This window comes from Pholcus phalangioides, unplaced genomic scaffold, assembly GCF_987345545.1.
Source record: "Pholcus phalangioides strain wild (caught in Gottingen) unplaced genomic scaffold, Ppha-v1.0 ptg000001l_1, whole genome shotgun sequence".
NCBI lineage: Eukaryota > Metazoa > Arthropoda > Arachnida > Araneae > Pholcidae > Pholcus > Pholcus phalangioides.
In genome coordinates this window covers 24,253,463-24,323,252 of record NW_028301594.1, presented here as the reverse complement: position 1 = coordinate 24,323,252, position 69,790 = coordinate 24,253,463, and the positions used below count along the sequence as shown (strand labels likewise).

The 69,790-nt window shown below is 35.1% G+C and overlaps 1 protein-coding gene and 1 long non-coding RNA gene across 4 annotated transcripts; one reads left to right on the top strand and one right to left on the bottom strand.

Moving 5' to 3' along the window:
• The first annotated feature begins 19,830 nt into the window (after positions 1-19,830).
• On the top strand, positions 19,831-43,181 carry LOC149090164 (uncharacterized). The gene is made up of 3 exons (XR_016192751.1): positions 19,831-19,915; positions 24,054-24,285; positions 43,101-43,181. It is a non-coding gene; the product is annotated as an uncharacterized LOC149090164 (long non-coding RNA).
• Positions 37,597-67,051, bottom strand: Dic1 (Dicarboxylate carrier 1). Of its 3 annotated transcripts, none has more exons than XM_089232424.1 (11): positions 67,037-67,051; positions 54,751-54,861; positions 52,527-52,695; positions 48,860-48,979; positions 47,675-47,835; positions 46,254-46,295; positions 45,777-45,891; positions 44,868-44,960; positions 43,513-43,593; positions 43,316-43,372; positions 37,597-43,224 (listed from the first exon to the last, which is right to left on the bottom strand). In XM_089232424.1, exons 3-11 carry the CDS (start codon positions 52,629-52,631, stop codon positions 43,120-43,122), a joined length of 879 nt encoding a protein of 292 aa, XP_089088550.1. In that variant the 5' UTR covers positions 52,632-52,695; positions 54,751-54,861; positions 67,037-67,051; the 3' UTR covers positions 37,597-43,119. The 3 variants fall into 3 exon arrangements, with proteins under 3 accessions (XP_089088550.1, XP_089088549.1, XP_089088548.1); XM_089232423.1 differs by lacking the exon at positions 67,037-67,051 and adding an exon at positions 54,981-55,058; XM_089232422.1 differs by lacking the exon at positions 67,037-67,051 and adding an exon at positions 54,971-55,057.
• Positions 67,052-69,790: the final 2,739 nt, after the last annotated feature.

The window sequence follows — 69,790 nt, the reverse complement described above, 5'->3', positions numbered from 1 at the left end:
GATATAAAATACGTTGTAGTGTATCCTAGAAATTTTAACGAAACTGATAAATGTAAGAAGATAATTTCGGTAAATGTCTCATCAACTTGGAACAAAGTGAAGGTGGCCGTCAGAGGCCCGGGGACCAGAGAGATTACGGAAATCAATATATCAAATATCACGGTAGAAAGGGATCCCGCAGAAATTCTTTGCTGTGGGGTCCCGTTCCAGGATGTGGGATTTCGCTGATCGGTTTAAGTTTCACACTAACCGCGACCTAAATTACTGAGAGATGTGTGAGCGCCCTTTCTTTCTCTCCCCCGCCCCCCATAACACACGTATTGAACACATTCGTGTTTTTTCGCTTATTGTGACATGCATCGTTTATTGTTATATATCAGTTCTGACACCTTAAATCTTGACGGGAACAGGCTGTAAAATCGCTCAGAAACAAAAGTCAGTCTTTCATCATATTAATATTAACATGAGTGTTATACTACATTACTCATTGAAAAAAACTAGGAAGCAGAGGAAACTTGCTTAAAAAACTTCAACCTATGGTTCGCAGGGGATCCTGGGATGGGGTCGTACGAACTCATTTATAATCTACTTGTACATCCATTTGTTGCACCACTGGTTTAAATAAGGAAGGGGAGCGTCTTAACGATTTCGGAAGCTTGGGCTGGGACCAAGACATTTTTTTTGGTTGGGGGGGGGGGGGGGAGCTCTTGAGCTATGATTTTACAATATTTTTGGGGAGAAGTCGGCATTCGAAATGACATGATATTAATATTGCATAATGCACGAAGATACTGAAAATTTGCTATATAAACATAGGAGCACATTAAATCGGCATTAATGAAAATTCAGACATGATGAGAATTCAAAATATAACTAGAGGACATTACTATTTCAGAATTAATGGGAAGCATTTCCATAACTAATGGGAAAACATTCCATAATTGATGAAGAATATTTCTAAAATTAATGAAGAATATTTCTAAAATTAATGAAGAATATTTCTAAAATTAATGAAGAATATTTCTAAAATTAATGAAGAATATTTCTAAAATTAATGAAGAATATTTCTAAAATTAATGAAGAATATTTCTAAAATTAATGAAGAATATTTCTAAAATTAATGAAGAATATTTCTAAAATTAATGAAGAATGGTCTAAAATGAAGAAGAGAAATTTCCAAAATTATATATAATGAAAATTCTCAATTTGTGAAAGAAATAATTTCAGAATTTGATAGTGAAAGCTTCCAATCATTTTTGTGCTCCTGTTTGTTTTTGGGGCCCCCCTGGGATCAGGAGCCACGTCATTTTATAAAAAAATTCATATTGTAGGCCACTTTTTAAAAAATGCATTTGAAAAGGATCTGACTCTGTAGCGTAGAATTCAAGAACTTTTTACGTTTGCGGCACCTTTGGAAATTAGGAAATATTTTGCGGCAGCAACAGTGCCTGATCTCGAGATACGAACAGCAACACAGTCTGTTGGACTTCCTTCGCCCACCAGTTAGCATGTTATAAAAAAAAAAAAACATTGTTCAATAATGTTAAAAAATGAAAATTAATTCAATAATAATCGTGTCCACCAGTATGGATCGACAACGATCCCTTGGATGGATTTTCTTCGTTTTTCCAATGGAAGTTTTATGACGTGATGAATAAAATTGAAATTGAATTGAAATATAGTTTCTGTAATTTATTTGGACTGATTTGTCATCAAATGTTAGAACCTGAAAATTCCAGTTACAGTTCTGAAATGTAATAAGGTTTTAGACTTTAGACTTAATTTTTTTTCCCCCTTCGAGATCTGAGAGATAGATATCAGTGTGACTCACCACCCTATTTTCCATCGGGTTCAAGATAGTTAATGGAAAAAACCAAGACCCGTAACGAAAATTCTCTCATTTTTAAAGATTCGTTTTTTTTTTTCCTACCATAGATATAACGTTATTGTGGAGTTTTTTTTTTCTCGTTCGATAACAATCTCCTCTCATTCGATGCTAGAATTTTTGGCGACATTCAAATTGCCCACTTGATTTGGACTCTCGAGCGCAAGTACTGTCGAATATAATTCATAAACAACGCGCTTGTGTTGTTCCTTCTTCGTTATACAAACAGTCCCCGATATGAGAGTGAAAACACGCTAGTAACGGATCTCTAATAAGCGGTCGGAACCATCTCAAGTGGATTCTGCATACGGCTTCTTGGTTTGAGCAAAAAAAAAAAAAAAAGCAACATGTACACAAATAGCTTTCTCTTACAAAAGACCGGCTTCCATTGTTCTTTGAGTCTTGTATATGAATTTGACTTCTCGTATTTCTTCAGAGTGCTATTTCAACCTTGCGTTGGGAGTATCGTGAGATTCGAGATGATTTACAAGCTACAGGAGAAAAAGATCTTCAAACAGATTTTTTTTTTTCGTTTTCGTTTATAGTCGCAGGGATTTGTCATATCACGTGGCTGCGTTCACACGAGTTTGGAATAATTCCAATCATTACCGATTCCACGATGGTGCTTGGAATTGAATTGCCAATTTAGGTTTCATTCTTTACGCCGTAAATATGTCTTTGTATTGTTGTATCATTACATTACGCATTCCGGAAGGATGACCTTTTGACAAATTGGTCGTTTATGATAGCGGAAGTTTACTTCATCTTAATGCCCTGTAACAATACGTAATAACTATAAGACGCATATGCAACGACGACTTGGAAAAAAACGTATTTTCAAAAAATGTAGTTTAATCAATCAGTCCCTGTACGCACAAATGGAGGAAGGGGATGAGGAGAGAAGAAAGAAAACATAGAAAAAACTTGTCTGAAGTTATTCCACTGGAGTTGGAATCCAACTCCGTGGTTATATATTTCTCCAATATTACGTCCTTGATCGTAAAGTGGTTAAAGGATTATGGTTATTTTGAGTTGGAAACATGGTGAATGTATGAACTTTGGGGCAAAGACATAAATAATATAACACTTAATCTTATGTCTGTGCTTTTTTTGGGGACTTTCATCACAGGGAAGCACTTGAAGTTGAACTTGCCATTTTTTCATTCTGGAAAAAAAAATTGTATGTGAATAATAAAATTCCCTGTATATTGCACATTTTTTTAAAAATTTGAATGAGATGAGTTATTTCCTCATATTCTTTTTTTTTGTAATTGCATTTTTAATTGGGGGTTGCTGTATTTTATTAACATATGACATTCATACTTGTTACGGTCATCTTTTTCTCAGCCACTTCGTTGGGCATTTTGCCTGTCATGGCCTTGTATTCGTATTTGTATGAAGCTCAAAACTTCGACATGCGCAATTGTGCGTGCCTGGAATCAATTTTTTTCTTTTTTTTGACAAATGTGTTTGAACAATTTTTCAAGTTAAAAACACATCATTTTAAAGCAGTTTTCGATGCTAGCTGAGGAACATTTTTTTTTTAAATTAATGAACAGTTTTTGAAAAACATTTTAAGATAGAAAACAGTTCGCTTCCCTCGTAATTCACAGATGGATAACATTCTATTCAAAAATGTTTGCTTGAACAATGAAAACTTGATGCAATACAGATATAATTTAAAAAAAACTGTTTGGAGTCCACATAGTGATCGGTTGTATTGAAAATGCCAGAATAATTTTTTTTCTGGGATATTTCATGTAATATATTAGCAAGAAAAACATTTAACTATATTGGCAAAGAAAGGTGAATTTTGGCAATTGGGGCCTATTATAGATTATCTCAAATTTACTAGTTGTTGCAGACGGATAACTAAGAGAAGAACGAGGACGAGATGTAAAAATGTAGCACATATTTATATCAGAGCAAAAGAATCAAACTGCTTTTATCAATATCACACTATATATGTCACAAGCTGATACTCAGGCCCACATATTTGCATGGGTCCGGTATTTTCGATAAAAAAAATTTTAATTGCTGAAAAATATTTATTTATTATTATTATTATTATTTTTGAACATCAATGATGGAAAAATATCTTAAAATTTCAAAAAATGAATACTTGAGTCTGAAAAGGATATGCGATCTTGTGCGAGTTCAATCCGTTCTGAAATTCGTTTTCATCAACACAAGACTGAGCCAACATCTTGGATTTGGTCCATATGGCGGAAGGACGATTAGGTGACCAATGTGTGTCGATTCAGGGCTTTCAAAAGACTCTTTTTCCACACTACTAGAGATGGGCGTTGACAAAGCCAAGAGAGCCGCGCTTAGCAAAAATGTGAGAACAGTTGGCCTAGGAAGCACATCATTAAAACAAGAGCCCAGTGCCTTCTCAATGAATGGTCCCACTCGGGCATGGCCCAGGGCTTCAAGTGCACAAAATGCATCATGATGGAGAGATGTAGTTACGATTTTCTAGAGTAAGTATATAAATTGTTTGAAAATTACTTTTAGCTGGATAAAGGGGCCTCAGAAAAGTCCCTTTTCCTCGGGACCTATTATGCTATTAAGACGGCTTTGTGTGAACCCCTAAGTAGCAACATTAACACATGCTAAAACTTGAATCCGCATGAAACCCTTGAATAGGGTCTTTAATCAGCGCTGTTGATCATCAGCTCGGGTGCCCGAAATTACACACCAGTATTGGGTACTCTTGGATGCTCTTGTGGCAGGGACGTCGGAAGCGTTTTGTGAACCTGTGGGCGCTCGTCTTGAACTTTATGTAAGAAACTTTGATGTTTAAATCCATTCTGTGGGTTATTCGGACCAGCGCCACAGTTTATCGTGGGTGCTTGAGCACCCACAGCTCACTCGGCTCCAACGTTACCACACTGTTGAGAGCCCATGTGCTCATGAGCAACAGGTTGAGAGTCTTCAATACCTTCTTAACTTTCCTCAATCCTTTCAAATATATTTACTCAAATTATGAAATTAATTTTTTCCCATGCGTTGTGTTGTCGTAAAGCATAGGAGGGGCCCGATCACGGCTCGGGGGGGGGGGAGCATGACAATGAGGTCAATTTAGGATTTTTGAGATTAAGCGTGTAATTTGTAAAGCAGGCATTTCTAGTCGGGGGGGGGGGGGGGCTAGAAAAATCCCTTCAGCCGGGGACTCATGATGCTCTTTTAACCCTTCAATGGGTGAGGCCACATATATTCGATCAAGAAAAACCTTTGAGCACTCTCATTTACCAGCTGAAAATCAGAAGAAAGCCTACTTCGTTAAAAAAAGATGTGGAATTTTACAGAGTGTTAAAGGGATAAGACGTCCCTGTATGCATATGCCGGCCATCTTCAACCTCTTGCTTTTGAGCGCCATTGTGCTCCCTAAAGCACCGAGAGCGCTCAAAACTCGTGTTCGATTCCATACTCGCGAGCACTTGACCAACGCTTCAATTGAACAACCCGTAAAAATTACATTCAAGAATAAAAATTATACAGATTTTTCAGCTATACGTATGCCGAAACTGCCGTAAGGGTGCTCTTCGTTTGATGATGAGTATAGGCAGTGCTCGCAGCTCAAGAAAGGTTGAAGTTCCCTGGCATATAATGACAATTCATAGAATTTTGCGGGAATACACAAATATTCTAGTACTAATTTTCATCATTTCTATCAAACTTACACTTTAGTAATGTTCTAAACTGATTGAATTCATACGATTTCAGGTCATGGCAGCTGACGGTAGACCTCTTCACTGATATATTTCTCTTCCTTTGCCAATAAATGCTTCAAATTAATGTCATTTTCATTGTGGCATCAGGTCATTCCCTCTTTTATTCTCTTCCACAAAAGATTATCATATACTTACAGCCGGAAACGTGAACATCAAGCCACATGTAACTGAAATAAAAGGAAATCATATTAAATCCGGTATGAATAACGTCTCGCTTCATGATTATGATCCTGTTAAACTCGGTTACTAGTATGAAAAAAAATTGGCAAAATAAAAACTTTTTTGTTAGTTGAATCCTTGTTTACAGAAAAAACATTTAAATACCGCCTCGGGAACAAAAGGATTTCCACGAAATGGAAAGTTGAGATCCCCTTCTGGAATAAGAAGACGCCATTTTTGGTCAAAATAGTCTTGTTCCGCCTCCGCAAACACGAAAATCATCGTCGTTCGTCCATGATCACAAAAGCATGACAACATGGGCTACTCTCTCAAACTACGCGTATTTTCCCTCCACTCTCTTTCTATCTTCTGATACAAGTCCCTACTTTTTACCTCTAACGTGGATTTCTATTACTTTACTCCCGTGCATTGTCTGTCTTTCTCTTTTCCTTTGTGGAAGTTTGGAATATGTCTTCAGCTGCTGTTGGACTCTTGAAGGAAGCTCTTGTTTGGCGGAGGAGAGGGAAAAACTATTTTGTCTCAAGTGGACCGTAGTTTCTTTACGGATCTATGACCATACATAAATACGGGATTTTGTGGGATGAAGATATATATATATACATGTATAGCCTATGACCTTTCTGGCAATCGTAAGAAGAAAGAACCAGAAAAAAACCAAAAAAAAAGCCAAAAAAAACCGTGAAACATTCTATTGTTTAGCGAGCCGTAGACCATGATTGGTCGCATCTACTGTCATCGGCTTATTCTGTCTCGAAAGTTATTCTTGTCTCTCTCTCTCTATATGTAAATGTACAGTGGATTCGCGGCTTGTAACGTTCCCACTTAGAACGTTTTCCCGCTTAGTACGACTTATTTTCGTGATCCCGTCTTTTCCAAGAATGATGCCACTTCAGGGCCGTAAAACTAGAATTTTCGCCGCCCCCACAATTTTGAAATCCAATAATTTTATAACGGTGTCCTCTGTTCCTACCAAAAACTGCAACCCCTCCCCCTAAATCTTGCCGTCCGGGACAGTTGCTTCTCTGTCCCCCTCTAATTAAAAAATATATAAAAAGAAGTTATAAGTGGGATCCACTGAATTAATGAAAATGGGGAATGGTGGGAGAAAGTAAATATGTGTGCGTGCGTGTGCCAAAGCCTGTTCCAGCTGCTGCTGCTGCTTAGCAATAAAAAATAAACACTTCGTCGTGATACGAGAGGGTAGAAATTCTACTGTGACTTCCAATCCAGCTCATACCGTAATTTTTATTTTGGATATTTATGCAGAACACGTGTTCCGCTACAGTGTTCTGCGACTTTTATCTGTGAAAAGAGTCGCAAGTCTAAGTCTCAGAACACGTATTGTGCAGTTTTGTATATGAATGTGCACGTACCCTAATGATTGAATATTTGCACCGTTTTAAGTGTGTTGCTCTCTGTGCATACGCTTACGCTACTGTATGAGATGGACCGGCATGTTTTATCATCATATCAGAGGCGTATGCAGAAGGCATAAGGAGTGATCTCTCAAACTCGCTGTGCCTCCTGCAAGTGTCGACCCTTCGTACGCCCTTGCATCGTACTGACAATAGGCAGTATCACGTTTATTTGGTTTTCCACCCATCAAATTTTTTGAATTTTCTCATTAGTTTCGACAGCGATGTATCAAAAGTCTGGTCGATTAACTTTTTGTTTCGAAATTAACTAAACTCCACAAGAACGGAGTTTAAAAATTACCCAAAAAAAGTTGAGCTTAAAGTTGAAGAGAAAAGTACACATCAACCATAAAAGTAGACTTTTTGCACATTTTAGCTCAAAAAACACACACACACAGAACTTTTCAGACAGTAACATAATCCAGTAACATGAAAGAAAATCTGTGAGTATAAAATTTTAAATAGTTTTATAACTTTTAAATGGTAATTCAGCCGAAAATTCCTAGCATAGTGACTCAGTGAAAAGAATGTCCCAACAACAGTAGGTGCAGTCGTAATTCCCTTCTACCCTCCTCAGAATGTTCTAAATAGGGAGCTTTGAAGATATAAGTGGAAAAGAATTCCTCCCCCCCCCCCCCCAATTTTTTATTATATGTTTTTCGGTAGTAGCTCATAAGAGAGAGAAAAGATGCGTTAAGAGAAGCAAAAGCATAACGTGTCTCCAGAAAAAAATTTCTTTGTGATCGTGGCAATGAAGATTACCGTGAAGGAGAGAGACAAGTTTAGAGGTCTCTTCCCCGTATTGCTATTTTTTGCAGTTCAACTCTCCTAGCATAATATTCCCTTGAATGACTTGAATATAGATATTTTTTGCTCTGATAACGTTAAATCGGGATATGATAGATCAGATATCCTTGTAAAACACTAATGAAATTAACAAAGCAAAGTGAAGTGGCATCGTTCTTTCATTTATTATAAGGGAATTACTGTGTGTACAGGGTGTTGCCTTGAAGAGGGGTGGTATTAGGCGTCAAGAGAAACGAAAATTGTCATAGAACATGGTATCGCCAACCCCGTTTAGTTGGTGAAAATTGTAAAAATACTTATGAAAGGTGGTGTGACGTCAAGTGGGACACAAAAGAGTCAATAATAAGTAGGAAAAAAACCCTATTTATTTGATATCATGATTACAACACAGCCTGTGGTGTACAAAATAAAGTGCAATAATAAGTACAAAAGAGTAAAATAAATAAGTACAAAAAAACCATTTACTTGATAGAATGATTACAATACAGTTTAGGCTCCCTACGTCTATTTTTGCGATTTTCACCGACTAAACGTGGTTTGTGATACCATGTTCTGTGGCAATTTTTGTTCCTCTTGATGCCTAACATCACTTCTCTGAGTTTGCGCCACTCCAAGGCAACATCCTGTACATAAAATCAATCTTCGAACGTTCAAGATTGTAAAAGAAAATTTTGTCATCATAACCTTAGAGGAGGTGTAGAAGCCTATATGCCTCCTCTGAGGTCATAACTAAGTTGTCGCTAAAATCGAGGAAGAAATTTTTAATATGCTAGTATGAAATATATGTTACTACCGTATGAATGTGGTTATTGTGCGGTTCCGGTTATTGTGCATAGGTAATCACCAACCACTTTGATAAGTTTGATAAAAATCACGAATTTATCACATTTATTGGTGTCTATATATAATCCCCAGGTCGTATTGGTAAATATGCTAAATCATCAGTGAAAGTACTCAAATTTGCGTATTGTACGTAAACTTCGGTCTAGGATGATGTTTGTCTGATGTGGGATTTGTTTGCACATGTTAACATTGCATGATTGATATAAATTTTTTTTATGTGATTCTAATTTCTTTATTTACATTCATTTAAATTCAATTCAACTTTTATGGCAGTCCACGTTTAGTTTATCCATCGCACGCATAGCATTAACCATTCACAAAAATTGAAACCCATCTTTGAATCCACTGATTGTTTCGAATTTAGTTTCTTTCCTCGAACAATAACAGATTAGAAAAACCTCCCACCAAACATTATTGATTGTACAACAGTTTCCGATTTCTTTTGTAACATCAACCGTTTCTTCTGTCAAACTTCATCTCCGTATAGGCCTCGGCCAAGCAATATTGAATAAATAAATAAATAATCGCGTGCAAAAGAAACTGTAAGTGGTAGCATTTAAGTGATATTTCCACCTGATTTTTTCGTATTTATCAAACTTACCAATTTCATTCGGTTATTATGCATAATCGCCGGTAAAAATACAATGAAATCTATGAAACTCACTGAGACGATTAGTGACTACGCATAATAACAGACAAGTATGGATGTATAATCACTGATTTATCACATTTACCGTAATACATATGAGCTACGCAAAGTGATTATTTCAACCTGATGTAGAAATAAAAGAACCTTTCACCATCCTTAGGTAAGGTTTTCACACCACTATCGAAAGAGAAGAAAGTTTTCATGACTGTGTTGAGCTCGAATTATGAGCATCTCTTGGAAAAACGCTCTAAAAGTTCTGAACGTGTCGTTATATCAGAGGTCATTGCATTCACGTTGACGTTAAGAGCGAGTTCGTTAACATCTTACTCTACGGCAATCGGCCGGGACCAGAGTTTATCTTAGTTACAGGCGAGTCATCATGATAACCGTGTCTGGCTAATTTAATCAAGTATGATTACTACGAATTATGTCATTTCCTATTATTATGATAACACTGCTACGTAGTGTTTCATTAAAATTATTATATGCTCGATTAATATAAGAGATATCGACATAATTCGATTCGAATGGGGCTTTCAAAACTGAAGATTATGATTACATAATGTGATGCGAGGGTACAAATCGCTCACCGGAGAAAACCTTCTGCCCGAAAGAAAACAAAACAAATGGACATCGGAGAGGTTGAACTCGCGGTTAATAAAATGGCTTTCCTTTTTGGTCTGTAATTCTTTTCTTGTCCATAAAAATGGCCAGAGTTGCTGTAGCAACAACCTCAAAATTTGACCATTAAAAGAGAGTTTGCAAATACAAGCAAGCGCCTTATAAGCACGCAAAACAGTATAATAATATAAAAAAAAAGTTTTGGTTCGTTCCGGTTGTACGAACATCACGCATTTCAGGCGCGAAACAATCACGCAAAGCATAATAATAATAATAACAATAATAACAATAATGATACGACAAGAAAAAAAAAATCATGGCCAATGAATATAAAAAAGGGCTTTTCTCGAAAACCGGCCGGTTATGCATGAGGGGGGAAAACAGATCAGATGCTATGCCATGATTCAGTTGTCGGTGCTTCTGCTGGAACCAAGTACAGAGACATTCAAACTTATATATATGCGTGTGTGTGTGCTTCCAATATCGTGAGTGGTTCCTGTATGTTTTGGTTACAACTGAAAAAAATAATGAACACGAAAAATAAACTGAACACGGCAATAAATCAAACATACAGTCGAACTTGTGTATAACGAGATTCCGTAAAATTTTGTTATAACCGACGTGTCGTTACAACCGAGATTAGCTTTTGTTGAAACCTTTTCAAACGATAAAAAAGAATATAATCCGATGCAATAAAAATACTGTGCATGAAGTTGTTATTTTATTTTAATCAGGGTGATCATATTTGGGGAGATTATTTTCAAAAGGCAACATTTCCATTTTTGCTAAATTTGCATTTGAAGCTTGCTTTACAAAAATAATAGACAATAGCCCAGTCATCTTCAACCCGTTGCTTGAGAGCACCGCGATGCTCCCTGAAGTACCCGGAGATCGATGCTCGTGTCCGATTTCGTGCTCGCGAGCACTTGATCAACGTTCCTATTAAACATCTTGTACAAATTGTATTCAAGGATTGAAATCATCCTGATTCCATTAATTCACATATGAAACTTGCCGTAAGGGTGATCTTTTGATGACGGGTACAGACAGTGCTCGCGAATGGAAAAAGGCTGAAGACCTCTGCAATAGCCCAACATGTAGCATGCAGAAATGGTAGAAGGATATTCAAATACTACGTTTCTTGATAAACATTCATTACCTATACTTGAATTTTGAAAATTTTCCGTTTAGAAAGAAAATTAGTGGAAATGTTACCCTTTGATTAAAATTTGAGCTGGTCAAGTCTGAAAAATCGGAAATTTCTACGCCACCTGTTGATTCCAGAAGGTTTTGACTAGTCCAGGCAGGTACCCTTACTGTCCTCTCGTCATTAACATAAGAAACACGGTCATTCTACAGCGGAACCTCCACATAACGGACACTCCTGTTAGCGGACACCTCCACTGACGGACATAATTTTGAATTACATCGACGGGATTTAAGATATCTCACTATCTATTAATGAACACATCTTGTTGGTAAACAAAGTTTTCGGTCTGGGTGTCAGTTATCGAGAGTTGAAAAATACTGAAGTGTATGAAAAACGTGGATGTGTTTCCACCTTTTGATAGAAACGACCAACTTTGCACATTGTAATTTCTACCAAAAATATTCCTGTTTGAATAATCCTGGTTGCATAATGTAGGATAAGCTCTGTCAGATTATGGCTCCGTCAAAGATTCTTAAACCGTTAAAAAGTGAATTTCGGAAAAAGTGAAAATTTTCTCTTTTGAAAATAAGCTCCTCAATTTATTGTCACTTTCCACCTAAACTTTCAATTTGAGATCCGAAGATACAACGCTCTGTTCATTTATGACAGCCATGTCGAATGAATCATTTTCGGAATGAAAGCATAAGTTCACTGACGTGTATGTTCTCCCATTGAGAAATTAAATAAAATTTACGAAAATTATTCAACCACATGGGAAGTGGGAGTGAGCCACCATGTGGAAAAATAAAACAGAATAGTGGGTGGGGGGGGGGACACATAAGCATCATCCAGTTGACTCACTCGAGCGCAGTGTTCACCCTGTGTCCAGTGAGAGTGCTACTTAACCACTGGTTAAGTAAAGTTACGTAGCACTTGGGTTGCCACCAGGATATTCTGTAGAGAAGTGGCAACGCTTCATCTTTCCCTCTCCAAGCAGCAAAGGTCAAGGTCAAACACATTCAACGATGGATTTTGTCCATTTATTTGCAAAAAAACGGGGGCTAAGCTGAAGGTCGTTGCAGTGGCGTCGGAGCCGGGGGTGCTGTGGGTGCTCGAGCACCCACCGAAGTTTGTAGAGCGGGTTCGAGCACCCACAGAATTGATTCAAAAATCGAAATTTCCTATATGAATCTCAAGACGGGCACCCACAGGTTCGAAACAGTTCCGACGCCCCTGGGTCGTTGTAATGGATTGAATGATGTTTGCCGTTTGTGATATTTGATAAAAAATAACATGGTGGAAACAGGAAAAAATTGGGACCCGAAGTAACGGTCGTTATAATAGACAGTGGTTATAACGACTGTTGTATGTACTATTTTTCACATTTTTCCTTCGAAATTGTAGGATTTCTTAATTAGTGATTGCAATTTGCACATGCGAATTATACGCCGCCGAAGATCACACTGATACCTTTTCTCAAGGAAGCTGAATTCACGATTATATGCAAGAAATAATGACAGCTATTTTCCTCCAAAACTAAATTTCACGTAAATTAATTTCCCTTCAATAATCACTTCATCCTATTTTCGAATTTTCGGGGAAAACTTTTAGTTCCAATAATTATTTTGCGTTCGCCATCAAACATAATGTAGGCATGATCCTTTTGAACTCTATAATGCAATGACCCCACCCCCCCGCATCATTCAATGGAAGGAGGGCTTTACATTGTTTCCTGGGGAACACAATGTCTATCACGAAACAAGTTGCCCTCTTGTACGGCATATATCATGGATAAAATACCCTTTTTTTCCTTCCTTTCTTTCAGGAATGGCAGATGCACGTGGGTCACAATACCATTCTTCATTGTTAATATAAGCGTCCTACCTTTAATGCAGGAATTGACATAGACGCGAACAGAAGCTCGCGTTTTGAAAAGTAGGGAAGCTCAAAATCTCTCTTTCTTTCCACTACCATCTGCTTGTTGGTGGTGCTATTCGTTGAGTTTACGCAACTTTCTGCGGCAAGTTGGACAGAAGTTATAGAATATATATATAATGGGTACATAGAGAATGAGGGGAGAATTATTCTGAGCTGTAAACTGGGTGAAGTTTACACAAAAGAGTCCCGCGACACCGCGTGTGTGTGAGTTTCCCACGTTAAAGAGCATTACGTGCTCGGGGAAGCGTAATGTTTTAATGGGAATGCTTCACAGATCCTGAGCATAAATGATTTTTTTTTCACGATCCAATTATAAGTAAAATAACGATGAGGGAAAAAAATGGTTGAATTTGATTTTGTTTTCTTTCGTTTACACCACATTCTTTAACGCATGTCCCGCGGGCCGCGTGTGGCCCTCGAAGCTTTTTTTGTAGTGACGCGCCAACGAAAAGACTTATATAGTTATAGAATTTATAAAATTGCTAGAGAAAAAAAATGGCAACGAAAAATGTACGCATTGGTAAAAGAAGTCGTTTCATGAAAACTTTTAGAAACCATTTCAAAACTAAATGAGAGAAATAATTTCAGAATAAATGAGAGAAATAATTTCAGAATAAAGGAGAGAAATAATTTCAGAATTGATGAGAAATAATTTCAGAATTGATGAGAAATAATTTCAGAATAAATGAGAGAAATAATTTCAGAATAAATGAGAGAAATAATTTCAGAATAAATGAGAGAAATAATTTCAGAATAAATGAGAGAAATAATTTCAGAATAAATGAGAGAAATCATTTCAAAATAAATGAGAGAAATAATTTCAGAATAAATGAGAGAAATAATTTCAGAATAAATGAGAGAAATAATTTCAGAATAAATGAGAGAAATAATTTCAAAATAAATGAGAGAAATAATTTCAGAATTGATGAGAAATAATTTCAGAATTGATGAGAAATAATTTCAGAATTGATGAGAAATAATTTCAGAATTGATGAGAAATAATTTCAAAATTGATGAGAAATAATTTCAGAATAAATGAGAGAAGTGATTTCATATAATTATTGATGTGAATAATTTTAGAATTGATGGAAAAAAAATTATTTAGCTATTGAAGAGAAAAATTCATAATTAATAATGAAAATATATTTAAAAATATTTTAACAATTAATGAAAATTTATATTTAATGAAAAAATCTCAGAATAAATAAATTGTCTCCAACGATATAGGACTCCCTGTTTGACCCGTATCCCATGGTCCCGTTGGGCCCACCCGTTAAAACGCCCCTGTGTGAATCTAGATACCGCAGTATGGCTCGTTGGCTTTTGGGTTTCTTTAGAAATTTTTTTTTTTTGGCCCACAATGTCTGGAAGGTTGAAAAAATCCTTGGTTTACACAATTTCAGTTTTGAAGTAAAACTCTGCTTAAAAACTTTGCTTTGTAATACAGATTACCTGCAATACCTACAAAAATTTTTACAAACATTTCCACGACATAGAAGCCTAATGACGATTTTAATTCTTCGAATGGATGGTTTCACTGAAGAATAATTTCAAAAAATATCACGTAAATCGAACTGTGTTTAAGGCTGGACAAAAATTAAAAGAAAAATACATTCAAAGTTTTGCCTAAAATTGTCATTTTTATATATAAAATATTACTTTAAGAAATGGAAACATTTTTTACAGGGTGTCTTGTAAGTGCTAGTATGGCATTTATCTCATCAACCATCTGTCGTAAAAGCATAGTTTAAATTTAAAAAATGCTTAAAAGGTGTTCAAAAATTACCCGGTAAGGTTTCTGAGAGTGAAAATACAGTCTGCTACAAAATGAAAACAAATATCTAAATTTATTTGGCCCCTGTGCTCTAACCTTCAATTAGAAAGTTGGTGCTCTGTGTCGCCTGAGACCAAAAAAAAAATTCCAAGTTTCTAAGTGCAATTCGCTGAAATATTCGAATTCAAAAATCGGAGAGGAATTGGGAAAGGATAGCATAAATGAGGGAAAGGAGTATAGTGTTCGTTAGTTTTTGCTGTTCTTTCATAACCTTTCTCAGATTTTTAGATGCAAATATCTTAGCGAATATTGCAATTAGGAATATGGATTTTTTCTGTTGGCCTCAGGAGATACAGGCCATATAAAAATGTAGATTTTTTTTTATTTAGTGATACGCTGTATTTTTTTTCACTCTGAAATCTTGTACAGGGTAGTTTTTGGACGCCTTTGAGCATTTTTTAAAAATTAAAATCATACCTCTACGACGGGCGGTTGATGAGATAAAGGCCGCATTTGCACTTACAGGACAACCCTGTATACATGCACATATAATCGGGCCCGCTTGATCGGGGAGTGGGCGCTTAAAGAAAGTCAGAAAATCTGTACAAACGCCATGGCTTCAAGCAATGGCGTCTTAAAATTGGAAAAACTTACGTGAGAAGAAAGAATTTCTTATTGTGAAACACACAGATTTGAAGCTGCATGCGCTAATAATAAAAAACTGAAATTGCCAAAGAGCATGGAATTTCTGAAGCTCGGGTATCAAAGCATTAAAATAAATGTACTTCGAAAATATAAAAATATAATAATTATAATTTCAATTTGAAATTTCATTTCTGTTCATTTTCTCTCTCGGCATTGGTCTAATTTGCTTTTTGGGAGAATTCATTTCGTCCTATATATACCTTATTAAAGTCATTTGCTTAGCGCGCTGATGTAAACGGCATAGATATGACAAAGAGGCTAAGCTGAGCTCACGCTCAGCGAGGGCCCTCGTTCCACCATTCAAGATTTCAAGTCCTATATACAGGGCCGTAACTAGGCAGGTGCAATAGGTGCACCCACACAGGGCCCACTTGGAAGGGGGCCTAAATGGGCTCACAAATGGTCCAGAAGGGGCCTAAATTCAAATTCTTGCACAGGGCACAGGAATGGCTAGCTACGACCCTGCCTATATATATACTATATACTCTAGATGCCTTTGGCGCTGATAATTAGTATGTTATTATGAATATTGAACTTAAGATATGATATTTAATTCATTATGCTCTGATATACTATTTCTACTCAAATAATATGATAGTTATATATATATACAGAGAGAGAGAGTATATTTTTTCAATTTAAAATTTTTACTACGGTATGAAACTGCAATCTAATTGTTCCCAACATAATAGGATTCCCCGCTTAATTAGATATTATGTGCCGGAATCATTGATATTCGTTTAGGTGGGGCCGACTGTATATGGAATTCAACTTTAGTTGAAACGAGAAAGTGATTAATAAGGCGCATTTAATTCAATTCAATAGATATAAATGCGTCATATATTATGCATTCTCCCTTTTCGCAGATGTTCGTGTGTGTGAATATGTTATTGCTTCTAACTGATATTCCCTGCTGTTCTTTCCAGTTTTTATTGATTGTTTGAATTGTGCACCTGTGAAGTTAGAGCCTACTGGCCTTACACAGGTTGTACATTAAATAAATAAAAATATGAATAAACCTCTAATATAAATCGAATAACATCAACACCTACTAATGTTGCGCAACGTCTTTTAACCGGCATGCCGGATTGTGCACGGGAATACGGTAAGCATGAATATTATTCAGACACTGGCGGATTTTGATTTTAGGAAGGTTATTTTACAAATACAAGGCCACAACTGGCAAAATGCCCTACGAAGTGGCTGAGAATACAACTAATGAAAATCTCCAATGCAAGCTGAAACATTTGACATTAAAGCCCACGACATAAATACTTTGAATAAAACTAAAGACATCATACGTGAAAAAAAAGAAGAGAAAAATACGGAATCTATCGAAAAAATCCAAATTATGAAAATAAATGGTAAAAAAATCAAAATTAAATTGTTTCGAAAATTTGAATGAAAGGATTTTTTCGATTTCATACAGATATTTATATTCACGGAAATAATATTTTCTTCACACCGTTAACGTTGAGTACTTTTTCCGAAAAACTCGTTCTCAAAAAACCAGTTTTAAACTATTCTATTGTGTTTTAATATCTATCAGAGACTTACAAAACCAGCTGCATTTTGTTTTTTTTTTTTTAAATATGCATTGATTTTTATGTTTTTGTAAATTGTGGAGAAAGAAAATATTGACCACGATTTTTCGTTCGAGCCTTGAATTCGATTTTCTGGCCTCGATCATGTGTGATTTCATCACCACGCTTTTTTTTTTTGGTTTTTTTTCGGAAAGAGTTGGGTAAAGTCTTGTGGTTGTGTGTGTCTGCATATATGCATCCCGAACGAATGATGAATACGTGGCAACGCCCGTAGCCGTAATTAAAGTTTATATATACACATATACGTACACGGTATATACCAACTCGTTTGTTAATGAGAGAAAAAAATATACTAAGAAATGTCTGTCGGTTCTGGGAACCCGTTTCACTACTTATTAACAATCTCACAAATCATTAACGACTCTCTCTCTCTCTTCTCTCTAGTAGCGATTATTATAATGGTGAGTTATCTTCACGATCTTCACCGGTAGCTGAACTGCATCAGCATCATCGATATGTTCATGCACGTTTTTCTGAATTCAACTTTTTTAATGTTTTAATTGAATTTCGTGTTCGAATCAGAGGTTTTTGAGCGAAACGATTTATTTTCTTATTATGAAAATAAAAAAGTATTAATCTTTTTATTTTCTAATTTATATTTATTGAATACTCTTATTGCTCGCAGTTTTGTGAAAACAAAATTACATGAATGATTTTTGAAAATCATCAAAAAGTAAAAATACCGTAGTTATTGAAATTTTTAAACATGGTTTTTACGACAATGCATGCGGCAATCACGTTTCAAATTTTACTTTTAACATAGACGCATCCTATGTATATGAACATGACTAAACCGTTGGGTTTTGCTGGTTTGATTGCTGATATAGCTATTACTTTCCCACGCACTTACTGCGGTTACATCACCATGCCGCAATTTACTACCGATCTAGTTGGGTAGGAAATTAAGGCGCTATCTATCGGTCGTCGCCCCAGGCTCGGTAGGTAAAAAACTTAGTTTCTCCACGTTCTCCTTCCGCTCTGCCAGATCAAACCCGTGGGCCCTGACGGTTACCTTCATGGTGGAAGGCGAGCATCTTAATAAAAGCGAGAATCATACCCTTAGACATACTGATATAGCTATAATTTTTTTCTTTCAAACCGAGTACAACTCCGGTCTATCGCCGTGAGCAATTTACTACCAAGTGAGCTGTGCCGGAAGTTTCACAATTTTTTTTTTCATTATTTCATAATTTTTCTTTCTGACAAATATTTGTTTCTAGAAAACGTGGAAACTGTAGTTACAGTAAGTAATGTTTTATCTTGGAAAGATGTGTGGCTACTTACGTTGAACAATTTCTTTGTCGACTGCGACACTTACTTTCAAAATATATATATATATTTTTGCATCGGCGAAATAACTATTTAGAGAACATGAATAAATACCATTATTCCATAGCATAGAAAGGGTAAAAATATACTGCAGTGAGTAGTTTGCTTATAAAAATCGAACGTTTGTTCAAAAACCAGGCGGAAACGAATAAGTGAAAAAATAACCAGTCGCTTGCACTAACACTCAATTGAATTCAATTAGAAACTCATTATCATGGGCAATAAACAATGTCCACTAGCCGAAAGATTCTGTATAATTCCCTGAAATTATGCAGAAGGAGAAACCAAACGTTTTCGCAGAAAACCAGAGTAAACACACAGAAAGCTTATCCACCACCTTCTCCTCTCACATTCATTTATCAGAAAAAAGACAGGAGTGTTTTTCAACATTTTTCGTTTCAAAAGGCGGTACCTCTCAAATCTAGGGAGTGCCAAAAGTGTGCGAAAATCTTTGAAAAAACCTCGATAAGCTAGAATATTGATCTAGAGAACAATTTCCCGCTACACTGTTCATAGCTATTTCTCATTGAACCGGGTTCCGCGGAACACTTGTTACCAAACCACACCTGTACCTCGTCTATATTCTGAGGAACTCCTAACGAATTGGTACATGCTGAAATGTGCATGTACGTGTTGTGAATATAACGAGAAGTGTTTGTTTCTGTGTAATGCTTATTATGTGTCGTGCAGCCATCTGGCATCAAATTTTCTAAATATGAGTGAAGTGCAATGACTGAATAATTGTGTCGTTGTAGAAGCCTGTTGCTCTGATGATTGTTGATTTCAAATACAAATACAAGGCCACAACAGACGAAATGCCCAACGAGGTGGCCGAGAAAAAAAATGCCCATAACAAATATGATGTCATATATTTCAAAAATACAGCAACCCAATTAAAAATTCAATTACAAAAACTAGAATTTTTGAACATTTTGATTAATAAATAAAATTTGGAACTAGAATGGAGGTGAACTAGAATGTTTCCCAATTATACAGAAAATTAATTATCCTACTTCATATCTTTAAATTTTTGTCGACGTTCTTAACTATATTCTCCGTTAATTAGAGTTAAGCACCCATAAAGCAACTACTGATTAGATACGATATAGAATTACGAAAGAACCATAATGATGCTAGAGAGAGAAAAAAAAAAAAGGTCTTAAGAAAATGACGAAAGAGAAGAATCACATTTCAAAATAGATATGAGAGAATAAGATTACAGCAGCTTTTAAGAAAAAGGAAGTTGTATTTCCCACGTTGCTGTGTTATAGGTTACTGGTAAGTCTTTCTTTTATTTTTTGTGGAAAAAATAAAAATGTATTTAACTATTATGATGAGAGAATTATTTGCGAAACTTGTTCCTTGGGAACGCGGAAACTCAAATAACATCATCATCATGGAAGATCTACTCTTTAAAGCAAATTTAAAGGATTTATCTATGGTTTTTTTCTCTCAAGAAACTCCAAAATCAATGTTAGTTGACAAGGAGATATGCTTCGTTAAACTCCATTATTTCAGTTCCATAATCCATTTGATCTTAAACTTGTATTTCACTTGTTATTATTTTTTTTTTTCGTATAAAAAATATTTTTCCTGTTTCAAGTGAAAAAAAAATGTGTGTGTGAATGATAGCTATATTTCTATGAAATTTTATTGTAGACAGTATATACGTTTCAAGTGATTTCTCATATATTCATGATACTACGAATTCACTGATAAGGGGCAGTTCAAGTATTACGTAAGCAAATTTTTAGCCATTTTCGACCACCCCCCTTGTCAGCAAAATTTCGTCATCAGCTCTGCCCCTCTGAATCCTAACTCATATTTTCATAAAGGGTGGATGATGACGTAAGCATTATCCCACCCCCCTTCCCTCCCCCCTTGTCATCAAAAGTCAGCAAATCGGAAACCCCCTTTCCCCCTTCCCCCCATCGATGATGACGTAATACTTGAACGGCCCCTAATGACTGAAAAAAAGAACCATTGAATAGAAACATACCATTGAATTTTTTTTACTGATTGCATTTCTAAACGTGATTGATACGAATTTCACAACTGAATTTAGATTATTCGTAAACCATAATGTTAATCTTCTTTTGACCACCATACATTAACAGGATTCTCTTTTGATTTAATTCATTTTAAATAAAATTCTAATAAAACATCGTTCATTTTTTTGTTCATACTAAAATCAATCAAATTAAAAGTAATTCATTTTTCGAAACTGAAATTTAAAATCATTCTTTTCATCTACGTTTAAAATAATTTTTTATTAATGTTTAAATTCATTCATTTTGTTTATGTTGAAAAATCATTACTTATTTAAGTTTAAAATCATTCTTTTTATTCATTTTCAAAATCATTCTTTTTATTCATTTTCAAAATCATTTTTTGTATTCATTTTTTAAACCATTCTTTTTGTTCATTTTTAATCATTCTTTTTATTTATCTTTAAAATCGTTGTTTGTCTAAGCCGGATAACACTCATTAAGCCGGATAGGTGAGAGTCTACTACACAATAATTTTAACTTATTTTAACTGTAAATTAATTTAAAAAGTTTTTACCCCCATAAAGAAATTTAGTAATACCTATATTAAAAATTGAATTTTCTTTCTTTCACTTGAAACGGACTTGACAACTGCCTATCGGCCATTTCAAAACAGTAAACATCTTATCACGAAGTGTATACGTGTATATGGACTTTTCAGATTGTTTTCTCGCAAGTGATAAATCTCTGTCTTTTTAAACCAACGGTAATATCTTCTACATCCTGGACGAAGTACAGTAGATATAAGATAGAGAAAAAAATATAAAATGAAAACCCCGTGTGTGTGTGAAATTGTGACACGTTCCTTTCGAAGGTCGCACGTTCGAGAGACGCTGAATTCTCTGTGATAATGTGTTTCTTTACCTTTCTTTAAATTCTGTGTCTTTCTCGGTGACAATTTTTCTTATTTTATTTTCTCCAGCTTAATATTTGTTCAGTCGCTTCCTGGTTTTGTTTGCTTTGTAACGATGAGATGTGTTTTCAGAGGGAGAGCGTTGATTGGTAGGCGGAAAATAAAATAAGACATCAACACGCGCTTCAAGTGCTTATGATATCTCGGAATGAGAAAGTTTGCAGTCAGCTGGACGTTAACCGAGAGGAAAAAACAGATAATAATTATGATTTTTATTTTTTTAATTGGTAAATATATATAACAACACGTAAACGATGAGGTAGAACTTCGTTCAAAAGTTCGTTCGAAGGTCATGTTAAAAATTTGAAATTCCAAATTTTCATATTGATTTCTAATCACGTGAATAAACTTTTAACCGAGTTCTATTTCATTTCTAGTATCTTTGGAAAACATCAGTACGTATTATAACTATTCTGAGTTTAATTTGTGTAAAATATATATGAACTTTTTTTTCGCATTTGCGGGTCATATTTCGACCTCGTCACTTTAGCTGGCTAAATAAGAGCTAAATTAATCCTTCCTGGGCTAAATTATGAAATTAAAACCCCCGAAAGAATCCATTAAAATTTTTGTAAGTGGAGCTTAGGTATTTTCTACGTAAGTACAGCATCCCATACGTCAAAACTAAAAATACATTATCAAACTTCTATTTTGTAGACATGCTATGTTCAACTGCATGACCTACGTCTCATTTCAAACAATTAAATGTTTTTTAAGTAGTGAAAATATACTAAAAGTTACATTACATTTAGGTAATGTATAACTTCGATCGCACAATTAAACCTTACTTGTATTTATTACTTATTGTTACATTTAGCAACTTATTATTTTTATGATAATTTTTTTTTTAAATTTCTAAATAAAATCTAATATTAGAAAAAAAACTCAATGTTAATTTAAGGAAAAAAATAATTGTAATTTAAAGAAAAGAAACTTCAATTTTTTGAATTAGTTTAGTTCATAATTTAAATGTTTTTTTTAGTTTTTTTTTTTATATATCTCAGTATTGAGTTTCAGAAAAAATTCATATTAGGGGACTACGGTATTTTATTTTTATACAAAAAAATATTTTCTTGAATTCAATTTCATTATTTTTATTGTTTTTCTTAAAAAATTGTATTTTTTTTTTTATTTCAGAAAATTTCCAAATAGCTCTATCACATGTATTAAACTGTAAATTTTGCAATTGACCAGATGAACTTTTCTTCCGAGTTCGGCTCGCGCAATATGCAGAAAATGTCAGTTTCCTTGATATATTGGGCTAAAAAAAAGCCGTCTATTTCACACAGCACATACTTTGATTAACCCTTTAAATGGCAATGATGAGATATCTCGCCTCCACAAAAGCCTCTTATTTTAGCAACGGCAGGGCCAGATATTTTGTAAAAATGATTTTTCAATGGAAAACTTTTCCCTATACCTCTTAGTTTGCACCTGCTGAAAATCGGAAAAAAAGCCTATTTAATTTAAAACGATGTGGCATTTTGAAAGAAGGTTTAGTGATTTCCAATTACCACTCTTAAAAAGTTTATATACTGTTAAGTTTGTTTAATAACTGTAAAGCTGAGACTATAAAAGTTTGATACAAGATCTTTTACAGAACGTGAAGAAAACAACCAATAATCCTATTAGTTACACTCTTATTGATTGAATTTTTAAAGTTCTATAAAATAACTTTTATCAAACGTTTATAGTGTAATCCCGGCCTAAAACACTTTTTCACATTCATGAAATATATTTCACACGGATACTAAGAGAAAGAAAATGACGTTTATATCTGAAAGATTTCGGCAAATGACGTGGTGATTGCACACATTACACCAGTTTCCACGGCCAAATAATAATAATAATCGGCACAAGTTCTCGTCGAGCATGGAGCACATGATCTCGTAATGTTTTCAGCTCACTTCATCTCTCGCAACAGATAAATAATTCTGTTCTCTCGATGATTCAGGTCAAGGAACGGTTCCGCCGTCGCATTCAATTCTCGCAGCGACTTCTGACTTGTGGTTTTTCACGCCATTTTTCTTTCCACTCACCACAGCAGGTTTCGGACTGCTTACGGGAATATGTATTCTTATTTCAAATAAAGGTTACATAAAGTTGATCTCATTTCTCGAGTTCTGTGTTGCTCTTCTTCCACATCCTTCTTTTTTTTGCATGCACGAGATCTTACCCTTTAATACGCTGCCGATGGCTACTGGTTACAAGAGTATATGCCTGTCCATCGAACCGGAAGGTCATCTGAATAATAATAATTATGATGGTGATGATCGTGATCGTTCAAATCGAATTACACAACAAACGTCAATAACGTGATGGATTTTCGAGTGTTGTGTATACGCGTATATTCATATACCATTATATATATACTGCGGAAGTTTAAAACATTCGCTCCAACTGTTTTATGGAGCGAAATGATATTTTTAACTGATATTTGAAATATTTTGTTTAGCTGAAGAGTGATGGTGATCTTCACAACATGTTGTTCACGCATACGTCACACTCCAAGAGTCGCAACTAAAGTGAGGCGAACATTTTGTATCATGGCTCTTTTTTTACACGACAATGGATCGAGACGACTTCCGTTGTTTTATAAGAGGTTTCGAAACTTGACACCAAAAGTGAACAAAAGACAAGATTCTGAAGGAGATGATGCATACATACACAATGAGAACAATATGAAAGTAAGGCACAATAGGTTCATGTATGAAAAAAAATCTTTGTCCAGCAATGTGTCTATAATCATTATGAGAAATCATTAATTACATTTATATCCATCCATGGACTCTAAAGGCTATTCGTTCGAAGATTCGGGTCACTCCAGGGCCGCCCATAATAGACCCGGTGCGAAAATGATAGTGCAGCCTAGGAAGTCTCCACAATTTGGGGTCCTAAAACTGTTTAAGACCCTTTTTGCCCCAAAAATGTAATATGTTAGTACATTATAGAATCACACAGATTTTTATTGAAAAATTTTATTTATTCTAGCATTGTTTTCTTCGTTAAATGTGAATTTTCATAAATTTTAGAATTATTTCTCTTATTGAAAATTAATTTTTATCGATTCCGAAATTGTTTTTCTTTCATAAATTCTGAAATTATTTTTCTCCCGTAAATTCTGAAATTTTCATCATTCCCGAAATTATTTCCTTCGCTAATTCTCTTCAAATTATTTCGACTTCAATTATTCTGAGAAATTATTTCTTTAGATACTTCTCGGAATGTTTTTTCTTCTTCATTTTTTATGATTTTTCGTCAATTCTGAAATATTATTTCTTTTGTTAATTCTGTAATTACTTCTTTCGTTAGTTCTGCAATTACTTTACTCATTAACTATGAAGTCATTTCTCTTGTTAACTGTGATTTTTTTTTTAAAGAATAATTAATGATGAAATTGTTTTTTCCATGAATTCTCTGGAATTATTATTATTTTCATCAATTTTTTTCCTAGAGAAATTCTTTCTCTCTCTTTCATTAATTCTTAAATTATTTCCGTCACAAGCGTTTTTCAGCATTTTCGTTATATTTTATGCACGTCGAGGGGTGTCACGAAAAATAGTTTCGGGAGCTACAAGTTTCCCGAGGGCAATGCGTTGAAGACCCCTCCCCCCCCCCCCCGATCTATTGACTATTGAATACAATTACAACCCGATGATTATTTAATCAATACGACAGCTTAATAATTTTAGCCCCCGGGTAAAATTATCTTCGGTTTGTTTACTTGTGTTGCCAAGGCGCATGAAAAAAAAACCCTTATATTTTCGTTCTTTAAAACCATGATTGATTACTTTACGATTTCGCTCCAACTACATGGAAAACTAGATTACACGATAGCAGCAATTTTCTATTTTCATCGTGTCATTTCACATGAAAAATATTGAACTATATCTTCTTTGTGATGCTTATCGATTTGGCTTGAAAATTTTATTATTTAACGTATGAAGTATTATAGTACACGCATACAGTTCTATCGAAAACTAATGACGTCTTTTATGTCTTGAATAGCTTTCCCCAGCCTTTTTTGCCATTGTGTACAATAATTTTCATTTGAAGGATGGGTTGTCCCAACTTTAGAAACCACTGTTCATTATATAGGCGATTCTGAGATAACATTCATATTCTAAGAAATGATTCAAAATAATATCCATATTCTAAAATCTAGGAAATCCTTCGACGAATATCAATATTTTATGAACTCTAAAATTTATATATATGTTCTATGAATTACTTATCCATGGTATAGGATTTAAGTGGAAAGCATCCACGTGGAATATTCAGTGACCTATGAATCACATCGCTAAATGTCTATGACGTACGAAACATGTGGAAAATACCCATCTTGTACGAGACTTGTGGAAACATCCATAACCATATCTACACGAAACAACATACACAACATCCTGTACAAGAAGCAACCTACGCGAACTACATGGATGTTTTCCACATGTCTTGTATAACACTTGGAAAATATTCATGTTGTTCCGTGTAGGAAATGTGGAAAATAGCCATCTTGTACAGGACGTAGAAAATATCCATCGTGTGAGGTGTACGAGACACGTGTAAAATATCCATAGATATACGAAACATGTGCAAATTACCCATGGTATGCGAAACATGAGGAAACATGGTGTTTCCGCATGCATTTTTTTTCATTTCATTTCACTTGTGGCCTGGCCACAGCGGAGGGCTCACCCGAGCCAACAAGCCAACGAGGGAAGACGTGGTCCAGGACCTGACCTGGCCACAGTGAAGGGCTCATCCGAGCCAACAAGAAAACGAGGGAAGACGCGTAGGCCAGGTGGCCCCTGGCTACGGCGGCCACCATTTTAACATGAAAGTGTATGGAACCAATTTCGATCGAAGCCAAATATCGTATAACTGTGCAAGTCGTGTAAACGAGATTCCATCATATATCGTATCTCCCCATTAGTAGACAGCCCCCGTTAACGAACAAAATTTTTGTTCCGATGGGTGTCTGTTATCGAGAGGTTCTGCTCATAGGATAGACTTGGAAGTCTGGGGGGGGGGGGTGCACGATGATGTAATGATGTTGATTCAAATATACATTAGATCAGTCGACTCCACCTTTGATGCTGGGGGGGCATTGCCCTACGCCTCCTATGTATCTCCGTCCATAGTTCTACTGTAACTAACACTATTCGATTCCGTTTCACTTCAACTTTTTTTTTTCAAATACGTCGTCATATTTTGCTGTCCTCAATTGAGAACATTTGTCGTCTAGTACAGTACTTCCTTTTGACGTATTTAAAAAAATCCTCTTGGAATATTCTTAACTGGTGAAATTTCAACAAAATATCTCAATACCGAAACGGTAGCGCATCAAGGTGCGGGCATAAACGGGCACAAAAACTGCAATATTTTTCATCTAAATACTTGTTGGAAACATTGAGAAACATCAAGAAGTGAAAAAAAAAAAAAATCTTATTTAAGTGCGTGCGATCTGACTACTTTTGAAATATATTCGTGTATATAATACATATATAACGAGAGTGTGGCTCAGCAGCAGCAGTAATAGTAGTTGTAAATAGCTTGGAAATGGAGGGATCTAGAAGGGTGTTTGGCTTGTGCAACATTTTTTTCTTTCCGGTGATGCCATTTGCAACGCCACAGTGATTCAGAAAATTGTCGGCGTGACTTTCCGAAAGAATGTGCTGTCTTTTATTTTATTTTATTTTTTCTTTGGTTTTGTCAGTGACAGAAAATTATTTTTTAAAAAGCACACTTGAGATGATATTTTTACCTTATTTTCTGTTTTTAATATTTTATTCAGAATACTTGAAATAGGAGAGGAGTCAGAGCGTTTCCTACTTCTTTCTGATGAGTTTCTTCTCTCTTTTTTTGCGACAAACCACAAAAATTATTGCAAAACCGGTCTGAGGATAAATTACTTCGTGATTTTTGATGATCCACCAGCTAAATTAACTGAAGTTTCATTCACTGATCGAATTTTTCGTTACCAAAGAATACAGAGTTTCCCGACGTTTCGAAGGTTCTGTCGGCATCAGTAGCGTGCTTTTCATAAAATGTTTCACTCGTTTTATAAAAGTAAATGCTCTTATTTGTTGAAAGTTAATTTCAATCGATTACGAATTGAAATGAGAAAAAAATATCAATTTTAAGCGGGAACTTATCGAGGCAAATGTCCGTCGTTAGTATGAGTTCATTCTTCTCTACAGTTTCCCCAACACCAACGATTAGCAGCATCAGGAGGTGTCGTGACTGGGTAATAAATTCAAAGATTTGTTTCCACCCAGAAATAAAAGCCCCTTTCAACAGCTTGTACTTATCAGCTTCGAGAGCCAATATATCCCCGTTAAAAAGTGCCGCCACAGAGAGCAACAGGCCTACAAAGGTTCAAATATTCAATCATCACACCTCAATCACAATTTGAAATATAGATCGCAGCAATGAAAATTCCCACACAACACTAGATGCACTCACACTTCCGACACAACTCACTCGGTAGTAAATTGCCCATGATTACTTTATGAACATTTGATTACTTATATCAATTGATAGGAACGAATTTTGTGCTCCGGTTAAAAAAAAGGAAGCATGCATTCATGCTTTTTCAGTCTGTCAGGAGCTCCTTACTCTGATTCGTCGTAGTGAATATGAAATTCATGTACCACGGGAGGCATCTTATGGCAATATGGTCAGCAGAAAGTATTCGTACTTTGAGAATAGGAAATCTGGTAAGCATAATTAATATTATACATATCAGGAGTGCAATATGTGAGCATATGAACCATGTTTCATCCCCACCCAGAATTCAAATTTGTAGCACAAAAATTTAATTTGATAATGAATACGGATTGAAATTTCGAAAAAAAAATATTTTTCCAAATTTGAAGATTTTAATTACAATTAAGAAGTAATTTGGGAAAATAATTACTGACTTCAAAAGACTTTTAGAACCTTTTTACCTTAAAATTAAAAAAGAAAACCATTCAAGAAAACTGAACTTTTCGTCGGTTGTCAGATCGTTTTTTCATACAATACATATTATTATGGGTAGAAAATATAATTAAAATATTCGAGATACTATGTTTTCGGTAACCGTTTGTCACTGGTAATAGACCTACAATTCGGTCGTAAAATATTTGATTCAGGTTTCCAAAGGAATTCGCGTATTGCTTATTCAAAGTAAGTACGTAGTTTACGCTGTCCCAACCAACCATGATTGACTCTAATTTGGGAAGCTGACTTTCACACACAATCCTGTTAATCCACAAACCAGTCCACCGGAGCTTTACGAAACCTCTCATCACACACTTGCAGAACCCAAAAAAAAAGAAAAAACCTCAGGCATGTTATAATTTCAAGTCATTTACGGAAGGAAATGCCTGTAAGTTTAGCACGAATCCGCTTTAAAGATAACAGGAAACCTACCGTCATTTCCAGACATAAAAAACCGCAACTGCTGGAAATAGTCTTCTCAGATAACAAGTAGGTACGATACGTATATAAGATATAGAGTCGAGGGGGCGAAACTATATTTTTTACGCGGGTGGAAACACTACATACGCGAAAAAGAAAAGATAACTTTTATAATAAAAAAATGAATAAAAACCAAAGTCATGGGTTCCATTATGACGTCAAAAACAGGTCTACAGGTTTGTTTTTTTTTCTGAGGTGCAGCGAACTCTCGTCTTCTCTTTTTCTAGGTATAAAAGAAGATCAAAACTGTTTATTGTGGGCTATAGGTGAAGATTCGACTGGTCTGGCTGTTGCTGGGGTCGGTCATGTTCTTTCTCTGTACATACACATGAATATGCGTCCTGAAAGCGAAACACCATTTAGAAGATGAACGTATGACCCGAAACCCGTTCCGTCTTCAGCCTTTCGCTTTTTTCTTGGTTTATTTATGCTGCGATGTGTCTCTTCCCCTATTTATTCCTATGTATTTTAAAAGGAACATTTGCGTGACTGTGATGTCCTCTACACCACAGTCGCGACATCTATATACATTCTCTGGTCATGTTCACAACCCGTTGTTGCTGAAGACACCAGTGTTACGCGCATGTTAGTGAGGTCACCTTTGATACCGTGAGCGATGCCGTTGAGTTATTTTACTGTAGCAGTAAAAAAAAAACCAAATAAAGGGTACCGTTAGAGTATTAACGGCGATGTGCGGATGCATTATATGCACACAAGAAAAATATTTTATGGTTCCCTTTACCTCATGCCCAAATGATTATGCGAAAAATATAATATTTATATATTCAATCCTGATCGTTTATCCGTGGAATCGGGGACTCTTTTTATGTCTAGCCGTTATCCTCTGTTGTTCATAAAAGTCAATACCCCATAATAATTTTTCTCTCGTACGTATTGTATACCATACTCACAATTTTTAAGGTAAGTATCATATGAATGGAGACGTGTTATATGTATTTCTATTTGAAACCATCGAAATTTTACAGTGATGTCAGATTCACGCGTAGTATGCGCAGATTTTCTTTCTTGACCACGCGTAACTTGTGCTGCATCACCATAAAACCATTTGCACCGCTGGGTAACGTCGGAATATTGAACAGTGTGCCTAGCGGTGTGAGTCTACTGTGTGTGTGTGTGTGTGTGTGTTGTGTTCAGTGCCATCCATGTTCCGAATTCGCAGTTAATCAATGGAATGATGAAATGCCACAGCGCTGTTGCTGGGATCAAACCCTAGCCCTAGAATTGCGAAACCATGGCGAAAATACCACAACCGCAGAAAGGCGAAGCCTATGCAGGGTGTATAAAGTCTTATCGTCATACACCCTTTTCTTTGAATCGTTGCAGATAGGAAACATACCTTTATTTAGAAAAGTATTCAAATAATGTTCCCACTTTACGTATGTCATTTCTTCTACTAGAGGTCGCACATGCACTAATAAAATTTAAATGGTCTGAATTTTAATTAAAGTTGTTGCTCTGTCACTCCTGGGTCAAACAAAATAAAATTTCATGTTTACGCGTGCAATTTGTGATATTTGAGTCCAAAATTCGCTGGAAATGATAGAAAGAACAGCATTTATTTAGGGACAAAAAAACTCGAGAAAAAATTTGAGACATTAAAGGATCGGATCTCATTTATGCATCCGCCATGATGTGAACAGATGATTAATTCTCACGAGGGTTTTTAGGACCTCGTGCTTCACATCCGCAGACTTAACCTTCGAGTTTTAACGATTCAAAAGCAATGAGATTAGCCACTGAATCGAAAGCTTGATTTGAATCATGTGAAACGTTTCCAAACTCATCTTTTTACTAATTCTGAAAATAACAGAAAATCTAATCGGGCCACACGAAATCAGGGAGAGAAGGTCAACTTCAGAAAACCATTTTACTTATGAAAAACTTAATCACCATACGAAAATCCAATCTCGTCCGGACGAATATGATCACGTGACGCAAAGCAAGCATATCACATGCCATCTCAAAACTCATTCTTGTGGACACTGCTGGACAAACACCTGAAGAGAATAGTAATGAGATTAAAAATAGAGATATTTTGGCAAAAAAGAACATAAAAATGGCACATAAATAAATATATTCTTCGTTGTGATTGGATGCGTGAGCTGATTTGTCCTACCGTGACGTCACGCAAATTCAAGGACACACGGCCATTTTTTTTTTTAATAATGAAATAATATAGAGGGCGTAGAAAAGGAAAACGGAAACATGTCTCTTTGTGAAAGAAGTGACACGAAAAGGTTCTCTTTTGCTTAATGCTCAAACAACGCCCCTCACTATGGCATTTTCACTGGGTTAATGGAAGGCGAAATTAGAATCGACCGAAAAAAGGGACAGTGGTTGGTTCTCGTTGAGCAAATATGAACATTCCAAGGCTTTCACTTTCACGTGCGCGTTCATTTGAAGTTTACCCATTGCGAGTTACGAGAACAATAACTCGCGGAAGTTCTCAAACGGATAAAGGTTATTACAGAGCGGAAACATAGTACTAGTAGCCTACTATAAACACCACTATAGTACAACATACGAACAGAACTATTATCACGTAGACAGCTATAGATTCTGAATGAAATTTCCACGATGCGAACAACCGTGAAAAATAGTCCATACGCGATACGCGAGTGAGGGTTTCAAAATTTATACCGATGTTTTTTTTACGTCGATGATTAGTTGAAGGCTTGAAGCTCTAGAATGCACTCCACTCTCGTGAATGTTTGAAGATTCAATTAGATTTTGAGGGATGGTAATAGTGTCATGTTAACGCATGGGGCACACCAGGGTACGGTCCGGGGGCCTCAGATCTGGTTGCTATTTTCGAGAGCAAGTATGAAAATTGGAAGGAGATATTTTTAGCTATATAAGGTAGGGGGCCTGATAAAATAGCTTTATCTGGGGGGGGGGGGCTATGATACTGCTAAGACGGCCCTGGATGGTGACCTTTCAGGCTATCTTAACGCATACACACGTCTGCTTAAGGTGTATACAGTAGTAAGGTCCCATAATGATGATATCTAGTGTAGCCTACATTATTATAGTAGTACATGGTAAATTCGAAGTCAAACGTCACTGGAAAAAAAATTATTAAGAATTATCCAAAATTCGAATTACCCAATTAATCTATCCTGGATGTGTAAAACGACTGAAAATTGCAACTTAATCATCAACATTTACATCTCATAGGACGATAATTATCTATGATTAAAATTTTATCATCAGTTACAAAAACGTTTCCCAAAAGTTTTAATAATTTAAAATTACAATACAGTAAAACCCCCTTCTGCGGACACTCGTGGGACAAAAAACTTCGACCGTAAAAAAGGGGTTCCTGTTGAAACTGTAAAACACAGTATTAACAATAACTGAAATGGCTCTTAGTTTGCAAATGAAAGAAATTCTGATAATATAAGATACGTAAATAATTATTTAGCGTAGGTGCACAATTAAAATTACACAAGAAATATTGTACAAAGTTTACATACTGATTTATATCTTTTGGAAAACTGATTAATCGATGTTTGGAAAGTTTTACTGAGTATTCCAACTCTTTCTCAAACACTGACCGCATGTGGCCCATGGGCCAGCTATTAGCCACCCCGGAATATGTCATTGGCTGAATATCCCTCGATAATTTTTTAAAAATTTTCACCCCATTCTTCGCACACTTCATCACTGATATCCAGTGGCACAGGAGCCGGGTGCTTGTAGGTAGTACCCACGGAAATTTGTAGAACTGGTCTGAGCACCCCCCCCCCCCCAGAATTGATTCAGAAATCAAAATTTCCCACATGGAAACTCAAGTCGAGCACCTACAGGCAGGGCCGTCTTAAGAGTATCATGGGCCCCCGGGCCAAGTGGTTTTTCGGAGGCCCTATCTGGTAAATCCTAGAAAATTTGAACTGGATTTCATTTTTGTGAGGCCCCTCTTCTCTTGAGGCCCCCGGGCCGTGCCCGGGTGGGCCCATGCGTTAAGACGGCACTGCCTACAGGTGCAAAACACTTCCGACGCCTTTGTTGATATCAGCAGATTCACCGCGTAATTTCTTAAATACAATTTCGTGACACACGAAAACGGTCGAATTAATCATTTGAAGCTTTGAAATTGATGAGTCGCAGTTCTTCTGCAGCTTCTCGAGCTTTTTCTTGTGGAATCGGGTCGGAAAGGGATCATTCAAGTATTACATCATCATCGATGGGGGAAGGGGGTTTCCGATTTGCTGACTTTTGATGACAAGGGGGGGTTCGGATAATGCTTACGTCATCAACCGCCCTTTATGAAAATATGAGTTAGGATTCAGAGGGGCAGAGCTGATGATGAAATTTTGCTGACGAGAGGGTGGAGGGGGTCAGCGTTTTGCTGACTTTTGCTGACAAGGGGGGTATTACAATTTATACTTTCGAATATTTTCCATACTCTTAATGACGATTAAAAAAAAATAAATTATGGGGTAAATTCTTGGGTAATTTTGAATGGTCATCTTGATTTGTAGTTGGATAACATAATCGGTATAAAGAGCTACACATTCTCGACGTACTCCAGCTAAACAAAGTTAAAATGATCATTAGTTTATCACAGAAAGACTGGAGAGAGAAAAACAGAACTTTTTTTTAAAACTTTTTACGTCTTTAAAAATTTGTTTTTTGACAACTTCATCGAGAAAAGGAAAGTCTGTGTGACTTTTCTTTTACAGTTTTTCAAACTAAATCTGCTCATACAAAAATCATGATTTTCTTCCTTAAACTTCGAATTATCCAAAACAATCGAAACAAATTCGAATCAAATAAGAAATTTTAACATTAAATTACATAGAACACTTAAGGGGAGTTCGTAAGAGTTCTAATTATATCCGAAATTTGAATTAACCACGTTCGAAGTTCTACTGTATTAGTCTGTATTATGACTTTCCAATCGTATGTACTTTTTAGACTGGCACTTATAGCGAGGTAAGGCTATAAAGAGAACACTTTTTGCATTGGTGAGGGTTCCCGTGATGCTATTGAAATGGTCTTGATTTTGGTGACTGGTATCGACTTTAATTGTTAAAGATTTTGTTGAAATGAATGATATTTTGATTACAATAACAATCTCTAACGAGTTATGGTCACAGGTATGGACCTAAACCTAAAGTTATTGAGGATATTGGGGTGGGGGAGGGCTTTAAACCCAGTAGTTCTATAGGTATTGCGGAGATGGTGGCAAATATTTGGAAGGGTGCGGGCTCAGGGGCCTAATACAAGTTCACGACTGTGGGGTGATGGGGATTTTCGTTTTCTGCAATTTGTTCTGTAGTGTTGCTTGGTGGTACAAGAGTTCATGGATGTACGCAAGAGAATGAGATGAAACTTTAGTGGTTTTCTTTTTCCTTTGCAGCAACTTATACAGGCTGGAAATCACTGGACTGCACTAGAGTTCCTTGAAATCCTAGGCCGATTCATTCATCATTTTTGAGCTAACTGTGGCGTCATTACTATAGCGAATCGCTGTTACCTATCCTGCTTTTTTCAAAGATGAGACATCACTTAGAGCGGCAAAACCATTTTTTTCTTCAGATATTGGGAGCGATTCTTCGGCTCTCCTTAAAAGACATCTTAGGCTAGACACAAACTGATTCATACAATCTTCCAATCTATTCAACTTATCTACTCGATTTTGGCTTTTTCAACGAAAAAAGTGAAGAAACTTTTTTCGAATCAATGCAATTGACACACATAAGGAATTTATTTTTCGGAATGCGATCTTTAGATAAGTTTAACCTCGTTGATGATTCTACGTTTGAAATAAGTCCAAAAAACAGAAAGGTTATGAAATTTCGGCGTTTCTCGATGCATCCGTCAACACGATAATATCTTGATTACGAATTGTCCTACTTTATGACGTCATGCCATATACTTATGATGATTTCCATGAAAAATGGTTTATCGAGTCAAACTAGATATGCATCAATATAAATGTAGCCTTATGATTGATGACTCACTGTGACACGAATGGCGGCCCTAGGATTATCGAGGATCCAGACAACAAGTATTTGACAAGAATAGTTCAAACGAATGCGCAACACGGAAAAACAAGTCAAATGTTTTTTTGCTGTGAGTTGCGTTTACGGAGGAAAGAAATTTTCATTACAACTGAGGTCAAAGGAAGAGCCATGCTTGTTATCCATATAAGTGCTACTCGAAATACAGTTCCCTCAAAGTACACGCCCTTTATGGGAGCTAAAGCGCCTATAAAAGAAAGTGGACACATCATCCATATTTGGGCATCATCCATATTTCAGCGTTGCCGCTCCAACTGATGTCTCGGAAATCGTTTAAAAAAACAGGATAGGGAACAGCTATTGGCTATAATGGTAATACTGGCATCACACTTTTGTTCACAGATGGTGTACCGGTCAATCTATAATATTTCAAGGAGATCTGTTTAGAGCCACACTCTTAGCCGTTAGTGGCTCTGACATATTAAGGACTGCATTGAAGAAGATTGACAGAAAGTGAAACACACAAATGCACGAAGCTTATATCTACTGCACGAATCATGTTAATTTTGACATTAATATACCAGATCAGAGCGGGGGGTAAAGTCGATTGCCCCCGGGAGAAAAATTACAACGCAAAAAAAACCATATCCGATATAAAATCATAGACTCTCTTACAGCGAAAGGGACGACAGATTTACCCCCCCCCCCTCGAAAAAGTCCCAGCAAGGACCCCCCCCCCCCCACCATGTAGATTGAGCTTCGTTCAAATTTTAACAATTTCAATCCAGTTTTTAAGAAGCACAATGAAACAAACTCCCTCCTCCTCAGAACATAATTTTGCCGAGGGAGCCAACCGTGCTGTTAAGACGGGCTTGCACGTAATTCTTGGACGTAATGTACCGTTATCTGATTTGAATTCACAATGGTTCGTATTTAAATCGTTCAACATCACCAATCCATAAAGCGGATTCTCCATGAAAATTGTAATATTGATAACGTAGAGCAACTCAAGCGCAGAAATCTCTTTTCTGTAAATGCACTTTCGTTTTCCAGAAAAAGGTAATTTTATTTTTTTATTCATATGTATATTTTGTTATCATAAGAACACGATTTCACTGATGATTTAGCAAATCATCATTCGATGCGCTGAACCGATGAATAATAGAAGAAAAGGCAAGAGACTATTTTGCTTGCTCTAAAACAAAATATTGTAACACTGTTTTTATCATGGTTATTCTCTTGTCATTTTGGTTATGGCGTTTAGTTTTTGTGCATTAGTACGCTCGACTAAACTCTGTTCGCCCAACGGGAGTTTAAATAAATAAAACACCGCTCGTCGATAAAACACAAACGTTTCCCAAATACGTACCGAAATAACAGCTTTTTCATCGTCTAGTACACAGACGTATAAATACGCTATAAAAACATATAGAGAAGAAAAGTAAAATCGTATTTGTTTGCTTTCGCTCCACTAATGCATTGAAAAATTTTCGAAAATACCGTGAGAAATAAATAAACGCGTACATTTTTTCAGATGATGGTGGAAATACACTGAAAGTTCGATATAACGCTTACCGTTTAAAACGGGAATCTCGCTATAGCGACTAACTGTCAAAGAGCTAATGTTAAAGACTAACCTTTTTTGTCCCCCATCTTCAGAATTATCTTTCTCCCATCGCAATGTAACCCATAGGATCCTGTTATACCCCGTAGCTTCTACCACCCCCTGAAACTTTCCATCGCCCACGTTGGGAATCACTGGTCTAGATCTCGATTTACAACAAAGCTGCATTAAGAGTTTTTGTGGCTTTGATTTATAAATATAGAAAGACTACAAGTTAATTTACCACACACAAACAGCAACTGTTAAAGTTTTGAAGCAAACGCGACAATTTAATAAATATTATTGCTCATAAAGTACTTATCGCGCGCGCGCGACTTTGAAGATACTAAAATTCCATTATGACGAGAAGTACGTTATAACGACAATTTTTCCCTCGAGATTTCGTTATTTTAATGGACTTTCACTGTATTCAGTTTTCTCATAAAATGCTGAATAAATTTTACATATTTTGTTTTTGAGCTTACTAATTTCTTTTTTGAAAAAATATATCTTTTACATTATTTACATGAACTTAGCCCTATCAGATAGCATTACTTACTACTTACCTCTCTGCGGAATTTCTAACGAACTTGTGCATGTCGGAATGCGTGTTCCGAGTTGTCGCCCCCCTACCCCGACCTACTATACTCATAACTAAGAGTGATTGAGAATCATCCCATATAAATTTCAAAATACATGCATCCCACTTGAATCATAGGCGGAGATAGACTTGGAAGTCTGGGGGGGGGGCACGGTCATTATTGCTGGGGGGCAAGATGTCAATTTATATATACATTAGATCAGTCGACTCCACCGTCGCCCCCCCCCCCCGTATCTCCGCCCATGACTTGAATGCATAGAAATGAGCATGTAATAACACGGCTTTATCTATTCAATTTCGCATACATGAACCAACTGCTTCAAATAATAAAAACATTAAAAACATTATTTAGAATAATTTTTTATTAACATTTCTATTTCGCAGTCAAAAAATCTTTGATTATAAGCAACAAAACTTCAATATATATACCTATGTGATATTACATGGATATTATCAAACAAAAAAGATCAATACAATCAGAAACAAGTTACACCAATTGAAAACAATAAGTAAACAGGAAGAAAAAAAAAAATTTAATTTTATTGCCCATCTATCACTTTGTGTACTTACGTCCACTGATAGAAAATATTTATGAGCACACAAGTATATTGCTTTCTCAAATATACGATTTTCCCTATCCTCATTATATTTAAGAATAACTAACTGATATATTTTCACATCTAATTCTTTAGAATTGCGCACATCAATGAAATGATTTCCAGATCAACAAGTAATATTGGGCTTTTGATCCTAATTGTGGAACAAAAATTGTCATATTTTTTGTGCGATTGATTACAATGTAGTTTCGAGGAGCGCTAGAAATATAAAGCATAGCATTATTCCAACATAAAAATCCAAGACTTTGATTATTCAGATTTTCTACTTATGTGTAAACATGACTTTTACAAATTTAAAACACGGTGGGACACTCATTTCACATAAAAGCTGCACAAAAACCACATCAGTTCCGAGTGGCATTAAATTACTCTGTAAAACCAACAAATATTTAACTCCAGTAATTTTCACAGAATCAGTTTTTCCCCCCCACATTTGATGCAAGTAGAGGTTTCAATATAATGTCTTTCAATAAAAGAAAAACAGAACAAGTTAACAATTTTAAGAACAATTCCATATAATTTCATTTGCTGGTAATTCCATCTACTAGTATTAAGCTACTACTTTTCCCGTCCCAGCTTTCTTTATCACATTATAAATAACTATTCTGTGTCTATTCAAATATAATTTTTCCCTTTTTTTTAAATTTTCTTTTAACATTTATAATTTATTTGTTAACTTCATAACTTGTATAATTTCATTTTCATTACTGGACACAAATAAATTATGTTTTGCTCTAAACTTTACATGGAAGCTGACATTAGTCCTAAATTATGACTAACCTATGATTATGACTCGTAATCATACAGCTGGCCTGCAGCTTCTTGAAAATTTGGTCTAAATAGCATGTGATATAACTACACAGAGTAAAATTTCACAAGCGGCGCAAAAATGAATGAAATAAAAATTGAAGATACTAGACCATAATTTGACATTTGAACTCTATTTTTGTTTCAATACTGCAGTTCTTTAAGATGGTGTCCAACCTTTGGGAATGCTCTGATGTTTCTCTTGGAAAGGGAGTGGTGTACATATGGTAATAAAACTCCTTAAGATGAAATTCCCATTGATTCCGCAAACATTTACTTTTAGATTTTCTTGTTTCTATTATTTGATACTGCCCAAATACAAAAAGGAAAAGGTTTGAACATATCAAGATGAACATCCCAAATCTCACAAATTACCAAAAGTGTTTTTTTAAATTCACATAATTTTTCCCAAATATTTTTTCATTTTTCTGACTCCAGGTCAATTGAAGAGAAAGCAACATCATCGGTGCAGAGTTAGTATATGTTAATTCTATTGTTTCTTTCTTTCTTGGATATGATATATGGTTGGGGGGAAGGACACACCTCCTCACCAGATCATGGCCTGCTGCTATTTCTCAATGAAGAGAGATAAGATAGGTCAGCAGTGTCTAGGTTGAAAATCTAGACAATGCTGGGAGAATGTGCGTGTATGTATTATGAACCTAACATGAAGTTAGCTTTTCGTGTAATGCTTGTTATAGTGCTCTGCCACCTTACATCAATTTTTCTTTCTGTAAGTGAAGTGTAATGATTAAATATTTGTGCAGTTACTAGTGTTACAAAGTTAAAAAATAACAATAACAAAGTTATAAAAAAACGATCAACCCAATGTTACCAAAAAATTATCTAAATACCATTCAGATCATAAAATGACCATGATAAAAGCTTAAACTTTTATTGTTCATGGTCACAGCAGTAATAACAAAAAGGAGTGATAATTGGAATGCCCAAACATTGCATTACACTCTTTCACATAAACTGCTGTATTCAGAAATAAAACTACTAAAAAATGATTGTATTTCAAATAATCATTACTACAAAATAAAAACAATTTATATCAAAAACTATTTAAAAAAATTTAGTATCATATACAGTTGATAATTACAATCAAATAAGAAAAATGAAGTTTTTTTTATGAACTAAATGCATGAAATATTGCTTTTGATGATATGAAGTTCACATCAGATACACAAAACTAGAAATTTGAACACCAACTAATTTTAAAACATACATAAAGAAGCATTAATTGACTTTATTTCCACATTTTAGGCTGGTATTACACTATAAAAGATTTCTAAAGTCCCTTTTATAAAACTCAAATAAAATATAAAAATCCAACCAATAAAGCTCATAGGTTACATTTCAGCAAATGCAACCGATAATCTAATTGGTTGAATTTTTCAAGTTTTATAAAAGGTCTTTTAGAAAACTTTTATAGTGTAATACCAGCCTTACTGCTTAACTTTTTTGATTATAACGATAAGATAATGAAAATAGTAGATTGAAAAAATAGTTATAATTTAATATATAAGAAAAAAATTCACACATTTTACTCATAACAAAGACATTCAGCAACAAGGTAGGAATGAATTAAACCATGGAAAACAATACATTAAAAAGAGGAAGAAATAATGTATTGTATAAGGAAAGAAAAGACTGACACCAGAGAAATTAATGTTTAGTAAAACCCTCTTAACAGGCACCCTTTTTTAAAGAGTAAATAATGATTTCCTCTTGTATAATAAATGTATTCATTTCAAATCCCTGATTAACAGTCAATGGTGACCCCAAGAGAAGTCTTATTGTATTTGGTTAGAACAATGAAGCATTTCCAGGGAATTTTCTCTCAAAATAGATTTGTGCTGCCATCTTGTGGTGGTGATAGAAACACTAATATGGAAAGTACTAGGATAAAGCAGTCTAATTTGTTCAGTAAACCAAAATACTGAATACATATCTCAAAAATATGGTTTTTGGTTAAACATAATTATGATATGACATCTGATACAGATCAGATCTATAAAATGCTAGTGGCTATATAACAATAATGTAGAAAATGAAGAGAGGGAAACGTCTAATTCACTCATGATAAAAAAAAAATTAATATGATCTGAATATCTAATGCATTCTTCTTAATATCTAACAGATTCATGTTTTTTTTTTCTTTCTGATTTCAGTGTTCCACAACAAATTAGATTTCATTCCACCATTTCATTGTATGAGGACCTATAAAAATATGAATTTTAGAATTAAAAAAAAACGAAGTATTCTACAAAACCACATTTGCTGCTCTTTCACTAGTCATTGTCCACCACAAGTATGCATCTGCTAGAATATTCGATACATTCAGCCAGAATATTCGATACAACTATCTGAATTCTTGAACGGAAGTGAGTATTCTGATGACAATGTGGAAACATAACTAACACCAAGGACATACATTTGTAGAGGTAGGAAGTGAGCATTTATAGAACTCTCTGGCCTATTCAGCTTTTCTGTTATCCGGCTTGCCCTTCCACCATATCAGGCCAGGAGTCTACTAGATTTCCAGTTTTCTCTCTACTAGAGTTCAGATTTCAAGTTCACATGAAATTTTTATGTAAAAGGTAGGATAACACTTACAAAAAATTGTTTTGAATTATTGCACCATGCAATAAAAATATCAAATGAATACAATATAAAATAAATGATTATAAAAATAATCATTCAATGCTAATAATCTTGAAGATGCTCGCTTGCTCTGTTGATACTTCAGAACTTAAAAATGGCAAATCAAGGCTCTGATAATTATGGCCATACTGTAATAATGGTTTTAATACAACAAACTTTCTTGCTTAAGGCAATAACAAGTATAAAACTCTCTTCAAAACCAAATAAAAATAGGTAGTAAAGCAATCTCGATTTTGTAAAAAAACGAACAGTAGCAAATCAGTGAACAGTGAATCAACCGAATTTGCAGCAATAATCATAAATGCAAAGCTTGAATAAACATTTTTCAACAAGCCATTCACACTGCATATAACACACCAACTCGATTGTATTAAAAAAATAATTGCAAACTGACTAGTGTTGAATGAAATAAAATAAAAAATAAAAACAAATATTGCTTAGCAAATGATTGGATACTAGAAGACCAGTCAAAACATATACATCCATGGGGAAGTATGTACAATTGAACTTGATTAATACTGACATGGTTAGTTGAGAGCACAAATGGTATGAGCATTTGAAAAATTATTTCGGTCAATTATTTAAATGCATTAGAATTCAAGCTTAGTTGATACCTTTTGTATCTTGTGCGAGAAAATTTTTCTTAGTGTATACTTTTCATACGAAACTAGTAAATGCATGTGTCTGTGTAAGGTGAGATTTTTTTAAAAATATCGGTAGGCCATTTAAAATCTATTTAAAAATCCAATAAGAAATCAATAGAGATCTTACTCTCCAGCAACTCTATCTTCGTCTGATAGGTCTATTCATTCACATCTTTTAAAATGATAGGTGAAGGTAAGGATTCATATTTTTTTACAAATTCTCTAACATGAAAGCTAGATTTTTCACTTGTTGCATTAACCAAGTTCAACTGTATATACTGTAAAATCCCATTATAATGATCCTTCAAAATACCATAAATTTGGTCTGCTACATAGAGATCAGTGTTCACCAATACACATGTACATGTGTGATTCATGCATCTAAATTCAATTTTACTCCACCAAATTCTGTTGAGGAGTGAAAATACATGACATGAATGTATAAATACTCCTTCAAATTTTAGGTAATGTTTTTCTTAATAGTTATTTCTGTTTTTCTTCGAAAAAAATTTCCCCCTTTAAACAAAAATACCCATTAAAATTTTAGAGAGTAGTGAAATTTCTTTTCAAAATTATTTTTTCAGATAATACTGATAGGGATGTTTATTTATATCCAATCTATTAGGGGAATATCCTTTGAGATCGAACCAAAAATTTCGTTTTTATAAGCCAGGTTTCACTGTATAAATACATTGCTCCATGTAAAGCCCGAACAAATATTTAATTATTCGCGCTAAAAATGACAAAATTTAACAATTTATAAAAAATTTAACATCACTTTTAAGTTTTGTTTCCATCAACACGAATAGTCCTTTTGCCAGAATTTGGTCATCAAATTGAAAACATACTACACATCACAGCAAAATAGAAGAAACCACTGCAGACGCACACACACTTATTGACACACCTCTCCCCCTTAGAAAGATACATTTATGCTTACAAATTGATCCATAAAAGAAAATATTCATTAAAAAATAATAAAAACAATTACAGCATTTTTTTGTATCTTGTACTCTTAATGTCGTCGAGGCACTGATTTGCTAATGTGACCCATGCCCATTCATATTAAGTCCATATATATATATCTAATTATACAATCTTTCCAGAAAATCAAGGTTTGAAATTTCAAACTCTGTTTGGTAGGTATCCGAATTGCAACCGCAGCTGTTCAAAGAACACAAAAGTCAAGATTGTCTGAGGTGCGAGTCTCACAAAGGCCGGAATATATCCCTAAAAAAAGAAGTGCAAATTCGATTGACTTTCATCACAAACACCTTGAAGATAAGAACATTAGAATCTAACAATCTAAAACTATATTTACTTTGAAAAATCCCAGAGGTCCCAATTTCGCTGTGACTGCAACACAGTGCATCAAGTTCTGAAAATGGAGGAAAATGTTTATTGACCAAATGTCATGTAATTTTGATTTCCAAATCAATTTTTTATCTTTGATTTAAAAGAAATAAAGCTAGCCCAAATGACTATAGTTCTCATTATCCGCTGAAAAATTCTACTTACTCTGTATTCACCGGGTTTAGCATTCATAGTCCTCGTCTTCAGAACATCGAGTGGTTGCGTCAGAGTAGTAGCTATGGCTCCCTTTGAAGAGATGAGTAAATTGAAAAATATTAAATCCATACATTTCTAAGGCAAAGCAATAATACAACAAAACACTGAAAAAATGGAGGGCTTAAGAAATTCCAGGGGCAAAAAAGTGGTACTTCCACAAACACATTACAATTATGACCTCCTTTCTTTAGGTTAAATTGACTTGATAGAGAGAGAATTGTGGATTAGTAAATATTTAAAACAAAAAATGAAGAGACATTCTTCCAAGAAAGAAAGAGAAAAACATAGCAGTATGTGTATGCTATGGCAAATATGAAAATCTGGTTATTATGCATAATTACCTAATATTTTGGTAAAGTTCGATAAATTTTGTGAATTTTTTATCACATTTACTGGCATATTACAAAATTACATTTATTATGTATAATCCCAAGCTCGTATTGATAATTGTGATAAATCGTCAATGAGTTATTTGAATTTACTGGACATAATGTTCAAACTTCAGTCTAAGATGACGAGTTTTGATCAGTAATATTGGTTCTGTTTACAACTGCAGATAAATGACGACTAAAAGTGACAAATGTGGTAAGTGCTAAAAGTAAAAATGTTGGGAAATCACAAAAACTTTGTTTTCTGCATGTATGAACTATACATTCACACTAGCGATCTATTCACACACACTTTTGAACTACTTAGAGTACAACCATGCACTTTTCACATTTACCCCATTACAAAGCATTGCTCATTTGACACTTCAACATGAAAAAGTGTTTGAATTATTTTGGCACGCACATTGTTTACTACTTTTAGTCTTCAAATGTGAAGAAAGTCAACAATGCAAGACTGATTAAAAACTGTTTATTTTTCCAAACTTTTTCACACTTATTTGAATTTAATTTTTATGGCAAAACATGTAGTGAACCCATTGTGAATGGGCAAAACTGATAAGTGGTTGATTTTGATAAATATGAAAACATCATACAGAAATATATCTAATTTACCAACCTCATTTGGAAATTATGAACAATATAAAGGCTACAACAGACAAAATGCCCAACAAGGTGGCTGAAAAAAAGATGCCCATAAAAAAATCATAGTAAAAAAAAAAAAAAAATTTAAGAAAACTTATCAACACGATTGGTGATTATGCATATAGTCTCACCAATTTATTACATTTATCATAACATATACATAAACTGAATACCAGATCCAGAACTCATAGAAAACATGACAATAATACAAAATAATTTGCAATAATAAATGAACTTCACATACAGGTAAAACAATACGAGAATAAAACTTACAGCAGCTAAGCTGGAAGTAAAATGTGTGACTAGATTATCAGAGAAATAGCTAGTTGAAAGCAGAAACTGCTTGATCTGATCATAGAAAGAGAGCTGGAAAAAAAAAAACAGAATTCATAAAAATAATTATGCATCTTTAATTAAAATTGAAAAAATCCAAGAGAGAATTCAAATGTTGCATCTTAAGTTTATCAGGATGAAAATTAGGTTCAAGTAAATCCTTTCATAATTTTTTCTTCAATTCATAAAGTTAGCATGCTGTTGTTCTGTCACACCCATTTTAGAGATACAGGATGTTGATAAAAGAGGAGAAATGAATTTTATTCTCAATTTTCATTACTCGCTTAAAGTTCAGGTTTGAAACAAAACATACAACTGAACGTATGAATTTGCTGATAATGCTAGATAATGAGTGCATATAGTTACTATACACTTGATTAATAGCACACTTTACAATAGACTTGATCAATATTAATACATTTTTTTTCAATAAAGAAAATTATTATAAATTTGCATGTAGAAAATCTTGCTAATGTCAATATTTTCTTTGAAAAATTTCTCAAGGAAATGCTAAGATATACAGTAAAACCCCTCTTAATGGTCACCTTTCTATTATGACCAAATAATTTCAACTCATATAATAAAAGCATGCATTTCAAACCCAAGAATAACGGTCACCCTTCTTTTATGAATGAATTTTTTTCTCAGTGGTGTCCAGAAAAGAGGAGGGGAGAGGGTTACCATAATTAGGCAAACCATACAATGATATTAAATCAGCTTCGTATAGAGAACAAAAGACAAACAGTAAACAAAGAAAGAGAGAGAAAGGAAAAAAGCAAAAGATGTAAGCGTACTCTCATTGATAAGAAAAAAAAAACTTATCACAGTCTAATCAAACTTTTGACAGACCTGGCCGATAGTCATGAGTACAGCTCTCCCAGTTGCCATTGAAGCACCGGAAAATAATCTACGAGTTCCTTCCTTGTGATAGACTTGAATAAGACCATCAACTGCATGCTTGTAACTGTAAGATTCATGAATACATTTCGAAGAATAATAATAAACAGTTAAACATCAATGAAAATTTAAGATATTACACTTTATACACCTTAAATGTTTTTAACACAAAATATTTTTTTTCTTTATTAGAAAAATAACATTATTTGCCATCATGAAAGATGCACTAGCATACCCTGTATTTTTTAGTTTTTTGGCAAAATTTCAAAATGAGAAAGAAAAAAATTACACATCTTATTTGTGGCCAAATACAATACTTAATTCCAAGGGGCAATAACAATGACTATCGATCACAAATTATCACAGAATTAGCAAAACACTCATTTTGCTCATTTAACACTAATAAAATTTCTGAAATAGTCTACTTACTTTCTCCTATGTTCAATCGATAATTTAATGTCATTTTGCATCCTGAATATTAAAAAAAATGCATTGGTTGGTTTCCATGATTTATCATTTTTCCAATTCACAATAGAAAAAGATGCAGAAGTTATGCTTAGCTCATATATATATATATATACACATTGATTTATTAAAACCATCAATATAAAATATTATAGGCTATATCAATCTCACATCAGAATATTGTGTTTATAACAACAGTACTTTACATTAATATATTTCAACACTATTAAATACATATTCACTACAAAACCCATGAAGTACTGCATTCATGAAATACAGCACAGAAGAATTTCACTTATATATATGCAAACAAATTGAGACGTGTATAGATGAGGTAAAGAGATTTGGATTTTCTTTTGAGTTTAAGAACTACTAAATAAAAGTTAAAAATTACATAAATGCAATTTTTTAATTTTAAAAACATTGAAAATTCAAACTGATTTGGTAGAAAAATTTCTCTAAAATGTTTTCGGTCTTAGTTTGTTTGGAAGATTCTTTAAAATTGTACTTTACTGATATAACATAATTTTCATGGTCAGAAGTTGAATAACAGTCAAACTCCAATATAACAAACTATGATTCAACGAATTCTTTGATTTAATGAACCTTTTCTGAAATTCTGATGGAAATAAAGGTCAAACTCCTATGTAACAAATAAAAACCCTAATATAGTGATTTTCCATAAAACCACAATCCAAAAAAGATTTAACTTCCCAGGATTTGACCTTCAGCTTTAGAGACAAACAAGAGATTGGAGCAGTAACTGATTTATTGAAAGTAAGTAGCTAGTACTCCTTAGTAAAGGAGCCAATAAAGCCATGTATAGTGTGTATAGAAAGGTTTCAGAGGCAAATAAGTGTTCATCAGAGATTTTGACCTATGCTCTGCTGAGACATTTGGGTTCTATATGCACTTTCTAGGGATTCTGTGGTAGCCCTAGAACAATAAAATAGATCTTTAAATTTAATAAATACATTTTTCAAAAATGCCTATGGGTTCACAAATAGAAATTACAAACTAAAAAGAGCTCTGCAAGTCAAAAAAATGTTGCTTTTAAAATTTACTGTTCTAAATGTGTTTACGATTCTGATAAATTCAATCCTGATATACGATTTCCTCGACTCAACAAATAAAATTGTCTGTTTCTTCTGATTCTTAAAATCAGGGTTTGACTGCAGTATAAGTATTTTGTACAGTAAAATGTGTATGAGTTAATCATCCATAGTGTGACAGTTATGTGGTACAAAAGCATGTTTTACTGTATATTTATAAGGACGATAAATTTAGGTAGAGAAGAAAAAATATTGGCAAAAAATAAATAAATAAATAGAGAAGAAAATATACATATTAAGACACATAAATCAAATCCAAATATAGTTACACACCTGACGTTGATCATGTCACCGGGAGTACCAACAAATCCACCAGCAGCTCCAGCGATGCCAGCAACTGCAACTTTTTTGTAGAAAGGCATTGGTTCATCTGGGCTGCTTATGCGCTGTTTGACAACTTCATAAATACCAAATCTTGTGGTCGAGTAGGTCAGCTAAAAAAAAGTGGGGGTTGTTTATATTTATGTCTTCAGAGATAAAAAATGCTACAAAATATAAACTGATGATTATTATGTTACTGATATGTAACTTTTTTTACTTTTACTGACTATGTTAATTATTTGAAATTAATTTCAAAATTAGTTTTATGAGCAATATTCTTTTCCAAATGATTGAATTCAAGAAAAAAAGTGAGCTTGAAAAGAAAAGTGCACAAATGCTGTCAACTTGTGTGAATACATTTTATATAATTTCGTCAATCTTTTAAATAGAGGAAAGTTATTAATCCTCAATATTCTTTTAGGTTATGTATTGAAAATGCTTCTAGCTCAATGGCAGGCTGAAATTGAAGGAATCTTAGCCATGTCCATGAATGTCCATGATTACAACTCAATTACAATGGGGATGAGTTTAAAAGCTATTCATTAGAGCAGTATTTCTCAACCATTTTGATGTTGTAAACTCCCGTGTAGTGAAGGTCCATGCACTGTGGACGTTCTGTAGTGGTCAATGCTCCACAGTGGTGTATACCCCCTGTAGCGAAGGTCAATTTCAAGCAATCCGAACCCCCCCAGAAAATCCCAATTTATTATTTTTATAATTTGCATATTGAAGTAATAAATTACAGTTTCCCAGCACTAAATGTGCCCCCCATACAATGGTATTAAATGAAGATAAGATCGTGCTAACTCCTTACAAAATACTCACAGACCCCGGGGTTTGGGGCCACAGATGGAAAAACATTGCACTAGAGAGTGAAATAATGATGAATGAGCATGTCGCAACTAGTATGCAGCAAGTTAAATTGACACGCAGCTGGTAAACTTGATCGAAACACTCTAGGAAAACTGATCATTATGCTTTATTTCGTAATTTCATAACTATTGCAGCAATGTACATGCATTCAAATACAATTTTTATGAGATGAACTCTAAACTTTTATCATAATTAATTATATTGAAATTATTTCCATTGCACCATTTCATTCATTTTTGATGAAGAACATGGATAAACACTTACCTGTCGCAGCAGGGAAGCACTCAAGCCATTATAGAGAGCGAGAACACCTTGATACCTGATTATTTGAACTGTATTAGATATGATTCCGATTTTACCTTCCTGTTGAGTCTGCAGGTGTACCTGACATAAGAAATCAGTCTTCATTAATACGATCATAAGATAGAGGGAGAGGGGAAAAAATAAGGATTGATTAATGTTTGATTAAAATTATCAAAAACAATTTATACAATGTAATAATAAATAAAATTCAATCTCCCTGCATATAATAAATAATTACAGTAGACTCTCTGCCATATGACCTAATGTGGCAGAATAACAGACAGGATTACAGAAAAGCAAGATAGACTGGAGTTTCTATAAACACAAAACTCACTTCCTACCCCCTCCATACCATCAAAAAACCTTTTTTTATACCATAACTCGCTCCTACTCATATTTTCTGACCTCTGTGTACAGGGGAGTACTTAATAAATGTTTGCTATGCACTTCTAGACTGTTCTGTTTTAAATTTTTTTACTGCAGAAAAAGGAATTCCAAGAATAAAAATGTTGCACATATTTCAAGATAAACTTTATAATGTCTAACTTAATTGCAGGAAACATAAAACTCATGTACCTTTTAGAGCAGCGTTTTTCAACGGACCCCAGTGGGACCATTTTCTTATTTACTATTATTGCATGAACGACACATTTAGTGTTGTGAAATTGTAATTCACTACTTCAATTTTTCATATGTAAATGATAAAAAAACAACACATTTTGGATTTCATGGGAAGGCAGCGGGTAAATTTACCTTCCCTACAGGGAGTAGGTCATTTCGATGGATCATTGTATGGTGCCTAAAGGGGGTCCGCAACATCAAAAAGTTGGAGAAACAAACACTGCTATACAATACAAATACACACACTTTCAAAGTGAACAAAGCATAAACATAAAATGTAGGATACGTTTTTACAAAAATTATTTAAACTTATTTTAGTGTTGATTGATAAATGATTAAACAAACATGAAAAAGTAATACCACAATTCATTATAATACATTGTTTCCAACCCTTAACTGGTGTGGTAGGGTCATTTTGACCCCTCGCATTCTTCATCTTGCCTCCCCTTCAGGAAGAAACGCATCTGGAACATCTTATTTTCAGTACCTTTCAATCTAGTTTAATGTTTACATGTATTTAATTTATGATGACAATTATGGTGATAAATTTATGATGTTCTACGTTTTCTTCCCCTTATATCATTGATGAGTTTCCATGGGGTCAAAATGACCCCATCACACCACTTGCAGAAGTATTTTTCTGTCTGACAGTGTTCAGATTGAAATGGCATATCGGAAGAGAGGCAGTTTTCTCGATAATGGTTTCAAATTCATGGTGAAACATTGGATATCCGAGGTGAGCATGAGGATAGTGTTGTTAGTGAATTTTACATAAGATCTGTGTGATCAACATGTCATGGTGTTGTTCGCAAGTACTGTGTTTCCGACTTAGAATAAGATTAATTCTGGCACTTGTGAAAACACAGTAAATATTATTCTTATTTGTAAATTTTATTGCCAGAGTACATTTCAATCATATCTTAATTTTTTAATCATAAAAGTTGCATTCAAAAATTTAATAAATAATTAAATTTTTTTTTTCAAAAGTCATATATCCCTCTATTTTTTTTTCAAAATGTGTCTCTCTTAATAAAAGATCATTTTTGATAAAATAATTAAAGAAATCTAAAAAATTATTTAGTGAATTAATTGATAGAAGAATGATGAAAATGATGAATGAATAAAAATCCTGTTGCTTTAATGAAAATTTATTTAGTTTTTAAAATCCATTAATACTTGCTGGGGGTCAAAATTGCACCACGGCGCCAGTTACATACAAAATTTTCACAACACCAGTTAAAGGATAAACTAGCCCAGATAGTACGGCAGCTGGATAGTCAAGAGTTTATTGCATTCGATTAAATATGAAAAGAATAGAAAAACACATTAAATTGGCAATATCGAAACATTTGAAATTATAATTTTTTCTTCTAAGGATTTTTTGTTGCAATGTTTAAAAAAAAAAGAGCTAATGATGCTTGTACTTCCATCCCTATGCCATGGTATTTTTTTTTACAATGTGTTTGCAAAAATACTTATTTACATTGTAATATTTCAGAAAAAAATCTGCAGATCATATGCATCAGTCAAAAATCAACATTAGAAAATTCAAGTGTTTTATACATGTAAATTCTGCTGATTATATGCAGGAAATTCAAATTACATTATAATCACTAGATCAGTGGTTCCCAATCAGTGTGGATTGAGTACCCTCTCAGGAGGTTGCGAGAGATTCTCCAAAACAAAAATGTCAAAATAAGAAATTTGTTTTATAACTGTCAAAACTAAAGAACGACGTTACTCAGCTGAGCTGATTACCATTTTAAATTCTACTTGTACAATAATCAATATATCAAGTTAATACTTACACAGGGTGACTCAGAGAAAATCGCCCGATTTTGAAATTGTATATTCCTTAAAAATTAAAAACACAGAATGACGGGCAACATACAGTATGTAAATATGAAGGGAAAATAACTACGTTCTATGAACTACGCTGTTAATGGCCGATTTCAAGTATAGAATGATTTTGAAATTGGATGATTCTTTCTTAATGAACCTGTACATGAAAATCAAGGAGCATACATCTCGCTACATTTCCATCATGCATAAGAAACACTGAGTACATAAAAAAATATTTACACGTTTTTAAAAATTTTAACATTGTTAAAAGTGCTAGGCATCAACATTTCCTAATTTGAACTGAAGTATGCGCGGCGGCTCACCAAAGACTGTGGCCAAGTGCGGGGACTGCGTGAGAGGATTTTTGTGACTCGACTCAGACCTGAAGATAATGCTGATTCAACATGTTATGTTCTCAATGATACAATAAAAGTAGATAGTTACACAAGCATTATAAAAAGCTTTCCGTACAGTAGAATTATTGGGGAAAATCGGGACATATAGTCAGCCTACGTAAGAGGTCGATACATTTTTTTATTAAAAGGGGTCTACTTCAAAAAGTTTCAGAACTACTGCACTAGATGAGGAATGCACAGTACCTTCCACATTGCAAAAGAGACTACATTTTCGTAAGATCATTGGATGATGATAACATTATACAGCAGAACACCAAAATTTAATAAACTGTATAAATGCCATATAGTGTATATGTATGATGAATTGACAAAAATTTTGTGGGCATGGTAGCACAGGTTGATAAGATACTCGCCTGAAGTACCAAAAGGACGTTTAGAGGTGTCGCGAGTTCGATAGGCTACCCGGTTCGTCCTTGTCAGAAAACTTTCCTGACACAGGGGTACAACAGAAACGGTGACATGACCACAGAAAAAGATTGCTATTACAGGGAGTACCCTATCGAGGTGTTAGTGCACCAACTTCTCGAAAAGTATAAAAACAAGCTTGCCGTTTGGAATCGGCAATAAATTGTAGGTCCCGGTCTAATTAGCCCTCGTGTGCAGAAAATGACCGTGGTGCAACAAAAATTATCAAATTATCAAAAATTCTGTCATGATTGTAAACAGATAGAAGCAAACATATTATATAACCACAAAAGATAAACTTAATGTTTTCTCAATAAAATTTACGTTTACTTATTGAAACTCACTTTTAGTAGATCCAAGGGATGAGTGCAACATGCTGCACCAGCACTAGCTAATCCACCAAAATACCAACGGGCTAAAAGTTTACTTGAATCATCTCCAGCACCCATGTTTGTAATTGAATGTTGTCAAAGTAGCAGCAATTTAGTCACGTCTCCATACCTATGTGTACCACTACACAAGAAAAAAATAGAAACCAACTATAAGGAGGAACTCGAAAAGCAAAGAAATGTTCAATCACATTTAATCTTGCCAATAAGAACAATTTTCTAAATGACACACACAAACCAATTAAAAAATAAATAACCTCGTAGGAAAGTAAACTGGGTCAAATCCATAAAATATGATTAGAGCTATTTTTTCCTTCATGTTAAGCTGATTAGTGAAATACCAAAGAGGGTAGAAAAAAAATTAGAGGCTCAAGATGTAATAAAACCAGGCGTTTTTTAAACACGTTTGCTGGTGGAAATTTTGTTTCAATATGAGAAATAAAAAAACAGAACCGAAGTATATGACTTCACAAGTAGGATCCGCTGCATATTACAGTCAAATTTCGTTGATGCAAAAACCAAAGGGACCAAGGAGACCATGTTGCGCTAATCTAAATTCATGTAAAAAGAAATTAATTTTGTTTATAATTTCCTGTTTTATGAAAAAGCAGCATTTTACGTTTGTGAAGGTTCAACTGAATTAACAGAAAAAATTACTTATAACATAGAGTGAAACAGCTAACGTGAAATTACCATAGGTGCCAGAACCTATGGCCCGAGGCTGTTTGAGGCCCCCCAATACTTTAGGAAAAGCCAATGCAATATACCCTTCCCTTTCCTGTGTATATTTTTAAGTCCCGTATATATACATGAGACAACCAGCAACTTTCAGCCCTTCCAATGTTTTCTTCATGTCAGTGCCTCTGGATATGACCATAGAAAAAGATTACTACTACAGGGAGCCCCGCACCAAGGAATTAGCGCACAAACCTCTCAGTGAGAATAAAAGGGCTGTTGCTTGGAATCGGCAATAAATTGCAGGTCCCGGTCTGATTAGCCCTTGTGTGCAAAAATCGGCTGTGGTTCGAAAAAAACGATCAATATGTGAAACAGCTCGTATCCTTCACATTATATAAATTGTAGAGAAAAATTTTGTCACAATTTGCCTAATCCACTGTTTCCAAAAGTTGGCACCATTGCCGGAGCCATCTAAATAGCCTCATGCCCCCCCCCCTTCCCCACCTGGTTAAAAGAACCCACTTACTAATTGCCATACTTCCTCAAAAATTCACGCACCAAACAGGTGCAGATCCAGGGTGATGTGATCACTCATATGATTACAAGCTCTTCGGACCAATCATTTGATCACTCACATGATTAGAAACTCTTGAGGGTCACTCGTTTGATTCAATCACTGACCTAATGTCCCTCGTTCTCTAGGCAGAGGCAAATTTATGGGTTCACCGCCTGTGACCTGTAGAAATTTTACAGCCCGTCTCCCATAGGCAGAGATAGATGTGAAAGTCTGGTGGGGGGCATGATGTCAATTCACAAATACATTAGATCAGTGGGCTCCATCCAGGGTTTAAGCTGGATAAAAAAATTCCTTTCACAAAAAAAGGGAGAAAAAGCATTATCAGAATGCTACAATGCTAATGTAATGATTGATGGTTGGATGTCTACTCGTTACGTACCTCCTGTACACATTTTTGCGAAAGTGGCTACTGCTTTTTTTACATTCTATGTTATTTTACATTTTGCGAAAAACGTAACCGTAGCTTAAACCCTGGCTCCACCTCTGATGCTGGAGGGAAATGCTTTCACCCCCCTTTCCCCACCGCTCATACCATCTCCCATTCTACTAATAATTTTCTTGACCACTCATTCGTCAAATTTGACATCCCTGTAAAACTTGACATGTTGCCCCCCCCCCCCTTAAACTGACTTGTGTGTTATATGTATACCTATAACATTTCCTTTAAAGGTTTTAACACTCACTATTTAATTATTTGGTCATGCCAATGGTCATAACGAGTGACCCTCTACGTCTCAGGTGATTTTTTCCCCTCAACATGAAAAAAAAAATTATGTGATGCAACAAATCGCGCAACATGACTGTTTTCAAAACCACATGGTAACAATGAACAACATCGCGCCACCTACAAACACGATGAAAAAATAACAAATTATTTTATAATATAATTGAATAAAAATTATTCCAAATATGCACATCAAGTACCTGAGGAGAGCGCTTCGAGTCCAACTTTGTTATTGTAGTTGTTTTTCGTCATCTCGTCACCAGTTTGACCAGCTGTAGGTCAGAGGTCATTGCTCTACAAAGTGAAGAGCACTGAAAGAGATAGTATCAAAATTAAAGATCTCTAAGAGTTGAAGAGATGTGATTTAGAGATAAAATAAATCTCTCGAGAGATAATCGAGAAAAAGAGATAACGACCAACCGGCACCAACCAGTTCCGAATAACGATGATGTAATAACAGTTAATAATGAGGGGAAATTGCCAAAAACAAATCGTTGGAAAAAAAAAAAGTGTCTACAGCTCGCGTCTGCGTATAAGTTGTTTACTCCGTTTTTGTTTTTTAAAGTTGTTAGTAGATGGCGCGCCAACACGATAATCGGTTTCGATTTGTTTACTAATTGAACTTTTTAACTGTTTTTTTCCCCTACAATATAAATTTATAATCTGAATAATATTTTGGAATGTGAATGTGATTTCGTAAAATATCTTCTTCTACTGTGTTGTTCAATGCAGAAATCTCAAAAAATGTCTTTACATCGATTTTTTTTGCCATTCTTTTTGGAAATATGTCCATTATTTCCATGGCCCCCACAAGGTTGAGGCTGATGGGGCTCCAGCCCTGGCGCCCAGGTCAATCACTATAATTTTTTGCGTTTTCATGATATAAATGAAATATAGGAGCGCCCATGAAAAGTCTGGCTTGAGGGCCCACCAAAAATTCCAGCCTAGGGAAATGGCTCCCGCAAGGTTGGGGCCGACATCAGGCTGGAGTGATGTCGGCCCCAACCTTGTGGGAGCCATTCCATTAGGCTGGGATCTTTAGTGGGCCCTCAAGCCATAAAAAATAATGGTATTTGTCCCGGATCCCAGCTCCGGCCCTAGGGGGGGGGGAATCCGGGACAAATACTATTATTTTTTTCCATGTTATAAATTCACTATAGAAGGGAGAAATCTGGCATGTGCCCGCCAAAGATCTCAGCCTGGGGGGCCCTGCCCCAGGATGTGGGGCGTATTTACGGGGAAGAGGGAGCTTAGCGGATTATAGACCTGGGTGGCAAAATTTGTTTAACCCACCATAGATTCACCTCTGCCGAAAGAGAGAGGGACTAGACTAGTGAGTTACCAAAAGAGTGACCTAGAGAGTTTGCAAGCATGTGTGATGAGTATACAAATAAAAGGCCACAACAGGCAAAATGCCCAACGAAGTGACTGAGAAAAAGATGCCCATTTTACAAATATGGATGTCATATAGTTGAGTGATCTCAAAAGAGTGTGCAAGCACGTGAGTAAGTAAAAAATTAGAAGCGTGAACACGAGGGCCACAACTCAAGCGTGGATCCTGCGGGGGGGGGGGAGAGGCAGGGCGATCGCCCCTACTATGAGGCGAATAATATTGAGTGAATTTGTCCGTCCGTAAAATACAAGGTGGTCGGGGGAGGGGACTATAACCCACTAAGCGGCCTCCCCTCCCCAATATGGGGTTAATTTGTCTGTCCCGTAAAATACAAGACGATCGGGGGGGGGGGGCAGCTATAGCCAGCTCAGGCTCACCTCCCCGTAAATAGGCATCTGCACGTCTCATAGAAAAATAATAAAAATTTTCAATGAGTGAAAACGGAATGAGTATTCATTGGAGTATTCTTGGAAAAGAAATTAAAAATCTCATTAAGTAGCCAATCATTCAAATTCAGTTTGTTCGTTAGATCTTCGTTTTGAAATAGAAATAATAATAATGAATTGAATACCGAGCCTAAAACGAAGACAATGAGAGGTAAAAGAGGAATAAAATGGAAACACAATTCGCTGCGGCAATGAAAAGACATAAAAGATGAAGACGGACAGACACAACAGAACAAACGGAGAGCAAAAAAAAAGGAAACCAGTTGTAAAATGATCTTAAACTGAGAGTTTCAGTGGCGTCTTGTGCAACATCCATCGTGAGAGCTTCTCTCTCTATACACTTTTATGCACTTTAATGGGCGTCCTTGAGACAATTCTGTTTGCCGAGGTCTCCAAAACGAGTAAGAAGTTTCTTGGAACTGGGTGGTCCGTTTGAAAGGTCGCACAATTATTCTTATATAAATCTGTGGTCTGAATAGTTTGAATCACTACGTCGTAACGCAATATCGAGCGGCCCCTCCATGAGCTCTAGTTAGCCAAAATGACAGCTGGATGACAGATAGAGCTGAATTAGACTACCAATCACACTGTGTAACTAAGAGCAGGAACTAAAGTGGGGGGGGGGAAGTGGAGTAGGGTCTCCTAAAATTTGCCCTCGGCGGCAAAGTGGGAGGAAGAGTGGGTGGGAAAAAATCATGTTTGCCCCACCCCACACCACAAAAATCCAAGTTACGGCCCTGGCACAACTGTACGGAAAAGCACAACTTGGACAGAAAATTACAAGTGAAAAACACTAAAAAAATAATGCAAGTTACAAGTACCAGCATTGAATATTCGAGAGTTTCGTTTTTTTAGTGAAATTCCATGGGCAGCGTCGCTATTCATGGTACCCCTGACAGTGCCTCCTCCTCCTCCTATCTAACCAGATCATGATCCACCACTCTGTCCAAGACCAGAACTAGATGCTTGTCAGCCGGGGCAAGCACTCATTTTGGCAACCCCCCTCACCTTTGTAATGTTGCAGGAGAAATTAGAGTATGAAATTTACGCCCTCTCTGGTCCGGTTCCCGGGGCACCACACCCGCCTGCTCCTTCCTAATTGCAGCCATGTCTCTGTCTCAGTGAAGAGATTTTAGCAGGTGGTCGAAGACCTGGACCTCATCATGCTGCGAATTGTGCGCGTATATGTTGTAGGAACCTACGTGTTTGTTGTGAACGCTTGTTTTTATGTAATGCTTGTTATAGTGCTGCTATATGGTATCAATTTTTCAACTATGATTGAGATGTAATGATTGAATTTCAGACAGTACCTTCGTGAGATGCCCTTGGTGCACGAGAACCTTCATGCAGGGTCATCATAGAAGCACCATGGCCCCCCCCCCCTGGCCACTAATACTAATACTTATTTATGTTTAAAGAAATCATATTATCAGAATTATGCTTGCTTCGAATTATAATGGTGTCGCAAAAAATATGAGACAATCAAAACATGTCTTCCATTACTAGTGAAATTGGCAAAAATGCGTTCTGTAATACATGTCTGGCACAACCAGTGTTTTCCGTTATAGATGCTCCCAAGGTCATTAGATGCTTCCATGCTTCACGAGGTTTTGAGCCGGGCCATGTTGGCCTATACGTTGAGATGACCTCCCCCCCCACCCCCATGATTCCCCGCGCTAATCTTACAATGCAATTAAATACATTTTGGTAGGCTGATAGGCGGCCTCAGTAACCCGGGGTGAATAGTGCCTGTCGCTCATCTGCCACCGTGAAGGTTGCCGTCACGGTCCCAGGTTCAAACCCGAGGGAGGATATGGGGGAAGATATTTTTTTCCCGAACGAGCTTTTGAGGCCGATAGATAGCGCGGTCATTTTAAACCCATCTCATTAACGGCAGTAAATTGCAATGCAGCGATATGGCCACAGTTGGTGTTTGGTGAAATAGTACTTCAGAGCCTGCCTGTGATGCTATCACTCTCCGAGCACAAACCACCAGAAGATGGTCTGTCTTGGTGGTCAGCGGACATATCTGTCTGTGATGCCATCAAGATAGCTGTGTGGGCATAGCGCTTGACTCTCATCGTAAGGATCTAGATTCGAACCCTGTTGAGGCTCGAATGCGAGTTGATCTCCCATTTGAAAAAGTCTCTCAGCAGAGAACAGACAAGTATTTAACACGATACTTACACAATGTGAAAATTCAAGCATTTAATATTTTCACTTAAAAATATGGAAGACAAATGGCAGTAGCAGTGTAGCACGAAACCAGAACAAATCTGACACCATAAATACGTTAGGACTACGCATACATTCCGATATTGGTACATATACAAATACAAATATTTGTATTTGTATTTGTATATGTACCAATTCGTCAAAAACTCCCTGTACAATGTGTATGATGAAGTGCAAGTATAGTCAGGCAGTAATAGTATTAAGATATAAGATCCGGAAATGTCGCCTCCGACATTTCTCTTTCTCTCTCTCTCTGGGGGTCCAGTCCAGTCACTGGAACTATCAACATATACGTTGGTGCTACTCCCCAGTAAATAGTTTTTTTAATATGCTCCAGTAATTGATAGGTGTTGTGCGATATATCCGCGTATTTCTGAGTGCAAGCTGAACACATAGGGCGTTACTACGTGTGAATTGAGCTGATGGTTCACAAGCTATGTCCACTAGAAGACTTGTAAATATGATAGCACGTGGCGCTGCTAATGCTAAGCGTATGGATGGTCGGCGGGAACGGCGAACTGACAACCTGGTGAGTGAATTCCAAACAAGTTATTTTTCCTGGTTCTCCACCGCGTACTTCGGGTTCACAACTACGTATTGATTAAATATTTTTTTGTGTGAGACTTTCCACAAGAACTTCAAGTTTTGGCGGGTTTAGTGTTGCCACAGGGAGAAGGTGGTAACGTATCTCTGGAACTAAATAACCGATTTCAAAAATTTTTGTGGGAAAGGCTGCAGATTGTTCTCAACATTAAAAAAAGAGGTTATAACTTCCTGTGTGCCGATTAGTAAATTTTTTATTCCCGAAAATATGACTAATTTAACTTGAACTTCAGTGAAAATGTCGTTACATCGCTCAAAGAATGAGAGGATGTATGACAAGGGAATTGATGACGTGGAACCACACAGTGAACACTCCGTTGAGACAGACAGTGACCTGGTAGTTACTAAAAATATATCAAAGACTAAAAAGTGTAAGAACAGGAAAATAAGGAAAACCGAATCCAATACACAGAGCGAAAAGGATAGTGATGAAGACGATAGCCAAAGGAGGAGAACAGCGAGGAAATTTAACGATAGTGTGATGATGCACAATTCAATGACAAGTGCTTCAAATGTAAAATGGAAAAGAAAGGGAAACAACGCAAAAAAGAAGAAAGAGGACGAAATAAACACTGATAGTGACACTTCAAACAGAACAACAGAGAGGACAAACTTTCAGGATACAAAATTTATAGTTGAGAAAACAAATAACAAGACCCCACCGAGTGCAGAGATAAGAAGGAGCACAAGACTTCGACTGAGAAGACAGATGATGGAGTCCATAGAATGTTCTCCAACCACCTTCCCGAATACTCTAAACTTGAATAATCCTAAGAGGGAAAGAACACAGTCAGATTGTAATGAACAACAACTACGACTTGGTCGTTTTAGATTCCTCTATGACACAGATTCATCAGAAAATTCTAAAGACCAAGGAGAGGACACAGGAAAAGGAAAACTGGGGCGTCTGTGGGCAGAGGTGGAAGAAAAGGATCGAATACAGGATCAAGTCAAGGGTAACAAAAGTTCTAGAAGTGAAGAACACAAAGAGGACGTGGAGATAAGACTGGGACGATTTTGGGCAGAGACAGCAGCAAAAAATTATTTTCAAAATGAGAAAGAAAATATGGAAAAGGAAAAATTAAAAGAAGTGCAGCAGTACAGCGCCGAAGAAACAAAAAGTGCTACAGAAGCAAGATCATCGCTGTATACAAAATCAGGAACAAGCAAGGATAATGAAAAAACGAAGAAAATTAAAAAAAGCACTAAGCAGAAACAAAGGGAAGAGATTGCAAAAAACGAAGATAGTAGAGCTGGACAATCATCTCTGCCAATGGTTGAAACAAGTGGGGAGAATTCGACAACAGAATCATCCGAAGAACTTACTTTTAGTGAAGAAGAAGAGGTTTCAACAAGAAACAAAATTACAAATATTCCAACACTGCTTAAAAAGGTAAGAACTATAGTGAATTCAAACACAACAAATAATAATAAGGGTGTAACAAGATTCAACATACCAAATGCTCCAAGAAAAAAAGCTAACAGGATCCTGTTAAATATATTAGAGTGGTTTGAAAATAATACCAATGAATTTAACATTCTAAAGAAAAATACTATCACCAAAGAAGTAGAAGATAAATTGAATAAAATGGTGCAATCAGATATTACAATGCAAGTAAATATTTCTGGAACGAATGAAAAGCAAGTGGAGAACGAAACAGAAATAGAAGATTCCCTACTTTACGAAAGAGTAATAGAAGAAATCAACTATGACGAGAAGGATATAATACCAGCACACAGTAATGAAAGAAAACAGATTGGAGAGACATCACCAAAAAGGGTAGCGTGGACTTCTCTAAATGAAGTTGAAACAACATTTAAGGAGGTAATAACAAAAAAGAAGAAGAAGGAACTCGCACGTAAAAATAAAATAAAGACTGAAAAACAGAGAGTCGCAGAGTCACAACAGCAAAGATGGAGCGGAAAAAATATGAAAGAGTCATCGAAACAGCATCAATTATATTTATATCCTAATAAGAAAGATAGAACTGGCACATTTCAGCAAAAGATGAGGAGTATCACCGAACAAATAACAAAGGAAAATGCAGTAAGATTACAGGAAATAAATAATGGAATATTAATTTACTGCCGGAATGAGAAGGAAAAAGAAGAAATTAGACAAAAGATTTTACGAGACGAATTTTGGAGAAATACTATATATGTATGGAGTCCAAGACTCAATAGAAGAAAGCAGAGCATACGTTTACCAAGGAATAGAAATTATCAAATATACAACCCCAGAAGAGGATATGCGAATACATATGGAAGAACAGAATGGTATGATTATAAGCAAGGAAATAACAACAGATATGAGCGAACAACAAACTGGAACAAAAGTGAAGGAAACGAATGGAATGGCATGGGGTATAATACAAGAACTTACTTTGGAAGCAATATGCAAGCACGATGGAACGATTATCGACGACAAAACACCAATGGATATGAGAGAGAAAGGCGATGGAATGGTGTAGAAGAAAATGAGCGGGGAAACAGGCAAAACAATGCAAATAGGGCCAATTATGTAAACAACAAAAATGCAGTTTATATTTCACATAACAAGGATACCTCTAATGACTTACATACGACTTATAGACCTATAAAAGAAGGAGGGATCCTCATAACAAGAGTTTTCAACAATAAGAAATATTTCTAAGAGTAAGAGTGGTTTTCGCTTGAAATAAAATATACAAACACATCTAACATTTAGAAAAAAAAATGAATATGGAAACGATACAGTGTGGTCATATAAACTTGAACCACTCGTACTATGCGTCGTCTTTACTCGGACAAACTGCCACAGAAAAAGAAATTAACATCCTCAGCCTTAATGAACCATATGTCTTCAAAGGAAAAGTTATGGGAATTCCTATGAGATGGAGGATAATTGCCAATGAAGAAGAACCTAAAGCAGCAATAGCAATAACAAACAAACGACTGAATGTGATAAAATTAGAAACCAGTAAAAATATTGTTGCTGCAAAGATAGAGACTGATAACACTAAGATTGTATACATATCTACATATTGTTCTCCATCGCAAGACATAGAGGAACATCTATTACAACTCGAAGATGTGTGTAATAAATATGACAATGAAATTATTATTATAAATAGTGATTTAAATGCTCATAGCAAAATATGGGGACCGGATCCAAAGAATGAAAGAGGTGACAAGGTTGAAAACTTCTTATTGACTAATAATATGGACTGTGTTAACAACAACAAAGATATTCCAACATTTTTCTGCATCAGAGGACAATCATGGATTGATCTCACAATAACGAGGGGAGGATTAGAGAAGATTCGAGATTGGAAGGTGCACGATGAATGTACCATTAGTGACCACAGACTCATCACTTACAAATACGAAGAAAACAGGAAAACAGAAAAGATCAAAAGACAGAATTTGAACTTTAGTACTAAGAATGTTAATATAATGAAGTTGAAAGAGAGCTTGAGAAACTTTCTACAAAAAGATGATATAGACAGCATTAGACAAATAGGCATCGAGAACTATGTGGATAACTTCCAAAAAGAACTTATTAAAATGTGTAAGAATTCGAGCCTGAAGAGAATTAATCGAGATAAAACTGAACCATGGTGGAATGCACAATTGCAAGAACAAAGAAGTAAAGTGAGAGCATGCAGAAGAAGAATGCAAAAAATACAAGGGCAAGAAGAAAGGAAAAAGATGGAAATTTTATATAAGAAGCAGTATAACATATACAAACGTATAATTAAGAAAGTAAAGAAAGACTCATTCAAAAAATACCTTGAAAATATAAATAAGGAAAATCTATATGGGAGGAGGTATAAAGTCATAATCAATGAAGAAAGAAAACAGGAAATTCATCAGGTCATGAACTCAGAAGGAAAAGAAGTGTGTGATGTAGCAGAGATGAATGACGTAAAAAATAGATATTTCTTCCCCTATGATCTACAATATTCGACATTTATGAAGACAGAGGGAGATTTGGATATGCAGTATATAGGACAAGAAGAACTCTCTATGATTATAGAGGATTTCGGTAAAGACACCACACCGGGAATAGATGGCATTACTAAATCTGTCGTAAAAATCATATTTCAAACATGCCCCGAGAAACTTCTTCATATCTACAATCTGTGCCTTGAACAAGGAACTTTCCCACAGATTTGGAAGAGGGGAAAAATTTTATATATAACCAAAAAGGAGATACAGATGAATGATATTAAAAACTTCCGTCCTCTTTGCTTACTGTCAGATCTGGGGAAAACATTAGAAAAATGTATATATAACAGATTAATATATCACCTTGAAAAGGATAAGATAATATCTGATAATCAATATGGATTTATGAAAAACAAAAGTGCAATTCAAGCCCTTCAAAAAGTTAAAAACAAGATAATGGAGAACTTTGAGAGAGATAAATTAACATGCTTGATATCTTTGGATATATCTAATGCTTTCAACTCCATTAGAATAGATCAAGTTAAAATTGTCATCAGTGAAATGAAAATACCAACATATCTAAAAAATATATTGTTTGACTACCTACAACAAAGAACGTATTGGAATCAACTTACAAATAAGTTTGAAGAATATAACATTGGAGTACCACAAGGTTCGGTATTGGGACCCATGATATGGAACATTGCAGCAAATGAGATTTTAAAAAAGGCTACATCTAAAGGTATAATACTACAAGCGTTTGCTGATGACTTCTTGATCATAATAACAGGAGAAGCACCATACAAGTTCATCAAGAAATCAAAGAACATCCTTAAGGAGCTTGCAAAATGGGCGGACAGATTTGGCTTGAAATTTAATCTTCAGAAATGTCTATTTACGATAGTGAAAGAAAGGGGCAAAATACCAACGATCCCCTCCATAAAGATGAATAAAAAATCACTAAAATATGTAACAAAATTCAAATACTTAGGCGTAGTCATCAATAGAAACTTTTCATGGACTGACCATCTACAATACATTAAGAACAAAATGGCCAAAAAGACGCAAGAAATTGTTCAAAGATCAAGGGCCACTTGGGGTGTCAAAGCTGAAGTGCTAAAAAAAATTTATTTGGAATGCTTGGAGAAAATGGTAATATATGGGTACGAAATCTGGTACACAAATACAAGAACTCAGGATGACAAATTAATTTCTATCCAGAGGAAAGCTTTAATTGCAATCTCAAAATGCTATATTACGGTTTCTAATGAAGCATTGAATGTACTTACTGGGATACCACCCATACAGATTACGCTTCAAAATCTGCTGAAACGTTACAAATTGCTTCAACTTGGAGAACAAATATGCATTAATCAAAATATTGTTAAAAGAGAGCACATAGAAGAAGATAAGCCGGCTCTAATACCACCGTGGGAGAAAAAGAAGATCGACTGGAATGAAGATCAAAAGGATAGTATGGAAAATTCAATTTACACAGATGGATCCAGGATTGAAAACAGGGTTGGCTGTGCTTATGTGCATTATAAAAACACACAGATTGAAAAGGAGCAACTAACAAGGCTTAGTGATCATAGCACTGTATTTAGAGCCGAAATTACAGCGATAACACAGGCGGTGCAATATACTCATGAAAATCACCTTCAAAATGTGCACATTTTTAGTGATTCGAAATCGGCACTACAAGCGCTAGCAAACCCTAACAATTATAACGAAATTCATCGTACAATACAAAATCTGGCAACGATAAATAATATCAAATTTCATTGGATCAAAGCGCATAATAATAATAAAAGAAATGACTATGTGGATAATAAAGCTAAAGAGGCAACAAAAAAGGACCAAATTGACATTAAAACTAAAATCACTAAAATACAACTTAAAAATGCCATAAAAAAAAATATACAGGATGAATGGCAGAGGCTGTGGAACTCAACTACAAAAGGGAGATTTACACACTCAATAATGCCGAAGGTTAAAACAACCAACATCTATGGAGACTTCTACATCAACCAATTGTTGACTCAACATGGGGCACTGGGAGTCTATCAGGCAAGGTTCCACAGACGAGACTCATTATGTATCTTCTGCAAGAAGGAGGCTAGCGACGCTCAACATATAGTATATAGATGTGAAGCATGGGACAAAGACAGAAAAGAATGCAATTTTAGCGATCACAACATAAAAATCTTAACATTGGTGAAAAATAAGAAAATAGCTAATTTCTTAAAATCCATCATGCAAAAAAGCGTGGAATATTATATACATCACCAATAATGTCCTATTTTATGACAAGGTTTAAATGAATACATAATATATATGATATATTTGCTTTAAATATATAGATATTATTGAAAAGTTGAATAATTGTAAGGTGTTAATACAACATTGTATATAAGTGCATTTGATGAATACGAAAAGGATTTTCTGATTTAGACTGGATTAGCGTATACCATTTTTTCAATGTAAAGTTCTCACTTTGATCTTTTTTGTTGCCGAGTTATACTGTAAATTTTAATAATACGTACTACAATTTTTTTAAAATTTATGTTATATACTGATTTTTTACGAAAATATGTAAACTTTTGTTCGTGATAGCATGTGTGTAGCAGTGCACATAAAATATATGTTAATATCTAATACATGGTTACAATGCATAAAATCGACTGAAATATAACTTGTAGTACAGTGTTCTTCGATCTCGTGCAAAATTAGCTGATTGACGGACTGATTTGCTTCGTGTATTTCAGCTGACCTGATGTGTGTATAGGTTTTTTTTTTTTTTTTTTTTTTTTTTTTTTTCTTTCTTTCTTTTTCTCTTTTTTTATGTTGAAAGATCAAATGATTGTCGGACTCATGTGTGATATGTGAATGTGTATCTACAGTGTGATAATTACAATGTAAAATATAATACTTAAGTGAAGCAATTATTATAAACCCCAGGGACACTAAATTGCTGCTCGCGAGTTGTTAATGGTTGCTCCCTGGGGCAAGATGTAAAGTTGATTTTTTTTTTTTTTTTTTTTTTTTGTGGAGAAAATAAATGCTCCCTTCGGGGAACCCCGTATGGCGAACTATGTTTGCCGGGCCGGGGGTTAGTATCTCTTTCTCTCTCTCTCTCTCTCGTTCCTAGTACATTTCAACCCCGGTTATTTCCTTGCTCCGACCGTGTGAATGACTATATGAGTGAGTGGTTGACCCTGTGAGTGATCAAGTGAGTTTGCGATTGACTATAAGAGTGACTACAATTACTTGGTCTCTCATACGGTCACATCTGTCACTCACTGATATGGTCACCCACCCACGCACTTTGTCACATATACATTCATCCACTCATTTGATTACTGATACGGTTACTCACCTGTTCATTCATACATTCACTTACTTGATCACTCACTCGGTCAGGGTAGGTGAAATAGCCTGGGAGAAATGCACAGGGAACGTGCCATGGCAACACCTCCTATATATTGTATATACCTCCTACATAATCTAGCTATAGGGACAAGATGTCGGAGGCGAAATTTGCATAAACCGTATCAAGATAGCCCTATCCATAGCAAATACCATAACTATGAATGTTATATCTCCCACGCTGTGAGGAGTTCTGGTAGGTTGATCGGGGCCTTAGTATACCGGCGGTTTGTGGTGCTATCGAGCTAATCATGTTCATAGCAAAGCCCAGAATAGTGGAGATGGGGTTTCCTTCGCGATAACGCATTTTTGATATAGCGAATTAAAAAAACAATTACTATTTTTAACACCTTTCAGTACTAGAGGTAAAAAAAAAGACGTAAGAATATTCTTCTACGCGCGGACTCCATCATTCGACGAATGACAAACTGGTACTGAATTCAAACTTACTTCTTGCTGCGATACAAAAATCAAAGCGCTTGGAGTTCCGCTCGAGAAAAATCATTGTCTCCTCGAATAATTTGAGTGCTTTTCCTCGGGTGTTATCTCGATCGCGATGTTGGAAGAACATCTATCATGGTTTAAACGAGATGGAAGAGATTGAGTGTATTTTAAGCCCCAGCAGCTGACAGTCCTCATTCCGAGGGGAGGGGGGATTAAACATTTTGATGCCTCTTGCGCAGCAATAACTAGTTAAAAATAAACACCCGTGGACGACGACATTACTACTCTTGACAAAAGATTGTATTCTTTTGTTTTTTCAATAACCCATTCAGATGCCAGTATAATGAGAGAGACTATATTGTATCGCCATCATATAAAAGCATTTTTTCTTTTCACACCTTGAATAAGAAATTTGAAGTTTCACAAGCACGTGGATTTAATCTTCATGCATCATAATGAGCCCCTCCGAGTTGAAATAAAAAAATAAATATTTTTCTTTTCTTTTCAGCTCTCTTTGATACTTTCATTTCCTCACTGGGAGTCACTTGAATGACAACAAGATGGCGAAATTAAAACTAATGAATGTACTTTTCTTATGAAATTTCTTTTCACGCAAATTTTTATGCAGATATTCATTCTCTTTGACACTCACTCTCTCTTCATTGTAGTTCGAGTGTTTATTGTCATCAAATCTTTTCATGGCCATGAGTCGGAAGAATATCACTTTTAGGATTAACAAATCGGTGAAGAAGAAAAAAAATTATCGTGTGGAAATAAATTTTTTTGAGACGTGTAGAACAATATTCGTTGTATAATCAAGCCAATTGGCGTTGTTGGTTATACAGGATGTTTTTATGATTATAAGGATATTTACTTTTTTTGTTATAATCAACTGACGCGATGATGAAATTCATGAAGAGGCAAAGAAATAATAATAATAAGAAGAATTTTGAAGAACGTTTTTACCAACAGACTGTTTTGTCTAATTGATTTTGCAAAAAATGCTTTTCACATTAAATGTAATATTTTTTCAAATAATATTATTGTACAACAATTTTCTCCGTTTTCATTTCAAAAATGTCATGGCATCAATAAAATATTTTGCCATTGATAACAAAGTTTTTCTTTCGAAAATTTCAAATAGTGAGAAGTCATTTCATATTGCAGAAAAATTTGACATTTTAATTTTTTTTAATTCCTTCAAATATAATCTTTTCCTTCGATGTTTCATTTTCTATAAAAGAGTTTCGTATTAACTATTAAAATACATCATTTTCCAACTTTCACTGAGAAACTTTCAATTGGGTGAATTATTCTTTTAAGGGAATGGCATACATTATAGGCGTACCTAAAATTAAATTTTCCGTAATTTTTCAAACTATCTAATTACTTTTACTGTTTAAATTAAAATAATAACTATAAAACTCTATTAAAGGCTTACATTATGATTCTTTTTTTAAATAAACATTATTTTCATCATTGACTTTAAACGTTTCCAAAAAAGACATAATTATTATTATTCAGTTGAGTCCGTAATAAGAGGTGGAGGAACTAAGAACTCTCAAGAGAGCCTCATTATTTCAATTTAATTTACATTCTGAAGCGGTCTTTTATTCAAAATTTCGTTTAAATGAGATGTACAGTTGTAGAAATTGCATCATCAAAGTGAAAGAACCTGTGACGTACTTAAAAGGTTACTCCATCACATTCAGTAGTAATAAAGTTTAAAAAAAAAGAAAAAGAGGAATGACGATGATCATTGCTTTTATGTGGACGGTTGTTTCATCATCTTCAAAATGCCGACATGTCATGTACCAATAAGTAGATGGGAAAAAATAATAAGTAATGTGATCGTTTCGGTAATAAATGAAACAATTTCTTTTCCTAGAAGGGTTTATTTTTACTTATTATTACTATCGGAGCTATGACATGCTTGTTTTAACAGGAATTAACGGCCTTGGCGAGAAAACTAGTCAACTTGACTTCATGGCATGAAGGTCTATATTTTTTATGAATATATACAGGGTGTTTGATGAACAGTGTCTGAAAGGAATAACAATTTTACTATTGATTCCACATTTGAAGTAAGGTAGGGAAAACATATCAAAATATCAGTAGAGCAAGGGAAATTGAGCAGTAGTGATTTCACACTCTGAAAATGATAATTTTCTAATTTTTTATATACATATACATATTGAAAAAGCCAATTAGAAAAACTTATGCCTCTCTCTGTAATTTTTTCCTTTTTCAAGTACTTTCAAGTACAGTATAAAATAATTTTTTCATGTATTACTTGAATGCGAATTCGTCGAGATATTAGTTTTTGAAATGTTTGATTTTTTTGCCCATTTTCTTACGACTATCTCCATATTGTTTCGGAATCGATTTAGCACGTAAAAGTGGCACAAATATCTCAAACAATTGGTATCTCAGCGAATTTTCATGCAAACGTTATTTTATAATTTTCTTTTGGTGTTAAAAAGAGAGGCGCAAATTTAAATAATTAAGATTTTTTTTTTTGATTGGGGGCCGATCGTATTTCCCATAATCATCAATTTGCGAGAGTAAAACTATTACAAGTCAAGGAAACAGATATTTTCTGGATATTAAGCCGGGATGAACTCGGCAAGATAAGTCATCTGGTCTCCACCGGGACTCAAACCCAAGGCCTCTTGCAAACCGGGCTAGCATATCTACACCACTGGAGACACGACCCTGCCCTTCCTTATTTCACGCACTATGGTCTATCTCTATCACAAA

What these genes read in the sequence shown, in the direction of transcription:
- Dic1 (XM_089232424.1), bottom strand. Translation starts at nt 52,631, where the DNA reads ATGGGTGCTGGAGATGATTCAAGTAAACTTTTAGCCCGTTGGTATTTT. An exon ending in ATCCCTTGGATCTACTAAAA is followed by an intron (nt 48,980 to 52,526) that starts GTGAGTTTCAAT and finishes TTCTTATGTCAG; the next exon opens with GTACACCTGCAGACTCAACA. An exon ending in TACTCATGACTATCGGCCAG is followed by an intron (nt 44,961 to 45,776) that starts GTCTGTCAAAAG and finishes TTTTTTTTCCAG; the next exon opens with CTCTCTTTCTATGATCAGAT.